Source organism: Hyalella azteca, unplaced genomic scaffold (genome assembly GCF_000764305.2).
Source record: "Hyalella azteca isolate HAZT.00-mixed unplaced genomic scaffold, Hazt_2.0.2 contig4313, whole genome shotgun sequence".
Taxonomy (NCBI): Eukaryota; Metazoa; Arthropoda; class Malacostraca; order Amphipoda; family Hyalellidae; genus Hyalella; species Hyalella azteca.
This window is the reverse complement of record NW_025934533.1, coordinates 1-72,089: the sequence shown is the minus strand read 5'-3', so window position 1 is coordinate 72,089 and position 72,089 is coordinate 1. Positions and strand designations below refer to the sequence as shown.

Sequence of the window (72,089 nt, the reverse complement as noted above, 5' to 3'; positions counted from 1 at the left end):
ATAACAGTTGTTACCCAACCCTATAACCTTGGATGCTAGCAGCTCGCTATAACTAACCTCAGTTTTTATTTCGTAATTGAATTAATTAAATTGAAGCACTCAATTAGTTATCTTTGCTATTTGGAGATTAGGGAAGATTCTTCATATTTACAGTCCGATAATTTTACGTGGAATCAATGTAGCGTTCTTGTACACTTTTTTTAAATTAAAATTTGCCTCCAGGTGCCAATATCTACATAGATGAACATTTTTTTTTTAAATTAATAAACTTTTCTCAACAATAATCGTCTGCCCGTCACAAGTGTCGGGTCTGCGTGCCCATCTTGCATGTCTGCTTTGGGTGTCGATCGTTCGTGCCATTCTTGCTCATTAATTCAACTCACAATCAATTCAACTAATTTTTTAAGCGTTTAAATCTGCTGGGCTGGGGTTTAGCTTGATTGTCTAGACACGAAACGATTCAGAAAAGACCTTCACCATCGTTGAATAGTTAAACTTCTTTTTCGAATTTTTGAACATCGAATTTTAAGCTTTGGTGGACGCCTGTGACACTCTTCGCATTGAAGACGAGCTAGAATTCGTATTCGTTGAATTTTTCGAGAGGACTCAAAAGCCATTGTCATTTCTCCAAAATGTTCAAAAACAACGACGGTATTTTGTCTATGCCGAACAAATACTAAAATTTCAAAAAATTCCAAGGTCAATCATATTGCCAAGAGCTGCGAATGCACCTGCTTTTCGATGCAAAATTTCTGCGCCCGATGCTGGCCAGACTTATCACATAGATGCTGGGCAGACTTATCACATAGATGCTGGGCAGACTGCATCAGATTTATGGTCGTCATTTTGGCGGGATGGCAATCGGAGCGGAGTTCAGTTTGGGAGCGCAATGACAAGCCTATGGCTGATATGCATGACTGGCATATCGGCCGCAGTGCAGAGTGCAGCGATGCGAGCTTTGCGGCCGCGGTGCAGAGTGCAGCAAAATGCGAGCTTTGCGGCCGCGGTGCAGAGTGCAGCAAAATGCGAGCTTTGCGGTCGCAGTGCAGAGTGCAGCGAAATGCGAGCTTTGCGGCCGCGGTGCAGAGTGCAACGAAATGCGAGCTTTGCGGCCGCGGTGCAGAGTGCAGCGAAATGCGAGCTTTGCGGCCGCGGTGCAAATCTATGAAAATGACTGATTATTCAATAGTTTTTGATTAATTTTGCATTGCATTTTCAGGTCTGAGGGTGCATCTATTTTAAAAATTTTTATTTTGTGTTTGTGCTATTTGCATTAATTTTAACATAGTGTGTGAGCATTCAGGTCAACAGGTAAGGTGGAAAACCTTGAAAAAATAGTTGATTCTGCATCAATTGTAGTTGCTTGCGGATGCACTGTTTTTTGAGGTATGATAGTGCATTTTTTGGATTTCGATATTCATTAGCAATGCTTGATTTTAATTTTAATAAAGTCATTATTGCTCAAATTGACGGCAGTAATGCATTCCCTCCTAATTCACTGACTATGAAAAAAATTAGCGGGGATTCATGTGCTCGTTATTGCAGGTTGTAGTTAAATATTAAATGCATTTTTGGGTGGTCGTTCGAATTTTTTACGATGTGTGCGACATATGAGCATGTAGGAAGATCCTTGGTTTTTGGACATTCTTTATCATTTACATGTTTTAGTAGTTATCGGTTATTGTTATTTTTCTTGTATAGTTTAGTTATTGTTATTGTTCTCTTGTGTTCTGTTGTTAATTTCGGTTGTTGCTGTCTTGTGCACTGCTGTATTTATTCATTTTTTATTTAATTTTTATCATGTGATGTAGTTACGTGTTTTCTTCCACACAGTGATATGGCGCTGAGTGGCTGCATATACCTGCGAACAATATTTTGACACTTTTTACATGACTTATTAGCACAGTATTTAAACCAATAACCCTTTGGCGTCTACCTGTACAAATCTGTCGCCTTTCACAAAGTCGAAATATTTTGACAATTTTTACATGACTTATCAGCACAGTATTTAAACCATTAACCCTTTAGCTTCTACCAGTGCCGTCGCCTTCCACAAGGGCAATCTTTTGTTCACATTTTTTCCCATTCGTCCAATTGGACAAATTTATTGGCTATGTCCAGGTGGTGGTCCTGTCACTTGTCAGGTTTTTTTTTAAAAGAATAAATTTCAGCTGCGCGGTATGGATGCAATGTTTTGCTCTCGCAAGGTAGTGGGTCGCTATAAATGGTTAAGCCAGTCATCAAATTCATTTATTACTGCTTTATAATCTTAATGATTTTCATCTCGCAAGCATTACTGAAAGCTTTCACACTCGATTCTGATTGCACTGAATTGTGCATTTATAAGAATAAAGGGGTCAACATTGTCCAAATCTGGTCACACTTTTCTGAACGTTCCGTTGATACGTATTTTTGCCGACTAAACTATGTCAGGTTCACTCACACAAGGATGAAGGTTGTATCGTTATTTGGACTAAGCTCTACACATTTCTTTGAGTGTATGCCCGTTTGCTCCTTTATCTTGTGTTGAGAAATGCAATTTAATATCCAAGGCCCATAAAGAATTACGCTCAACTTTATGCTGGGAACTTTGTCTATATTTTCCTGGTGACATAAGAAAGGCGTTGCGCTTGCCTGGCTTGCACTCAGAACGATTAATGGGTCATGTAGTCCGACTAGTGACGCACTTATACTAACTCGCAGCTTGAGCAGACAGCAAACGTTGTACTGATCTATACCTCCCTTTCACCGTGCCTTGCTGGGTTATTGACCCACACAAGGACGAAGAGTGCGTTGTTGTTTGGACAAACTGACACTCTTTTTTATGAGTGCGGGAATTTGCATTGGGCTTTAGAGGGGAGTTTCTAAACTGAGCTACCCATGGTAACGAGGGTCGCTGATGTATTTACGTCTTGTTTAGCGTTCATTATCTTGTTTTAAATGTGAAGAAAAATTCGATACTTTTTAGCACATTTTCTCATTATGGAAAAAGCGCTATTGTGCTCGTCATGTCCGTTCGTCTGTCTGTCTGTCCGTCTGTCTGTAAGTCTGTCCGTCCGTCCGTCCGTGACCGTACGTTTTCGTCGACGAGAAAATGCGCTCTCTGTCACTCACTGCAGTGAGTACTGAGTTATATTTTTTAAATTAAATTTCGAAACGGTGGGATCGAATGCAGGGAATACGTGAATTTTTTTTATACATATGGTGTAATTTTTTAAGGTTTTAATTTGGTATATTATATGCACGACTTCTTTTGTGGCCCAAACTTTGCTACTCAAAGTTAAAAATTTATTAATTTAATATATAATTGTCCAAATTTAGTTGTCCATAAATAACTAACTTACAAGATAAGTAAAATTTCTCAGCTGAAAGCCTTATCAGTGGCAGACTTTAGAAGATCCGAGAAATGAAAAATCTTTGTATGTAGTCTACATAAATATAAGCATATAAACAGAATGAATTACTCTAGAAAATGAAGCCAAATTACTTAAATGCCTTGCAATAACTTGGTTTAAAATCATCCTAAAATAAATAGTTTTATTAATTATAATTATATTGTATTTATAAATAATTATGTGGTATTTTCAATATATAGCTATAATATTTATATGATATTAAATTCATCATATTATTATACTGTATTCAATTATATTATTTAATATTATAAATTTGTGTGTGGATGTGTTCAGTTTTTCCTTGTGACAATTATCGTGAAATTTATCTTGCCCGAATGATTATTTTGAATATATGTAAGTATTGAGATCACTTCACTGCTTAAACCGCAAGTTTATCAAGAATTTAAAAGCAAAGAAATTGAATATCAGTTGAAATTTATTGTTCTTAGTATGGTATGCTCAAATTTTAAGCATTAATATCTAGCTATTCTGCATTGTGTTTTTAACCATTTTCTGCAAATGTTATCCATTGTGATTAAAATAACTGTACGGACATTAATCCTAGAATATCGGTACTACTTAGAATTCTATATATTTCGGTATGCGAACATCGCCGTTATACATTATTTATATATAATTCCAGGTTTATCTCAATTTCAGCACGTATTTAACTTAGGAATAAATCCTGAGTTTCAGAACTCATAAGAACATAGTTCAGAATGAGGTATAACTCTACGGATATTAATACTAAAATTTCAGTATCGGATGATTTCATGTATGTTTATACCACCACCGTTATGCATCATTTACAGATAAACTTTACCTCTGAGATAAACTTTACCATTATGCATCATTCTAAGTTTATCTCAATTAAGCACGTTTTTAATTTATTGCTACAAGCCTAACTGCTGCGATGGCGGCTGGTGATGCTTCAAACGTTTGCATTTGTCCATATTTCTGTGAAGGAAATGAATGCAGCAATCATCCCGCCTCAGTTTCTGGCGACATTTGGCATCTGTTTGCTGGTGTGCCAACGCTACATAACCTTACGCTCATTCATCGCTTTGTTGTAATGCACATTTATTGCACAGCGTTACTTATTACTTAGCTTTAGAAGGTTCATGTCACAGTTAATACCGAAATTATTATAAAAAATTATGTGTGGATGTTCGCCTATATAGCCAAAGTATAAAAATTGTTCGATTTTCTAATTCGTAGAGGTAGCCATTTTTAGCCCGATCATTGACGTGGCACCGTGCGTTTTTACCTTTTAGTTCAAGAGTCGAGAATCAAATTTCAAGTTTAATTTTTAGTTATTCATGAAACCAAATAAACTTAAGAGTTGAAACCATAAAATTCAGCGTTATTCTATAGATCCCCTTGATTGTGGATCTTATTAAGGCCAAGAATTGCCGTCTGGCGTTGAACGCTCCAGCTTTAATAACTACAGCCACAGAAACGCCGCGAGCGCTCTGGTCTCCACTACGATTTGTTCCATTGAAACTAATAGATTCTTAGGTGTGATTGCTTGCTATTTAGTTCATTTCTGGTGATTGTTCTGTGCAGAATACCTTGTAGATTGTCAGTATGATCGTCTAATGGCTTAGTTTATTTTGAGTGATTGTTTTATGCAGAATACCTTGTAGATTGCCAGTGTGATCGCTTGATTGTTTAGTTCATTTTGAGTGATTGATCTGTGCTGAATACCTTGTAGATTGTCAATATGATCGCTTGATTGTTTAATTCATTTCTGGTGATTGTTCTGTGTCGAATTCCTGGCAGATTGCCAATATGATCGCTTGATTGTTTAGTTCATTTTGAGTGATTGTTCTGTGCTGAATTACTTGCAGATTGACAGGATTACCCTGAATTACCCAGGATTTAGGAGGCTGGTTGACGCGTAAAGGCTCTAGCAGTTGCCGGTTCATACGAGTTACGGAAGTTCCGGTACGGAAATTTCCGGTTTACTCTCGAGTTGCCGGCTTTATGGAGCCGCTCGAAACTTGCTTGTTTTTAGTGATTTGAAAAATAATTGATATTTTTGAAATTGAGCTTTTATTTTACACGTCAATAATGGAGCGTTTTAAAAACATTTGTTTGTCTGCGATCATGTATCTATATAATGCTTTTCGCTACTCGGAATTAGCAGCTTGTCAGATGTTACTTTGAATATAATAATAATTTTTTCCAAATAAAAACTTTATCACTTCACTTCATCGATTAAAAGATTCGGATACACTTGTTTTTCTTCTATAATATATGTATATAATATGATGCGCGAGGCGTTATTACACGAATTATCTTCACGGAATTGCCAGCTTGTTAGAAGCTGCTTAGACATAATAAGTTTCTAAATCATTTGCCGTAATATATATACTTATTTGCTCCTAACGATTCGTCTTGTTGATAAACTTGAAATTTTCCACCACCTTACACAAAATATATTTATGCCTGGATCTATTCACTAAAACCACGAGAGGGCTTAATTTGCATAAAGAGGCATGGATTTCTCTTAGTGAATTTACACAATTTTAAATAAAACTGAGCTGCAATCAAAATATTCTATTGTTTTCAACAATTGTATTTTGGAGCGTTGACAAAAAAAAAAAATCGAAATACCCAGACATCAGCATTTGCAAAAAAAAAACTCAGGTATTTTTTCAATTGACCGTATTTCAATACTTTTATTGTGTCATTTACCAATTTCAACAAAATACAAGGTATGAATCACTTGATTTATTTGCCCTAGTGCATTAAGGCGAGTATGCAATGCTGTATTAGACATTTTAAACTGTAATAGATAGGCAATGCTGTAATGAACCTGTCGATAATGTAGGTGTCTAACCACCCTATCTAAATTTTGGGGGTGGTTAGCTCCTGAATTAAAAACGCCTTTAGCTCACCCAGCGCGCGTAAATTAGCGGCTCTATGTCTGCTTTACGCTCTGATTGCACGAGCGAAATTTAGCGTCTGATTACAATCCGGTCATGGACCGAGCGAGCTTGGGGCGACTGTCCCCAACAAAATTTAGAGTCGCCCCAGCTTCTGGTAATCCAAATCAGAAGCTGCCGCGTCTGTAAATTTCCACTGGGGTGACCCTAACAAAATTTAGAGTCGCCCCAGCTTCTGGTACTTCAAATCAGAAGCTGCCGCGTCTGTAAATTTCCACTGGGGTGAGGTGTGCAATTTGGCACCTGATACTTCGGGACGGATACGGTCGAATCTGAAAAAGTGCGTTAAAAATGTCCCCTCCCTTCCCCCCTTATACTGGGAGGAAGGGAGGGGGCATTTGAATCTCTGTGCCTAGTGCCTAGTATGCAGCCTATATATAGTACCACTCGCTTAGTTTTAAGTTCAGAGCAAATCCTATCAGAGGCTCAGTTTCTATGCAGAGACTCAAGTTACAATTATAGTAGCCATTTTGACATGGCGTTTTTATCAAATGAAGGCCAAAACCGCTTTCAAAAGAAAAAAATCCCATTTGCTACTTAAAAATAAATTATTCCATGTAATGCGAGCCAAGGCAATTTAAACCTATTCCATCCATGTATCATTCTGATTGAACCACGTTGTTTATAAAACAAACAGTTAAATTAATTGCCGTATCATGTACCATAACTTTCGTGACCTTAAATTTCTATCAAGCAATTTGTTCTGCAAATTCTGAATTCTGCCTAAAAATTCTAGGTACTACAATGACAGAAATAAGTGAACCAAAACTTCGTCAAAATTCACGTAGCAATTAGTGTTCATTTTGACTTCACGTTGCTGTTTTTGATTAAAGAAGTAGCACGAGCTACTTCTTTAGCCGCTCAAGCAGACATATGCTCAAAGCTGAACACTTATATCGTTGGAGAATTCATTAGTTCGTGGGCTTGCAGACAGTAATCTGCAGGCAATTTGAAATCAATTAAACATTTCCACAAACACTCCAATTTAAATTTTTCTGTCTAACGTCTACAAGTGCAGTGGTCTTTACAATTGAATTGTTTTCAAGTCGTACAGCTCACGAGACAAACGATTCAAATATTTTTTAGCGCATTTTCTCATTTATGGAAAAAATGCACTATTGTCCTCGCCATGTTCGTCTGTCCGTCCGTCCGTGACCTCAAGTTTTCGTCGACGAGAAAATGCGCTCTCTGTCACTCACTGCAGTGAGTACTGAGTTATATTTTTTGATGTGTACACTTGAATCAAAGAAGCATTTAAATATTTCCAGTAGGATCTTGAGCGTTATTGCATGCGTAATTATCGAGTAGATTACGAATTGCGTATTGAAGCCTGCGACGCATATACGTATGTGTGAGCACACGTAATGTAAATTCACATAAACACAATTCTCCAACGAATATTTTAGGACGGTAACCGCATGTTCCTGCTGAATTTGCTTCGTACTCTTATCGGATTGATGCGATTTACCAGTCAATTTTATCAAAAATTAATTTGCCTTATTCTTGTGCTATTTACCATATTCATGGACTGGAATAGTTGGTAGATTTCTTAATTATTACAAGTACCGTATCTTTAATCTTTCATTCGTGGATGATACTCGTGTGCACAGAAGTGGGTATAATATTGTATTTTGGTGTATGAATTGTCTAATTAAAGAGCCGTTATGTCTTAATTTAAGCATTTGTGGCATAGCAAGCAAGCAAAAGTGTTAGGTTAAAAATAGGCGTCTTGAACAGTAGGTGCATGGGTTTGTTTATCCTAGGCTATATTCACCGTGCTTCATGTCTAGTTGAAGTCGACTCTCATTTCGTTCCGCCGTATTAAATAGCAAACGTACGCGTGTGCATCTAATTAAATAGCAAACGTACGCGTGTGCATGTAATTAAATAGCAAACGTACGCGTGTGCATGTAATTAAATAGCAAACGTACGCGTGTGCATGTAATTAAATAGCAAACGTACGCGTGTGCATTCATCGACGCCATTTATTGACCAGAAGATTGTTTTGGGACATGTACGCATAATTACTCGTCTAATTAAATAGCAAACGTACGCGTTTGCATTCATCGACGCCATTTATTGACGGTGATTGCTATGGCACATATGGTACGCACAATTACCCCGTCTAGCCTCAGATCAGGATCATCATGCGGAAGCCTGACCAGCGTCTGACCAGAAGCATCATGAGGCAGCTTGACCAGCTGCTCTTTTCTGTAATATTAAGTAGATTCTGCCCACCATACCAATAGACTTCCGAAGAGGCTGCTAAATAGCAGCTGAACACAATGGAGGGCCGATCCTCGCTTGAACCACCTCTAAGTTGACTCCGTTGCCTGTGGGGCGACACAAATTTGAACGATAACTTTCACTGGGTAGTCTCTAACGATGTTAAAATATTGAGAAGAAACATACAATCATTCTCGCGGGTATCATCCCACTAAAAATGAATGTTTATAAGTAAATTTCACATCTTCCCATTTATTTTTTCTGATTTTGTCATCAATGCCAAAACTTCAAAACTTCCCATGGCTTAATTACAGCAGTTCTCTTGGCCCCTGTCGTCTTGTAAGCGATGACGAAGGTGCACTCAGAGAAACGACTAAAACTTGGTCTAAATATCGATGTTATTTTTGCTCTTTCCGCTCTCCGTATTCATCGTCATGTTCACGTGTCCTCGTTATTCGGCGTCATGTTCCCGTGTCTCCGTATTAATCGTCATGCTCACGTGTTTCCGTATTCATCGTCATGCTCACGTGTCTCCGCATTAATCGTCATGCTCACGTGTTTCCGTATTCATCGTCATGCTCACGTGTTTCCGCATTAATAGTTATGCTCACGTGTTTCCGTATTCAGCGTCATGCTCACGTGTTTCCGTATTTATCGTAATGCTCACGTGTTTCCGTATTCATCGTCATGCTCACGTGTTTCCGTATTCATCGTCATGCTCACGTGTTACCGTATTCATCGTCATGCTCACGTGTTTCCGCATTAATAGTCATGTTCCCGTGTTTCCGTATTCAGCGTCATGCTCACGTGCCTCCGTATTCATCGTCATGCTCACGTTTTTCCGTATTCATCGTCATGTTCCCACGTGTCTCCGTATTCAGCGTCATGCTCACGTTTTTCCGTATTCATCGTCATGTTCCCGTGTCTCCGTATTCAGCGTCATGCTCACGTGCCTCCGTATTCATCGTCATGCTCACGTTTTTCCGTATTCATCGTCATGTTCCCGTGTCTCCGTATTCAGCGTCATGCTCACGTGTTTTCGTATTCAGCGTCATGTTCACGTTTCATCGTATTCATCGTCATGCTCGCGTGTCTCCGTATTAATCGTCATGTTCGCGTATCTCCGTATTCAGCGTGACTGCCCCGTATTAACTCCGATCCAACAAGTTTTCTTCATTCACGCTCAAGTTTGCCTCGAACTTTGATCAAGTTTCTGCACGCGCGGTTTAAAGGCGTAGGCGATCTTTGAAGTTTCCAACTCAGTTTCAAGTTGCCAAACTTAATCAATTAAAATTAATGATGTTAATGATAGTTGATGGTTATCAATGGTACTAATCGTATGACGAGCGGTGCTGCAACGTGATATTCCTCTTGAAGCTGCCAACTTATCTCGTTAACATCCAGCGTTAAGTTTAATCTTCAAAGTCGAATTAAAGTTTTTCCGTTTAACTCGACAACTTTTATGCATATGAGAATGCCGTTTATGAGGAAGCCGTATATATATGGGATGTCGTTTAAAAGGAAGCCGTGTATAGGGATGCTGTTTATAAGGAAGCCGTATATGGGAATGTCGTTTATGAGGAAGCTGTGTATGAGGAAGCCGTGTATTAATGTTCCTATAATCAACTATCGTTGATTATAGGAACATAAACTATCGTTGAGAATAGGAACATAAACTGTCTTTGATTATTGGAACATAAACTGTCTTTGATTATAGGAACATAAACTGTCTTTGATTATAGGAACATAAACTGTCTTTGATTATAGGAACATAAACTGTCTTTGATTATAGTAGCCTAAATTGTCTCAGTCTTTAACAGGGTCCTAAATAGTGCATTTGTCCCCAGGAAGCGTACAGGCTGTGGTTATAGGAACCTTAACTGTGCTTCTTTGATTATAGGAACATAAACTGTCTTTGATTATATGAACCTAAATTCTGAATTGTGTCTCAGTCTTTAACAGGGTCCTAAACAGTGCATTTGTCCCCAGGAAGCGTACAGGCTGTGGTCGTGCTCACAGCTACTGGACTTCGTGCTGCCTAACCACACGCGCATCCTACCGTGCCGCGAGATGTGCTACGACGTCGCTCAGAAATGTCCTTACCTCCTACCCAGTGACAAGCCAGTTGCTGGCGAACCCACGTTCCTGTGTGAAGGTTAGTTTGTGTTTCTTGTGTGAAATAGTGTGGATGTCCTGTGTGAATTCTGAATATTCTGTGTGGTGGTTAGTTTGAGTTTTATAACCTCTTCCTCCTACCCAGTGACAAGCCTGTTGCTGGGGAGCCAACGTTCCTGTGTGAAGGTTAGTTTGTGTTTCTTGTGTGAAGTAGTGTGAATTCAGGGTATCCTGTGTGGTGGTTTGTTTTAGTTTTATAACCTCTTTTTCCTGCCCAGTGACAAGCCTGTTGCTGGAGAACCCACGTTCCTGTGTGAAGGTTGGTTTGTGTTTCTTGTGTGAAGTAGTGTGGATGTCCTGTGTGAATTCTGAATATTCTGTGTGGTGGTTAGCTTGAGTTTTAAAGCCCCTTCCTCAAGCTCCGTGACACGCGAACCCACGTTCCTGTGTGAAGGATACCCTAAATATCCTGCGTGAAGGTTAGTCTGTGTATCCTGTGTGAAGGATACCCTAAATATCCTGTGTGAAGGTTAGTCTGCATATCCTGTGTGAAGGATCCCTAAATATCATGTGTGAAGGATAGCCTAAAGATCCTATGTGTAGGATTGGCTGAACTTTCTGTGTAAAGGATAGCCTGAATATCCTGTGTGAAGAATAGCCTAATTATTCTCGCTGAGAAGGATATTGCCCGAGTTTTCTGTGTGGAGGATAAACAAAATATCCTGTGCAGTGTAGTTTTATTTTCATCAGTGAAGGATAGCCTGTCCTAAACCAGATATCTGACGTTGAATCGCCGTTAAAAAACGTTATCTACTTGAATCAACGTTGATTAAACGTTGTTTAAACTTCACTTACCTAGTGGGTGGAGTTTCCTGTGTGAAGGATAGCTTGAATATCCTGTGTGAAGGATAGCCTGAGTTTTAATACCCATGTAGGTACACTACTTTAAAGTCTGCTACACTTCGATTCGATAAATTATACCTCGTTACCTTTATAAGTTATTATATTTGTATTCATTTTGACAAATCACAGTTCGTCATGTATAAATATACAGTAATAGTATATATAAACAATGAATATTCTTCTCACAATAACATACTTCAATATAACGGTATGTCTCCTCGATCAGAATTTCGATTTTTTAAAAGATTGCTAATGATAAATTTATATCTGCACAATGAATGAGTTCTGAAATGAACTCATGGACTTCTTTGGTATTCGTAAAATAAAAAAATTCGGACGCATCTATATGAATAAAAATGAATTAGAATAATGCGAGGAAATTCACTCAATATGCATTGTTCCGTGCAATAATCTCATGGCAACTCAATATATGTTATTCATGCATGGAACCACGAAGAAAACCTCATCGAATAAGGCTGTGTGATGGCGAGTGAATGAATGATTAATAAATCAATGAATCAGACAAGTGCGTGCTAACTTATGGGTGCTCACAGTTTAATAAAAACCGAATTTTGATATATAAACAATATATACACTTATTTTGAGATCATTACAAAATTTTTCCTCCTAGACTTGAAATGCTGTCATTGATGCACATTGTCGTCTTGATGTGCCGTCATTGATGCACATTGTTTTCTTGATGTGCTGTCATTGATGCACATTATCGTCTTGATGTGCTGTCATTGATGCACATTGTCGTCTTGATGTGCTGTCATTGATGCACATTGTCGTCCTGATGTGCCGTCATTGATGCACATTGTCGTCTTGATGTGCTGTTATTGATGCACATTGTCGTCTTGATGTGCCGTCATTGATGCACATTGTCGTCTTGATGTGCTGTCATTGATGCACATTGTCGTCTTGATGTGCTGTCATTGATGCACATTGTCGTCTTGATGTGCTGTTATTGATGCACATTGTCGTCTTGATGTGCCGTCATTGATGCACATTGTCGTCTTGATGTGCTGTCATTGATGCACATTGTCGTCTGATGTGCGGTCATTGATACCGTTCCGTAAAATTCGTTCGGTCTAATATTCAGTTTTTGGGTTCTAAATGTGTTACGGACATACAAACTGTTTCAATCAGCCGTATAATATTAATACAGATAATTTATTTACTAAACGAAACGTTCTCATCTAATTTTAATTTCAAACCTTGAACTTGAGTTTTGGTTTGTGCCGTCAAACGTTCAAGTTCTTCGTTTTTCCGCCCAACTTTTTAATATTGCTGTTATTTATGTGCATAACATTTCTTGACTGGAGTTTTCTCATATCGGTCCAGAGCGACGGCAAAAAGTTCCTCCTTCATTACTTTCCGTAGCTATTTTTTCTCGTTAAATTCTATCTTTTTGCGTCTTAACAAACTTTCACATACTTTTTGGGTTCAATATTAACGCGAATGTCGCAAATGTAGGACTGCCTATTCTTCTTAGGAGATCCGCCCTCTAGTACCTATACTAATTCACTTCAAATCCCATATCTATTTTTCAGATTCGAAAATCACTGGCCATATTCTCAATCCGAAGTTTATTTGGAAAATCCGAAAATCATTGGCCACATGCTAAATCTCATTTAAATAATTTAAAGATCCAAGAATAGTTGGTTACATCTTAAATCTCATTGTTATTTTAAAGATGCAACAATCAATTGCCACACCTTAAGGGAGCGTCTGGGCCCAAAATCAACAATTTGGCTTTTCCGGTTTTTAGTCTCATCTTGAAGCTGACATTCTGGCCTATCCAACGGTACCAAAACCATCTCCGTACGTTGATTTATGCGTTCACGACAAATCGCGAAAGGGAAATAAGTGTGGTGGAGTTCTTCAACATTTAACATAGGCAATGATTCCCGGCAGAGCAGTTAAATAGCCGGTCTGAACACGCTCCGCTTTAGTTACCCGGCTGCAGTCGTGCGGGATGGTTTTCATGCAGTCGTTCGCACATTCCTTGACAGAAATTGAGCTCCAGTACTCCAGTAACGTCTAGTCATGCACCCTTGCAACATTGAATGCGTATTTCGAGGCGCTCGAGACTTTGTCGTGCTCTACTGAACATTCACACTTATTGTCACTGCAAATATATCTCCTCTTACAGTTTTTAAGCTACAGCAATGAAAGATATACCGTTCGATTCGCAAATAAAAGATCTAGAGATCGGTCGTAGCTTTTTTCTCAATTTCGTTATAGTTTTGAAAATATTTTGAAAAAAGGGAAGGGAAAATGGGGGAAATCGAAAAATTTTCGAAAATTTTACGAAATATGCTCCCCCTCCCACAAAAATTCGAATTTGGAAAAAAGCTACGACGAATCGATAGATATGGTCTTTACGCATCGAATGATATGCATCTCGATGTTGTAGCTTGAAAATCCTGGGAGGAGATAGTTTTCTGCGTTTTTTTCTAGTACCCTTTCTAGTACCATTTCCCTAGTATAGTTTCTTCTAGTACTCTTTTTTCCCGTTTTCTAAGAATTTCACGTTTTCTTTCATTTTTCGAAAAATTTATACGAACAAAAAAGTCTTAGATTTCTGTTTTACACTTGTGTATCAAGTTTCAAAGTTATCCGTCCGTAAATAAAAAAGTTTTTCAGGGACCAGGACGCTATCCTTAAATCTCATTGTTGTGCTAAAAATCCTAGAATCGTTGGCAAATTGGCCATATCTTAAATCTCATTGTTATTATAAAGATCCCCCTAAAATCATTGACCACATCTTAAATCTCAACGTTATTTTAAATATCCAAGAATAATTGGCCCCATCTTAAATCTCAAATTTATTTCCAGATCCGGAAATCACAGGCCACGACGACTTCTACGAGACGTACGGCCCGCCAGACAACTGCTACATGCCTTGCAAAGCTGTCCACGAGAGCTGGAAGGAGTACGGCAGGAGAAACCGAACCTGCCAAGACGAAAAGGAAAATGATTTTTACTGGTGCCATCGTATTGGACTGGCAAGTTATGTCCGGATCAGCCCCTGTGATTCCCCTTATCTTCCAGGCACTAAACATATAGACGAAAGAACAGAGAATATGGACTCTTCTATGAGTCCTGAGGGCAGGAAAAAGACTGCAGACTCTAGGAGTCCTGAGGGCAGGAAAAAGACCGCAGACTCTAGGAGTTCTGAGGGCAGGAAAAAGACCGCAGACTCTAGGAGTCCTGAGGGCAGGAAAAAGACCGCAGACTCGAGGAACCCTGAGGACAGGAAAAAGACCACAGACTCTAGGAGTCCTGAGGGCAAGAAAAAGACCGCAGATTCTAGGAGTCCTGAGGGCAAGAAAAAGACCGCAGACTCTAGGAGTCCTGAGGGCAAGAAAAAGACCGTTAAAGAGAAGACCGAGAAGAAAGAGTCTAGAACGGACAGGGAGATTTCTAGTGGTGAGGTAAGAGCTCTGCCCTTGGCTGGACACTCTAGTTTCTATCATGGAGTTGATCCTAACTCGGGAGAGCGAGCACTCGATATTTCATCTAGCATTTATGGTGATAGCAGTTATGGTGGTCAAGAAGACGATGGTGTTGACGATGGTGATCAAGAAGACGATGATATTGATGATGGTGGTGAAGGAAACGATGGTGTTGATGATGGTAGTGATAAAAACGATGGTGTTGAAGTTAAGTCCAAGCGTGCCTCTCTCACCCTCAGCTCGCCTCCTATCGCATTTATCAATGAACACAAGCAGCAGCAGTCGCTTAACCTGTACAGAACACCAAAACAACACAAAAGCCTGTATTCTAAAAGCAAAAATCTAGACAATGAGTATTATGTTGATAAGAACTTGGGCTCAGCAGGACCTAGCGTTACCTCAGCAGCAGCTTCCTCCATGTTGTCGTACGCTCGTCGCCATCGCTCATGTTTATGTGGTTGTCCTAGGCGGCCGGGGGTGCCAGACGTAGGACAACTGGCCACAGGCGCCATATTACTTTATTATCTGTCAAATGTACTCAGTATTTTATACAATTATTGTCACAGTTATTCTACGTATTTATTGTGTTGCTGTAGCTTCCATTACTATAGGCACTACGCTAGTTGTGATCGAAGGGTCTGTACAGTAGGGAATAGTACGTTTGGTATCATCTCCAGGCTACCATGCCTGTTGTCGTACCATCATCGGGAGACGTCGGCTCTCACTGCCGCATTCTTCCTCTTCATTACCATTAATATGATTATATTAACAATTATTATAACTATTATTACATTATTCATCAAATGCATAGCAGCCTCATTGTTGTCGTGGTCATTGTTGTTGTTGTTGTTGCCGTTGCTGTTGTTGCTTATTCCTCTCAATGATTTAGATATTTACGAGCGTCGCTCGCATTGTAGTTTTTCCGCTTGCCTCTTACTGCTTTTTTCTGGCCTACATTGCTACTCGTAATTCCTTTACTGCCGCGACTGAGTGATGAATGGTAGGTAGTGATTTGGTAATTGGAAGGAAGTCTATTTCCTTACCTTACTGCCGCGACAGAGTGATGAATGATTACAAAGTTAAATAGAAAAGTCATTTTCGTTTAGTTTATATTACAGTCAGATAGTTGGCATTAAGTTTACATCAGGTAAAGGTATTCGTGGACCGAATATATACATAAACGTAACAAAAGTTTTTGTTAACGCGGTTAACGAAAGTTTTCGTTAAAACACTTTTTATGAGGGAATATTTTAACGTCCACGCACAAACGGGGTCTCGAAGTCCAAGTTATTTATCTTGTAACAGCAATGATTAAAACCAAAGAAAAAAATTTTAATTATATTCTATCACCGATTAATTAAATTATATTCTATCACCGAACTAATAGGTAAAGTCAACTGAAAAAAAAAAGGTTTTGTAAGCGCACAAAATGATTATGTAACATTTCGTATGATGGCTGTTCTTTGTGCTTTGCACTGGTGATTTGCAATTCATTTTAATTCAATTTTGGCATTGCTCTATTTTTCTATCAAGGGATCTCATAGCTCACTCAGAGAAATAAAATAGAGTGCGTCCCAAAATTGTTGCACTTTTTTCCCCGTGTCTGGGTCATCCTGACTCAGTTTGACCCAGGAAAAGGGCATATCACTGCTACTTCTGCTCTCTGCTCACGTTGCGGGTAAGATAGTGTGTCCCTATTCGAAAAAATCAGCCATTTATTTTCCTGAGTGTAGTGTTACCAATATTATCAATTGGCTTAGAGGTCGCCTGCAAGAATTGGATGCAAATTTCTTCGATAATTTTAGTGCAGTATTTCTAAATTCAAAATATAGCGTATAATGGATTGATGAGATCCCACAGTGTGATAAGTGGATTGCTGATAATTTCTTATTCCTGGTTTAAAGTACAATTTATTAAGTTTACAAATGTAGCTAATGTGAAATTAATCGCTATACTAATGATTTGACCGTTAACCTTATTATTTATTTAGAAAATTTCACACCAAACACTATTAATATGAGAGAAAATCGTTCCTGTGTTATTTGATTAAAATGCACAATTATTTTGATAATATGCTTGGGTCAATCTTCAGCAAAACGGCCTTTAATTGCCCATTAAATAATAATGGATTTTAATGATGGTAATGAAGTCTAATTATCTTTGAATTTAAACCCCTTAACTAATGTAGTTTGTGTGGCAATACTATAACAAATATCGCTAGGATTAATAACCAATCATTTCAGTTATTATGTATACGTCGAGACGGATTAACATAACAAACTTTTATTTCAAATTTCGCGGTTTTCGAAATTTTATTTCAAATTCGTGGTTTTCAAATTTTCATTTCAAATTTGGCGGTTTTCGAAATTTTATTTCAAATTTCGTGGTTTTCAAATTTTCATTTCAAATTTGGTGGTTTTCGAAATTTTATCTCAAATGTCGTGGTTTTTTAATTTTTTTTCTAATCTCGTAGTTTTCAGTGCCAGACTTAAACGCTTACACTTTCCAGCCCGTTGTCTATTCTTAAGTTTATTTAATACAGTAAAATACACTGTAATTCCCTAATTTATATAGAATTTAATGAAGTTGAATTAGGTATCATGATTTTCGTTTTAATGATGCATTTTGATGCTCTTTGGTGGAGCTGAAGATACTATTGGCTAATCGAATTCGCTAATACATGTATTGGTAATGGTAATAGCTAATCGAATTCGCTAATACATGTAATGGTAATGGTAATAGCTAATCGAATTCGCTAATACATGTATTGGTAATGGTAATAGCTAATCGAATTCGCTAATACATGTAATGGTAATGGTAATAGCTAATCGAATTCGCTAATACATGTATTGGTAATGGTAATAGCTAATCGAATTTGCTAATACATGTAATGGTAATGGTAATAGCTAATCGAATTCGCTAATATATGTATTTTGAAAGGTATTGGCTAGTCGTATTGGCTATTATAACGTAGGTTTTAGTTGCACCACTGAATGGTTGTTCTGTAAGTGATCAACTAATTATGTTTCTTCAAATCGTTCTCCTGGAAGATGTCCCCAACTAGTAATAAAAATATTAAATTAATAACGTTAAAAAATCGTTTTACGTAATATGCTGGAACTCAAATTTAATACACACACTTATCATATGTCATATTTTAACATTTCTTTGGACACTAATTAAAGTGCCCGTTACTTCAAAGATTACTTACTGGATTCAAGTGTAGTATTCATAGAATTGCCGTGCCAATGTTACTTATTTTAAATTAAATGAAACCGAAACTTTATTGGAAAAAAGCCTGACTTATGAAGTATTCCCCTCACACAAACTGTGCAAAAGCTAAATTCAACTGCCAAGAATAAATACAAAAGACGGTCACTTATGGATGCCATAGACAGTGTGTTATGAATGCCATAAACATTGTGTTATGAATTCGCTAATACGTGTTCGTATTCGCTAATTCATGACACTCATGAATGACACTTGAACTGAACTATTACGGTACAGGGCCTATACTTTCAAAATTCGCTAATTGAACGTAAGTACTTACGCTCTATTTTCTTGTCTATGATTGGTGGATTTTGCTTGAAAGGCCGTCAATGATTGGCTGATGAACTTACGCTCTCTTAACTTTTTTTGAAAGTATAGGCCCGTTAACTCTTGAACGGCAAGTTTAGCTAGAAAGTCTAATAATCTTACTCTTAATCAAGCAACCAATTAGATAATAAGGAGACGGCACACAAATATTGAATGGAGAAAACTGTTGACTTTTTTCCAATTCTATCACAAAATTACGTCGGGCGCTGAGTCCCGTAGTCGGTATTAAATTTATAATAATTTTCGTCTATTAAAACAACTTATGTAGTTATTATTAATTATTGTTACTCTTCCATTAAGTGATTGGTTTCGTGTATTTCCATTTTTTCTAGGGTGCTCTTGAGTTGATTTGAATTGTCCAGCGCTCTGCGGCGGATTTGTCTTAGTAAGCATGCCTTTTACTTGTAAAGTTAGCATATAAGATTATTTATAGCATTATTTGTGTTGTCTTTGCATGATTTACTAGAGAAATTCGTGTGAACATCGTTAGATTTTTGTAAAACTTCATACTTTTAATCGAAGAAACGAGGAAAAAAGCTGGGTTTTCGAGCCATTTTTTTCGGAAAATGTATTTTAGTTATTGCTAAAGCCCCGTTTTAATTTCTGATTCATTTTAAGCTCACCTATAATTACACTAGCGGTGGAATTTCCCAGAGTTTCTGCTACTCGGCCTGAAATTTAGGTCTGGGTTGTTGGAATCTGAAGAGAAAAAATGTCCGTTTACACTACGATCATATTCAGCCAAATATTTGAACAGATGGCCTTCTTATATTACTATTTATTATTTTATTTACTTCAAATTATTATTTATTTACTTCAAACTATCGCCAGTCATGAAAAGATCCGTTCAAATGATACGAGTTTAGATCTATGAACAAGGCACGAAATGGAAAAGAATCGGCGACAGGCCACATCATACACTTCAGCGCCGACATCACTATGTTATGTTATATTATGTTATGTTATGTTATGTTATGTTTTGTTATGTTATGTTATGTTATGTTATGTTATGTTATAATTAATACTCGGAACAACCCCTGTTTGTTATAATGTCGTACAGCCTATAGCTTTTATTCAAGTACTGTAATGAGATTTGAGAAGCACCGACTCATTATAATTTTTTTCAATAATGTTATGGAAAATTCTATAAATTTTATTAATATTCTTTTTTGAAACTTTAGTTAAAAATCAAAGAATATATGAATTAGCTCGCAGCGTTGTATGTTAGAGAATCATTGTTAGACACGAAGACTAATTTTCAGAAAAAATTATTAATTCAGTGGAATATTGAACCTAAAGAATAAAATAATTTTATAAATGCAATTACTGAACTTTTTACTGACAAGCTAAATAAGTGATGAAATTGTTCTATTTGTTGATCTATGTTCATATTTTGATTCGCTACTGCCACTTGTTTGCAACTATACTCATTAAAAGTTGGTATCATAACGTTTATTAAATGGGAAACGTGATTATCCTGATCGAATAAGATGTTAACAATTGGGTAATGAATGTGAGCTTCGACTTCGTTAGTTAACTCATAGGACATTGACTCTCCTTGTGAGATCCTATATAGGACAGGGGCCATACTTTCAAAACTCGCTAAGTGAACGTAAGTACTTACGCTCTATTTTCTTGTCTATGATTGGAGGATTTTGCTTGAAAGGCCGTCAATGATTGGCTGATGAACTTACGATCTCTTAACTTTTTTGAAAGTTTAGGCCCTGATGAGTGAGATCACTTAGATCTTGAAGATCACTTTGATCTTGACGATCATATTGATCTTAAAGATCATTTAGATCTTAAAGATCATTTAGATCTTGAAGATAACATTGATGTTGGAGATCACATTGATCTTCAAGATCAATTTGATATTAAAGATCACATTGATCTTGACGATCATAATCTTGCGTAGAAGATCGTGAGATTCAACGCATGAATGATCTTGCAGATCTCTGGATCGTGTTTCTCATTAAAAAATGTAGCTACTTAATTAATATAAGAGATAGTATGGATGAACTAACAGTTCTCAGTATCGACGCACAAGGACGTTATATCCAATCAAAAAAACTGTTACTTATAGTTTATCTCTGAAACATTACTTCTATGAAATAATATTTCCTTTAGCTTGTATAGAAAATATTGTACAGTACATGACCTAATCTGCAAATCATTCTTATTATCTACATAGAAGCACAGTTTAATCAAAGTCGAGCCTCGGTAGCAAATCTTATCGAATTATTATGTAGCGATTTATAGGAATGAATTTTATCCCCTGTAAAGTCCAATTACAATGGCTGGAATGTTTGAACATTTTGCGAGTGGAAATTCAATGTCGTCTAGTTGTACTCAGGATGAATTTCCAACAGAATTTCTTCTATGAATGATCGAAGAGTAATTTAAATATTTATTAACTATTCAGCCTTTATCTGTAGAAGTTACGATTTACAGTTTACGATCATTTACAGTTACGATTTACAGTTAACGATCATTTACAGTTACGAGTTACAGTTTACGATCATTTACAGTTACGATTTACAGTTTACGATCCTTTGCAGTTACGATTTACAGTTAACGATCAATTACAGTTACGAGTTACAGTTACGATTTACAGTTTACGATCATTTACAGTTACGATTTACAGTTGACGATCATTTACAGTTACAATTTACAGTTTACGATCATTTACCTTTTGTAAAGGCATTAGCTAGATATCCTACTTTGGATGTGTGTTATAGAATTTATACTATGTGCCTGTTACAGGATCAATGTTGATCAAGATTACGGGAATTTAAAATGCAATTTCAGTCGATTCCCTATAGTTTATTTATTGATTAGGATGACGTCTCTATTATATACGAAACTTAATAATATTCTTTATGAATAGTTAGATGCACATTAAATTAACCCAATTCTTGAACTTTTCAGATCCAATTTGAAAGTCCACTTGTTCCTCCTTTCATAGATGCGTTAAGGGAATCGGACGTGTTTCTATAGAAGTTGAAAGTCTATATTGAGAGGTTCTTAAAAACTACATGTTATTGACTGTAGAATAGTTATTATTCGAAAAGAAAACAATCTGTTATCTAGTGAGCATTTCTCTTCTACTCTCTGTATGGTGTGCACGAATAATGTTATTTTTAATGGACATTGTTATACTTAAATACCAAAACGTCGTGACTGAGAGAGGTTCAAATCCTGCTAAATGCGAGCGTTTAATAACTCAGTGTATTTTCCACAGTAATAAATTAACACTTAAACGTCTGCGAATTCAATTCTTGATCGCTAGATTGTTTACCACTCTAGTCAATTAACATCCATTCATCGCTAGAGCAACTTCCAGCTAAAGTGCCTATGTCAATTTTGCAGTTTAAATGCCTCAATTTTGCAAATTACCTTCTTTTGATAATTTAGAAAATATGTCGATTTTTTCGAGGACCGATGATATGTGTCCATTACCTCTATGTTTTCTTCATATTGACGCTTCTTAACTAAATATTTTACATATATTTTCTAACTTACCCATGAAAACTGAGTCTGAATAATCAGTTTGCCATCCGTTTTTCGAAATTTTATTTTATAATAGTCTTATCCTACATGAGAGCCAGTTGTGAACTGATAGTTGCTTATTTATGTTATTAAGTGTGGATGCAATAACTTATCAAACGTTGAGCATTTCAATTGACTAACGAAACAAAGGGAAATATAATACCAGATCCTTGCATTTTTTTGTGGCTGACCAATTTTTTAGAACTAAAGTTGAAATCATTCACCCCGATCACAATTGATGTGTTGAATTTACTCGATAGAATATTTAGAGTTAGGGTTGAATACTTTTTCAATTTGCTGATGAAAACAAAGTTTCGTGAATTTTAATCTTTATACCGTACAATTTTCAGTTTATTACAGTTTCAAGCTTTCTTAACACTTGTAATTTCTTCAATTCCCTTATCATTTGGAATTTTTACATTTATAATAAATTCAATTGCGCATTGAATCCAAGTTTTTAATAATTAATTAAAATAAAATCGTTCAAGATGAAGATTACATGTGGCGCCTATAGAACGTGCATATCAAGCACATTGTGTAGCTGCATCGAAACAAACTCAACCATATATGAATGACAGAAATTTAACTGCCCAAAATATTCAGGGTAAAAGCAGTGTATTAATTCAGAAGAATAAACTATTTTATTTTATCTGCAAGTGTGTGCACAACTGACGGTTTCAATGAACGGCGATTATGTCAATTATCTTAGTTTCTCACTAACGATTTTTTCTATTTCTCGGCAGAGAAAAACTGTATCTATTTTTTTTGGCGAATATAGTGCTAATGATTTTGTGATTAATTATACTAGGGATTCAATAAAAACATGAACGACTTCCTACTCGTCGCTAGAAACTTTAAATCCATTTTAAATCAACCTCGTACATATTTTTCCTCGAAATTTCATTAATTGTTCGAATATTTGTATCAGCAAAGAAAGCCGAACTATACATACAATGCTGATATTTTCGCTTTAAAAACCCGAAACTTTTATTATGTTGATATTTTCGCATTGAGTTTGCTATATATGTTCAGATTTGAAATGCCTAGCACCATATCGAACCCGGTGGAAGTCTAGTAGCTACTTCAAACTTTCATCAGTCATGAAAAGATTTGGTCAAATGACACGAGTTTAGATCTTCTGTGAACAAGGCACGAAAAGGAAAAGAATCGGCGACAGGCCACATCAGGCCTACACTTCAGCGCCGACATCATTATGTTATGTTTGTTATGTTATAAAAACGAACGCTTGTAAATGTTCAAACATTAATAAAGTCAAATCATTGTCTTGCATTTCGGAACGAATAGCCTTGACGAGGGTTAATTTATTGCAGGTAAATGATTAAATTAATGAACGATGGGATGCACGGTAGCCCGGTATAATAATCTAGTATGGCGTAGTTCATAGCTACCGCTCTTGTTTTATTAATTATTAATAATTTACAACTCGATAAATGGATATTCATTATTTCAATCCACGTTAAGGAAGAAGAATTTTGATCAAGTCTCCTTAAATTATTAATGTTAAAAAATAAATTATTGTGGTTTTGCCTATTTTGGGGGGCATTTCCGAAAAACTTGATTCCCTTGGATATTGCTTTTTTGGTCTGCATTTTTTAATGGATTTTCAAGATTTTTTTAGACCTTGTGGGATCCAAATCAGAATCGCTCATTCGTCGCTTTTAAAAATAAATGTTATTGATTAACTATCACTAAAAATTTAATGTTACGATTTGAATTCAAAATTAAAAAACCTATTTGTCGTGAGAATCATGCGCATTAGAAATCATTCGCAAAATTTTGGCTTGTATCATCGAGCAGTTCTGCGTATAATCATCGTTACTTGTGTGCTATTGAAGAAAGGCAAAGCATTTTTTCTGAAAAAGGATTTTTTCGTTAGAATATCTTAGGTATTATAATCGTGCATTGTTGTATCTATTGAAAATATTGATGTTGCTCCATCATACCATTCATACGGATCTGTCTCTAAGATACTATCTCTCTCTCTGCCTGATACTGCCAAAAATGTTGTTGTGATATGAAAGTCCGACATCTGGAAACTTCCGACCGGATAGGATTGTCAATGTTGAATGTATTTAGGAGAAGCGAATTCGATTATGTCGGATTTACAGAGCTTCTTAAGAGGCAAATCCCCCAAAAAACTCGCATCACAGACTCGCTGGCTGCCTCCGCTTGACTGATTCATTAAATGAACATAAACATAGACATGATCGTAAGATCCTTATAAGTGTGAAGCTTCGAGAGAAATCAATTCTCGGCCAGCATTTTTTGTACTCGGTCCGAGACCGACAAAAAGTGGAAGATATTGTACAGAAACTTATGTGCTTGTTGTTGATAGCCACAGAATAAAGACATTTTAAAATAACAATCTCGACTTTGATTATCCATTTTACTCAATAACTCTATATTTGTACAATTATTTTAACTTCATTTTATAGACAGTACAGTGCCTTGAACACTCATATAAGCGAGTGAGATATTGTCGAAATAGCGATTCATTTCTTGCACTAGTTTTAGTCATTCTGGGCTAGTGTCCTTACTTTTCAGAACTCGCTAAGTGAACGTAAGTACTTACGCTCTATTTTCTTGTCTGTGATTGGTGGATTTTGCTTGACAGGCCGTCAATGATTGGCTGATGAACTTACGATATCTTAACTTTTTTTGAAAGTATATGCCCAGTTCTGTCATGCTGGGCGTATCAGTGCTACTTGCAGAGAGTGGCATAAACAAATTGGACAAATGACCAATTGATTTATTAGTTATTCTTTATATGCTTGAAATGTTAGAGAGGATAACTCAAAAATATGCGCATAAAAATTACCTTTTTAAAGACAACACTTCTAATGAGGCATGTGTCTCCGATGTTGCACATGTACAATGAATTTCATATTTTATTTTTAAATATTTAAAGAGGTACTAAAAATTTATTAGGATACAATTTTTTTTAATAATTATTTATTCTGTCAATTGATTTAAAAATTGTCTCCAACTTAACGCAAGTAAGCAAAATTTTGATTGGACAGGTAGAAGTGTGTTGAATATCGATTATAAGATTTGTAGCAGACAAACAACAAGAAGTACAGTTAAAGAGAAGGCTTGTAAAAATAAGATAACTGTGCACTTGTTTTTATTTTTATAAGAAACAGACTGGCCCAAAAATGCGATCAGAAATAATCGCAAATAATTACTACGTTGATTTACTCACAAATTTTCATGAATAAATGATTCATGATAAATAATTATCAATTATGTTGGTTCAAGTGTTAATATTTCATTGATATATCGTACCTTTTCCTTATATTGATCTTATGTATTTATTCTCGTTAATTTCAAGGAACCGTATGTCATTGAAGAGTTTCTTCACATCCTGCCATGACGACGCCTCAAGTAATTAAATATCACTCTATATATCGTTAACTCTTACGCCATCGCTGACTTGAATTATCATGAACTAAAGAAATTATTATGAAATGAGCAGTTTACTCAGTATCAAGCTTTTCATTCAAGTTGAGTTTTCTTAAATTTTATCATTTCTCGCAATGATATAGAATAAAAACCCGCTTCAGAATAATTTGCTATTCAGTTAAGAATATATCAATAATTTGAAAAAAAAACAGATTTAGTGAAAGATCACCTCTTACTGCAGATTTAAAAAAATTAATATAATCAGAATGCTTAAATTTTGTTCCATAATACCTTGTCAACCATCTACCGATATTCTTTAGCTTATTTATCATAATTCACCATAAGTCACGTTGTAGTGCAGTGTAAAAAACATCCTTCCTCAGTGTAATATACGAAAGTATGCTATGCTGCCCATGGTTGAACTAGTATAAGGTTGATCCATCAGAAGCACATTTTTGCGGGTGTAGTTTGTTGTTGGCCTGTGACGTCACTGATCTCAGTGACGTCACGGGCATTAACCAATCACCTAAATGCGATCAAACCAGTCAACCAATCCGTCATGGGAATGACGGGTTTGTTTACGTTTCTCGATATACGTGACGTAACAAAAAAGCTGAACTGAAACACGGAACGGGTCGCCTGCCGAAGACCACCACTGCCCTGGATGTAATGGACCATCATGATTCCTGCCTTCCGGAACGTAGCCTTCAACACTTCAAGCCGTTCGTATCTAGGCCGTGGGTCGAACCAGCCCTCGGTCGAACGGTCACTTGTCGAAGGACGATAAATTTTGTAACAGAACTATGCTATCTGAAACCTAACCTCAGATGCGGTGAACGCAAAATTACGTAATTTAACGATGCACGGAAGTCAGATTCGATCCGCGGCCTGGTGGTGCACGGCAGGTGGTGGTCAAGGCCGGAGGAGGACAAAGTCGAGTGATGCACGGCTGATTGGTATAGGTCCGGAGAGATCTAAGGCGTTCGATTCAGGGCTTGTTGGCGCACAAAATTGGTGGTGCACGGCTGCGCTCCCGACGGAACTTCTCGTGGCTCAACCTTATATAGTTCAACCATGATGCTGCCCACTACAGTTGGAAAACATGCATGACGAGTTTCTTTCAAGCGTAGACTACGCTGGAATAAGGATCGTGATAAGCCTCTCGAACATTCCCATGATAATCTCCGTCCACTTGTTCAAACTAATACTCACAGGCTTGCATGTACTCAAAGATCCCGCCCATTCGTCTTTTTTAGGTTTGTCAAACGTCTCGTAAAAGACGTTCACAAACGCTCAGACTTGTATGTCAAACTAGGCATGACATGAAAGACTGACGATAAGTTTGAACGAGTGGACGGGGCCTCAGAAAGTTACATAAGCCATGGTTGAACAATATTCTACTATTTCAACCATGACATAAACGCTTAAGTAGTGATTAGTTCAAATTCAAGCAGAGTTACATCACAGACTGAATTCCACTTCGCTTGACGTGTAAATTTAACACTGATTAATGCAGTATGTGCCCTGAGAAAAATTGTTGTAATATGAAGCATGGACGCTTATTACCATTTACAGTATATTTATATCATTCATTGTCATTGGCCTCAGGTTAGACATGTTATGTGCGCAACGAAAATCAGTAAACACGAATTTGGATCAAATATATCTTTATATCTCATCCAATGAATGATTGCGCAATAACTTTTATTACGTTCAACAATGATCAACGGTGATCTATGCAGCAGTAATCATGACTATTTAGAACTTACGTAGTCGTGGCTCTGATGGTCATCATACAACTTGCGATCTTCCGAGTACTCACAATCATTATATCTCATTGCGTTCAGTGCGTTGAATATAAGGCCTTTTACGAATATTAAGCCTAATACTTTGACTGTTGAACATATAGTTTTTATCTTGATAGTTACAAAAATATACGATATTTCTATAATGGAACTTGCGACGTTCACAACAATATCGAGTTGTCGTCTGACTCCTAACCGTATAAATATAGCAGTGGTGTGTTGAAGTTGAACGTTGCCGTCAGTGAGGTTTCCGTGGCCGTCGTGTTAGCTGTGTCTGTGCGTGTCGTCGTTGTACTGCTTGAGCAGATCAGGTAAAAAATTTTTCCCTTAAAGGTTGTCTGTGACAGCGGGTGGTTAGGTTACCAATTACCTCCTTCTAAACCGACTGTTAGTTTGTGCCAATAAATTTCCAGTTTAATTTAAGGTATACAAGAAATTAGTGTCAGAATTACAATAATAAAGGAGAACAAATTTTAATTACGTTATGGAGAAGGTCTGTTTGAAACCAATATGCATCATTGTTTTGATGCGTAAATAACGGAATCACACATTCACACGTCGTTATGCATCACCTATGTCACCGTTGAACTTCGTCCGTAAAAGTTTAATGTTTGCTTAATGATTTATCTTAAGCTTGATATGAATCCGATAGTCAACGACAGTGGCCGACTAAAACAAAAAAAAAAAAACTTTTATACGTTTATTGGACATCGTTCATGGTACTTTTATAATTTTATCTGATCGCAAACAGAATGAAATTGAATTAATTAGGGGGTTTCCTTATACCTGAATGTCATTCATGCCGTAGTAAATGCAATTTTCAGGTTTATCTACCCAAATCATCACTTAAACGACTGTAGTGATCTTGTATGGCTTCCTCTGTCTTTGCATAAGACGAGTTTAGCCTATACGCTTCTGGTAGAACTCAATTTGAATTGGAAAATTAAGCACCTGAATGTGAATGAACAGCACAAGAACGGAAAGCTAAGTTCTCGCCTTGTTAGTTAGGCCTTCCAATAGCCTTACTCCAAACTCACAACTATTACTACGGTACGTATTAGTCAGAACCTAAAATAATCGATGCGTAGCTACGCTCACTGCAGACTATGAGGCTCACGATACGTTCAAAATTCTTGAATCACCTAATAGACCAGCACCTAGACAAAGGCAACAATTGTTGAACATATCTCATGTGATTTGATAAATTTAGTCCTTGAAGTTGAATTACAAGTGTTTTTCCTGCCGTTGACAACAGTAGGCTGCGAGCGGCGGCATCAGACGCAGCAAGAACCGGTCTCGCGTACGCGGGGCCCCCAACTCCAAGCGCCGAAGCTGCAATGCTGAGGCCGCTTTTTTCTGCCCAAGCATGATTTTCAATGCTCAAATGCCACTGATAGGTTTTATTTACATAAAACTGATAACGATGTACTTATTCACACAAATTCTACTCATTTTCTTCCCAGCTTGTCTGAATCTACCAAAAGAAGAAACAAAATCATATACTTGCTGACTTCAAATTATGTCATGGTCTCATGGATCTTAGATAATAGATCATAATTTCTGCTGCATTTTCAGTATTGATATGAAAATGAGGCATATAGTGATGGCCATGATATCAGTGTCACTACATCCCATTCTCTAGCTAATTGGACCTTAGTTAATTTATTTAATCAAGTTACCTGACTGTCTGACTGGACCCTAGACTAATGCAAGCAATAGGCAAGAAGTTAGAAACCGCATTCACGTGATAAAATTATCGATAATTTTATTCGTATTGTGGGACGGTCGAATAAGCTTTTTATGACACTTTGATTTAAATGCGGGGTTGACAGGTCACTGCAAATAGAAGTTATCATGTTATAGCAGGAAACAAAACTACGATTAGCCTTTACCAAATTTTTTCGGCAAACCTTACTCTTCTTGTATATCAAAGGGGTACACACTAGCGATGGGTTTCAGTTTCTTGAATAGTTTTTATTCTTCCAAAAAGTTCACCTTTATTACCTAAATGAAATTCCGAAACAAAGTAACATTTTGTTCAAACAGAAGTAAACTGATGCAGTGATCTCCTCAGGAAGCACTGACTAACTTGTGAAGGAATTAAAATGGAAATAACTGGATCTCATAAAATTCTCGTAAAGAATTGAGCAAACATGCGAACAAACTTTGAACTAAATATCAACAGCAGCCAACAAAGCGAACTAGTTTCTAGTGCGCAAATGTTGCACAACAGTGTCATTGTTTGCAAACAATTGCGCAGCACAACCGCTGAGTGACCGTGCTGCATTGCATGAGGTCTGCATTCGCGCTCTCTTTGACATGCGATGTTTTATATTAACGAATACTAAATGTTTTTTTTCTTATTTCGATAGCTCAGACTGTGACCAGTTCCAGACTTAGTCCGTCTATTCCGGTTATTAAGTCTTCTTTGTTTTCTGCAGCTGAATCTCCCTCGAAAGTCTTACTCTTCTTGTCTTTAGAAATTCATCTACTCTCTTGACACACTTACTGTCTTAATTAACCTACTCGCTATCGATACTCACCTGCTGTTTTACCGTACTCGCTGTCTCTACTCACGCACTTACTTTCTGTCTTCATTTACGACTGACTTAATAACCTGTCTGCCATTCCTTGCCTACTGTCTTCACTCACCATTAACTTCACTTACTTTCTAATTTCACTCACTTGCTTTCTTCACGTTTTCGCTGTCATTCCTTACCTTACTGTCTTAACTTGCACAAAACGCGAAATTTTCTAATTTCGTCTGTACTAATGTTAACGATAAATTTTCAACGCTCTTCAACAGGCTCATAGTGCACATACAAATCGTAAGTGTAACAAATAACAAGAAATTACGCGATGGCATCCGTGAGCAAGGCGATGACGTCATCACGACGCCTGGTGCAGGCAGCGAGACTCGGCGTGCGTGGCGCGCAGACTGCGCCTCAGACAGCAGCGCCAGGGTGAGTTGAAAATGATGATGAAAATTGTCAATCTTATAATTAATAATGACACTCTAATATCATCAATAAATTTAAATCAAGTTTATAAAAAAGTGAACTTCACTTTCGAATTTGTAAAAAGTTTTTCATAAAATTGCTAATCTACGTGCACTCTTGCGAAATCGATGTAAATTTTTCTCATATTTCTTGTTGATTAGATTACTTTCAATCTATCTACAAAAAAAACTTTGATAGATTTTTCAATTTATTATGAAAAGGTCACGCATTCCGAAAAAAGTTAATCCACAAATTAATTTCCGTTAGTTATTTTATTCCTTAAAAAATTACAAATTTTCCATCTAATATTTTTTCTCAATTAGAGTAATTGACGTTTCCTATATGAACAAATGAATTGCCTAACTAATTATCATCGCACATAAAACAGGATAAAAAATCGTTACCTACCAAATAAAATTTACGTGGTTCTAAACTGTTCGATGTTTAGCTATAAATGCTTCTAAATATTATTTCATTGCCTGTTCGGCGAATTTTCACAATTTTTCCTCAATCGAGCGCTTGTTTTTTAAAAGGCTCATTTTGTTTTGTTGTGTTGAAATAAATTACCTGGAGATTGTGGGAATAATTGAAGCATGATTTGTATTCTTGATCGATTTCATGGTTGGCGTCTAAGTAGCCGAGATTTAGTAATAATAATAATATGTTCTGCCAGTTGTTTTCCTTAATGATAACCAGTTTTATAGCTGAAGAAGTGTTATTTTTACGGTCCAATCACACATTTTCTTAGTGTTCTGAATCAATTTTTTTCTCGGCTATTTTATTTTCCTGTGGTTTGCCTCGAAATTAAAAATTTGTTTAAAATATTATTGAAATATTTGTTATCATCACACTATCACTGTTCTAAATAAACGGTCAAACCAGCGTTTTAGTGGGCGGCCGTCCCGTGATGGTTCGTTTTTCAAATGTAAACCTTAGAAAAAACCTGCGACATGCGGTTTTATTTCACGTTGCGGCCGACCACTAAAACGGTGTTCCGACCGTTTTTTGCCGTTTTCGCGCATTTTCTCATTAATGGATAAATGTATTATTGTGCTCGCCGTGTCCGTCTATCCGTCCGTCTGTTCGTCCGTGACTTCACGTTTTCGTCGACGTGAAAATGCGCTTCTGTCACTCACTGCAGTAAGTACTGAGTTGTATTTTTTCACCGTTATAGCGCATTTTCTCATCTATGAAAAAATGCGCTATTGTGCTCGTCATGTCCGTCCGTGATCTCACGTCACGGACGGACGAGAAAATACGCTCTCTGTCACTCAAACAACATCTAATTTTTTTAACAGTATTTCGGCCCCGCTTGCACCCTCGCCCGCGACAGCCGCACTCATCAAACAAGAGGAGAAGTTCGGGGCGCACAACTATAAGCCGCTGCCTGTCGCAATCAAGCGAGCGCAAGGTCTTTGATTGGTTATATTTGGTTTTATGTACGACTATACATTAGTCATTACCATAAAGTTCATTAAAAAATGTTTATACTGTGAGTTAGGGATAAACGCTTCCATCATGGTTAATGCAGAACTTTAATCATGATTAAGAAAACAAATCTTGCCGAATTGTATTCAATAGTATACTTGAACTAGATTCTTATGGAGCTTAATTAACCCATGATTTGAAGTTGAAATATTTTCCTATGTTGAAATTTTTTCTTATGTTGGAATATTTTCTATCATTGAAATATTTTCTATCGTTGAAATATTTTCTAACGTTGAAATATTTTCTTACATTGAAATATTCCCTTATGTTGAAATATTTTCTTACTTTGAAATATTTAACTATGTTAAAGTATTATATTGTGACGCACCATTTCCTCATGAGATGTTATGAACCAGGCGTATTCATGTGGGACGTAGACAACAAGCGATACTACGACTTCCTAAGCGCGTACTCAGCTGTGAACCAAGGCCACTGCCACCCCAGGATCGTGAAGGCCCTCACGGAACAGGCCGCAACTCTGTGCCTCACATCGCGGGCCTTCCACAACGATGTTCTCGCGCACTACGAGAAATTTGTCACCGAGTTACTGGGCTACGATAAACTTCTGCCCATGAATACAGGTGAATTTATCATGCAGTGTATGGATCTTGAGAGTTGAGAATATTGTTCCCATGAATACAGGTGAATTTTCATGCAGTGTAAGGATCTTGAGAGTTGAGAATATTGTTCCCATGAATACAGGTGAATTTATCATGCAGTGTATGGATCTTGAGAGTCGAGAATATTGTTCCCATGAATACAGGTGAATTTATCATGCAGCGTATGGATCTTGAGAGAGTTGAGAATATTGGTCCCATGAATACAGGTGAATTTATCATGCAGCGTATGGATCTTGAGAGAGTTGAGAATATTGTTCCCATGAATACAGGTGAATTATTATGCAGTGTATGGATCTTGAGAGTCGAGAATATTGTTCCCATGAATACAGGTGAATTTTCATGCAGTGAGTGTTCCTTATGAATATTGTTCCAATAAATGCAGGTTAACTCAAAAGATTTGTCAAATCAAGGTTCGTAAAAAGTATATCGTGTCACACTGATTTCTAATCAAAATGGCGATTAATAGCCATATGTTACGAAGTCGTTGGAATACGCATTACTTTCAACAGGTGAAATTTAACCTAAAATAGGTATCAAAAGTGTGAAAGATTCCATGATTGCAGGTGTGGAGGCATGCGAGACTTCAATAAAGCTCGCCAGGAAATGGGCTTACAAAGTCAAAGGTGTTCCTGAGAACCAAGCGAAGATCATCTTCGCTGAGAATAATTTCTGGGGGCGTTCTCTGGCCGCCGTGTCAGCCTCAACTGACCCCACGGCTTACCGTGACTACGGTCCCTTCTTGCCGGGCTTCAAGACCATCCCTTATGATGACTTGCCGGCTCTCGAGGTAAATTATTCTTCGAAACCATTCATTATTGGAATCAATTTATTTTCGAAACGAATGATTTATATAAACACATTACTAACAATTAACGAAACTATGGGCTGTTTGCCGGACTTCAAGACCATCGCTTACGATGACTTGCAGGCTCTCGAGGTAAATTATTCTTCGAAACCATTTATTCTTGGAATCAATTTATTTCGAAACCAATCATTTAAATATATACATTACTAACAATTTACAAGACTGTGAGTGTGGGCTGTTCTTTCCGGGCTTCAACACCATAACATACCTTCTTCTAAACCATTCATTCTTCTAAAGAAATTTATAAATCTTTGAAATGAACAAGAATAAAAAAAAAGAATTAAATGTCAGGTATACTTTCATTGAAGCATTAATTGCAACAAAATTTTGCTGAATTTGCTAACTATGTACTTGGCTTTCAAGTTTTTGGTTAATATGCAATTTAACCTAGCTAATTATATAATTGCTTAAAAATGTCCCACGAAAAGCCTCATTAGAAATTGTTCATTGTAAGTTTCTCATTATAATTTAAGTTCTATGACCGATGGCCTTTGTTGTAGCATTGCTTGTAGTGCGCATTAGTTGGATAGCAACTCGACGGCCGCCATTGGCCTGTTGCCCTCCAAACCTGATTGCCTGACCAGTTTTTTATGTTGCTCTCATTGTTACGCACCAATAAATACGCTATAAGTTATATTGTTGGAATAAGTTTTTTTTCTTTTTTTTTTTACTGTTTTCTTGCCGTATTGTTCCGTTTTTTTAACAATTTTTTTCACTTTGTTGCCATATTGTTTTTTGGCCACTAATTTTTTTTTCATCACTCTACGTTTTATTGAAAACAATTTTTTCCGTCTTATTACCGTATTGTAACGGAGTATTTTTTCGCTAATATTTTCAAGTGTGCGTAAAATCGTCTGGATTTGCAAGGCTGCTACAATTTTTTATTTTTCTTACAGTATTGTTATAGTAAAGCGATACGATAAGCAAACGCTATAAAAAATACCTAACCCGACCAAACCTAATCGAACGTATGGTCTTTGGTAATTATTAACGTATAATCCTTGATAATTATTAACGTATGAAATTTTGGTATGATCCTTAATATTTAATAACATAAGGTCAATAATAATTATTTACGTATGGTCCTTGATCCTTGACAGAGCAGGTATTTTAATTCTGTGATTAATTATTATTTCTGTGTTGTTTTTTCAATCCTTGATTATTGAACCCCTTATGTTGAAAAATTCTTGGGTGCCGATCAATCAGTAAATCGTAATCATTCAACGAAAAATTTAATCAAAATACGTTTATCGAATCTCTTCGAATTCTATTTCATATTGAATTATCAAATGTTCACCAGAATTACTTTCATGTTATTGAGCTGAAGCAGAACAGAGCAACTTTCGAATATATGATTCCTACAATTTCATTGTAAAATGAATTTCTTACTTTTTTTAAAGGCTGAGTTGAAAGATCCGAACGTGGCGGCCTTCATGGTCGAGCCGATACAAGGGGAGGCGGGTGTGGTGGTGCCTTCAGACGGCTACTTGGCGGGTGAGTGAAGGCCATGGTCGAGCCGGTACAGGGAGAGGCGGGTGTGGTGGTGCCTTCAGACGGCTACTTGGCGGGTGAATGAAAAGGAAGAAGTCCAATAACGCAAACTCTTCTTCATTTAAATACGTTGGTGCGACAGAATTTCCTCGATCAGGCCAAGATTTTTTGTTGTACGCTAGTTAGTATTCACTTATATTAAGGTTTTTTTTAAGGAGCGGTGATCTTATGCCTTGGCAATTCTTTTTCGAGGAACGATCCTCTATACAACTGATGAATTGAACTCTGAATTATAAATGGGATCCTTACCAGAACTACTTCAATATTCTTCCAACCGCTTTCAAAGAATGCGAATTAGTTTAGCTGCGTTTTAGTAGTTGTAGTTTTATTTTGTTTTATATTTTTTAGTAGTTTTATTTTGATTTATAATAATTTTAGCTATGAGTCGAACTATAGTTTAAATGTTTAATACCGTCGATATTACGGTTTCATATTTAAGCTTAAATGTCCGGTATTAAACAAAATGATTTTTTGGCAAGAGGTCTACCCAATTATTTCAAAGATACCTAATGAGATTCGCTAATTTTATTACCGTACACCGCGGTTTACTCAATCCTTGAATGAATAAATATTTAAATTATTATAAGCGTCCCTTATTTTCCAGGCTGTTACCACAAGCTATTCAATTAGTTCAATGACGCATCAGTTTAAGAGTCCCAAATTTTACAGGCGTTCGCTGCAAGCTACTCAAGCATTTCAATGATGATACATTATTTTAATTATCAGTGATTATTTAGATTGATGTTGCAGGCGTGCGCAGTCTGTGCACTAAGTACAACGCACTCTTTATCGCTGATGAAGTTGAACGATACATTATTTTAATTATCAGTAATTATTTAGATTGATGTTGCAGGCGTGCGCAGTCTGTGCACTAAGTACAGCGCACTCTTTATTGCTGATGAAGTTGAACGATACATTATTTTAATTATCAATAATTATTTACATTGATGTTGCAGGCGTGCGCAGTCTGTGCACTAAGTACAACGCACTCTTTATTGCTGATGAAGTGCAGTCTGGCCTGGGACGCGCCGGCGCCCGACTCTGCGTGGACAATTCTAAGGTCAGTGACACTTCTTAGCTGGGTGATATATACTATAATAGGGAACATATGGGGTAAATAAAGTAATATGGGGTAAAAAGCGTCACTGTTGTGCTGGGTGATATATACCACGGGGAAAATATGGGGTGAAAATAAAGTAATATGGGGTAAAAAGCGTCACTATTGAGCTGGGTGATATGTGGCACGGGTTACATAGGGGGTAAATAAAGTAATATGGGGTAAAAAGCGACATGGGGTAAAAAATGATATGGGTAAAAAGCGACACTGCTGAGATGGCTGCTATATACAACGGGTAACATAGGGGGTAAATATAGTAATATGGGGTAAAAAGCGACATGGGGTGAAAAAATGATGAGGGGGTAAAAAGCGACACTCCTCAGCTGGGTGATATGTAGCACGGGTAACATATGGGGTAAATAAAGTATTGTGGGGTAAAAAGCGACATGGGGTAAAAAATTATATGGGTAAAAAGCGACACTGCTGAGATGGCTGCTATATGCAACGGGTAACATAGGGGGTAAATATAGTAATATGGGGGTAAAAAGCGACACTGCTGAGCTAGGTTCTATATACCATGGGTAACATATGAACGAGTGCACATATTGGATCTATAATTCTGAAACTGTATCTTCCTTTTAATAATTAACTGATATGTTAAGAACTATGAAATACTTAGCTGGATCGACCTTGAATAAATGAACGACCATTCCTATAGTTCTACTCTGTTGCTTAGCATTTGAGAATTTCAAGCATCGCGCATGAAGAATTGCGCAATTTCGTAATATTTATCTATCATCTGAATCAGATAACTTTTCGTGACGAGTGAGAAATAGGAATTAATTGTATTTTTGGATAGATTGATAATTAAATGCTATAAAAATACATAACCCATTTTGGCTCGTTTCGTTATATGAATCAAATATCGAGTTGAATTGTGTCCATCGTTTTCTATTGAAAATCAGACATCGTGACATCGATGCACGTTGAGCGGACTGGATATCTTTCGTTGTGCGTCATGACGGCTCAAAATATTGCCTCATGCCAAGAAAAAGTATTGTATAAATTATCAATATGAAACATGTGATGGAGAAATGAATAAAATTGAAATTCATTACAGCGGAATTAGCGAGCTATTATATCTATCATCTGGACCAGCCAATTCTTATTTGTGATGAGTGAGTTATGAATTTAAAGATATTTTGTGATGATTGAGTTACGAATTAGTAATATTTTTTCACGATTGGGTTACGAAGTAGTGATATATTTATTACCTGATTGCCACAATCTAAGGGAAGGATGTCTCAGGTGCGACCAGACTTGGTGACGCTGGGGAAGGCGCTGTCAGGGGGTGTGTACCCAGTCTCTGCCGTCGTGGGGGATGATGAGGTTATGACGACCATCAGACCTGGGGAACACGGCTCTACTTATGGCGGCAACCCCATTGCCTGCAAGGTGGGAAATTGTTTTTATTATTACCGTTTTTGGACGCCATTAGGGGAGTTATATACAAACAGCCCCGTTGCCTGCAAGGTGGGGAATAGCTTTTATTATTACTGTGTTTTTAGATGCGGAGGATGTTATATGTACAACAGTACAAGCACTTAGCCTGCATGGCTATGACTTATTTGAACTATTTCGGTCCCTTGGATCTATTTGAGTTGTTATTTCATCACTGCCTCGAGGTCAGATATTATTTTGAACATGGTTATTTTTATACCCCAATGGAGGAGTTATATTCAGAAAACATCACCGTCTGAAAGATGGAAATTTAATCTAATTATAATTTTATATCCGTGAGAGATGACAACATCGCATACAAGATGAAAAATTTCTTAAATTCTTACACCCACCACGACTGTTCCACTGTGGAACATTGTTTCATATGTGTACAATTGCTGCCTAAAAGTGGCACATTAATGTTTGAAATTACCTATATTTCATTTAATCACGATACTATATAGAATTATATAAAATTCAACTTATGTAGCTGGAAAATTTGAACGCATACCCCAGAACCTGGCCACCATAAGGCTTCTCAAAGACGCAGATGTGCTGTTATAAAACGAGTGATTTTTTCCGTCTCACATGTTTTTGACGTTGTTTACATGAAACGAGTGATTTTTTCCCCGTCCCACATGTTTTGTGACGTTGTTTACATTAAACGAGTGATTTTTTCCGTCCCACGTGTTTTGTGACGTTGTTTACATAAAACGTGTGAATTTTTTTTTCGTCTTACATGTTTTGTGACGTTGTTTACATAAAACGAGTGATTTCTTCCCCGTCCCACATGTTTTGTGACGTTGTTTACATTAAACGAGTGATTTTTTCCGTCCCACGTGTTTTGTGACGTTGTTTACATTAAACGAGTGATTTTTTCCGTCCCACATGTTTTGTGACGTTCACATAAAACGAGTAATTTATTTTTTTTTGTGACGTTTAATGTGTCCAGGTGGGCATCGAAGCACTGAGAGTACTGGAGGAAGAAAAGCTTGCTGAAAATGCTGTCAGGACCGGAGCGCTGTTGAGGGACGAACTCAAGAAACTGTCGCCTGAAGTGATCAAAATTGTTAGAGGAGTTGGGCAGTTTAACGCCATAGTTATCGACGCAAGTAAGTTTGCTATACGCTAACATTGCTAATTATTAATATGTGACGTCATAAATATATATGACGTAGTAACATGACCACATTGTATGGTAATTTAGGAGTGTAATTTATTTATCTATGAAGAGGGCTTGATTTTTCAAGACTACTAACCAGATTCATTTTTCTTTCATGAACCAATGTGCGTTGTAGAAAATATTCCATTTTTGTTAAAGCGAATTACGCAGTAGAATCATTTTGCTTGCCTCTATAAATATCATGTTTTTGTGAAAAGTATTAGAAAAGCTCGGGTTTACATAGCCTTTCTCAACAGAATATGAAGTCGGGCCTGTTTACTCTTGCCATTATACTAGGATATGGAATATGTTTCAGTAGATCGAAGTTCTCATCTTCAGAATATGACGCAATGCTTCTTTGCTTGGTGCTCGGAATACTAGGAAAAAAATGTTTCATTTAAATATTTCTCTGTATAATATTAATCAATTTATGTTTGTTGTGTGCTCGAACTGGGATATGTCCATTTTAATGAAAGACAATCTGTAGTATAACGTCGCTTTGTTTTCGTTTTCAAACTGGGAACGTCTTGGTATTCAAAATCCAGTTTAACAAAGGACAATTTGTATTATGACTTCGCTTCTGTTTGTTTTCGTTCCTAAACTGAAAACGTCTTGGTATTCAAAATCCAGTTTAACAAAGGACAATCTGTATTATGACTTCGCTTCTGTTTGTTTTCGTTCCTAAACTGGAAACGTCTTGGTATTCAAAATCCAGTTTAACAAAGGACAATCTGTATTATGACTTCGCTTCTGTTTGTTTTCGTTCCTAAACTGGAAACGTCTTGGTATTCAAAATCCAGTTTAAAAAAGGACAATCTGTATTATGACATCGCTTCTGTTTGTTTTCGTTCTTAAACTGAAAACGTCTTGGTATTTAAATTTTTTTATTTGCAGAATACGATGCGATGGATGTTTGCCTGCGCCTGCGAGACCGCGGGCTGCTCGCTAAGCCGACGCACGGCGACAAGATAAGGTTCACGCCCCCGCTGGTCATCTCGGAGGAACAGATCATGGACTGCGTGGGCATCATCAAGTCCGTGGTGGAGGACCTCCTTAGGGTCAAATAATCATGCAGGATTAGGTTGATGATTGGTAAATTCATTGCAAGATTAATCAGGAAATGCTAGAGATAGTTCGTGAAATTATCGTAAAGATTGATATTCGGTTCATTCTGCTTATCACTGTATGAGTTATCAGGAAAAGCTAGGGATAGTTCGTGAAATTATCGTAAAGATTGATATTCGGTTCGTTCTGCTCAACACTACATAAAATGCGTGGGATAGTTCGTGAAATAATTACGAAGATTTAATTTCGAGAAATTAGTGAGACTTGACCTGAGAAGCGACGATCTTTTTACCCTTATGTGGGTCATCCTGACCCAGTTTTAGCCGGCATAACGGCGTATCATTGCTCCGTCTGTTCCGTGCTTGTGTTAGGCAGTAAGTTACTATTTGGAAAATATTACCCATGCATTTCTTCTGAGCTTGATATTATATTCTTTCTCATCTCACATTCGTTATTACAGTGATTCTAATGAAAGTCTCGATGGGCATCGAATATGCCATGATAATTTTAAAATATAATTAATATTCTAAGGCAAACTTTTATGCACGAACCTAAAACCATTCAAGCAACAAATGTTTTAAGAATCATTCCTGAACTTTGTAAATTTAACTCTTGTTCGCTTCCCTGCAATCCGCTTATTACTATTTAATTTATGAATCGGTTTACTTATAAAGTATCTTTTATGTGCTTATTTTACAGATGGTTCAGAAATGTCAGACAATATTATTAACCTCTTTTTAATAGGTCTCAGTCGTATTACTCATAAATATTTTGTCGTTGCGGTTCATCTCTTCAGGTATCATATGAAATCAAGGTAACGTACCATAAAGGCAGTCAGTAACTCTATTTACTATACCTTGGCGTACAAATATCCTACAAGTCCTGTAAGGCTGTGAAGAGAATTCTATGCAAACCTGGTTCACAAACGAGTTTTCGGTTGGTGTAAACATCATCCCGCGCCAAACAGGGCTCGCAAACACTTTAAGAATATTGACGATAAATCAAGGACTACTACACACAGGACATGCATAGCCTATGTCCAGCCTCTGCTAGCAGAGGCGATCGCCTACACTATGAAAATGCTGGTGTTTTAAAGTCTATGGTTCTGACCAAGGACTACTACACACATTGTAATACTATTGTATGAAACAATTATGGGCATATCATTTGTTGATGCCACTAAAACAACAGCATTTCCATAGTGTAGGCGATCGCCTCTGCTAGCAGAGGCTGGACATAGGCTATGCATGTCCTGTGTGTAGTAGTCCTTGCGATAAATTCATTTCAATGAATACCGGATCGTCACGAATGATCTGCGTGCTCTGTGTTTGTTGCAGTTCCAGTGTAAGCGGTATATTCAGGCGATAATTTTTGTCGAAGTATTTGAGGGGATAAATTTTTAGTGTTATTCAACCTATATACCATAAAATATTTAATACACTTCCAATGAACATGCATGTGCATTCCAAAGTCACTGGGCAAATTTGTCTCGATTTCCTTGGGAACTTTCAGATCTTTCCCGATGAATACCCGGGTAATAGTTGTTTCTACGCTTTAATTTAGCAACATATGTTGATGATTAGTTTATAGTTCATATGTTAAATGATTTGTGCGGCATGTAAAATATGACAAAAAGGTTGAAAAGTTTTGAATACCTTGTACCGACCGAACATATATTAACCGAGTATAAATGACGCCATAGCTTTTGCCACACATTAACTGAACAAAGATACATATAACTCTAAAACAAAGATTCATGCAACTTTCACTTGTTTTTTGACCTAACTATAGAATCATCACGTTTAAAAAGTATTGAGAACGTAATTGCCATACTTGCGAACGATGGCGATTGCTTGAGAACAACTGGTCGTACGCAAGCGGGAGTGTATAAACGGGAATCAACTGTGTATGTTTGCGAATTATTTTCAACGCTATCTTTAATTAAGGGGGGTTCGCGAATGTGATTTGACATGCTTTTCCGCATTTAAAAGTTTCCTCGTAAAAGTAATGTACGAGCTAAAGTGTGATGTTGGACAAAGCTGGCCTCACTAATGCACTCCTTTTGTTGTGGTTTATGCGGCTATAGTAAACACTATACTTTCACAATTTTTTTGATCATTTGATCGGACTTTATTTGGACAATGTATTGTGCTCTGACAATGGTCAATGTTGCAGTTATGGTTCATAAATCCATTAAAATGACTCAATCTTTTTATTGTCGGGTACTCAATTCTACAATTGATGCTCCCAGCATAGTTTTTTACTCAAGGCATGCCCTACACTTTGCCTCATACAAGAGTCACGGCACTAGCTCCTGGGCCGCGCAGCCCGGAGCTTCTTGAACCCGAGTTGGCCAATAACTAAGGTTACAATTAGAAACTGCTATAAAAGGAGTCTTGTTTGGGCAGGTCTCTGATGGAGAAAAGGGAAAAGCATTATTTATTTAGAGTCAAGCAAAAGCACTCCTTGTAAAGGGCAGTCATTGCAGAGGTTGAGCTGCATACCATAGAGTGCCCCTTGGTTGCACCCAGATAGCACTCAGAAAGGTCAATGGGGAGGAATTTATTTTACCATAATTTTAGTCCCACAGAGTTTGAGTAGGAATATGAGTTAACTATGAAGTTTGTAATAATAATTAGCTCATTACAACAATAATAATAAGGTGGTTAGTATTCCAAATATGATCACAGAGATATTAGTTTATTTCTTGAGTTAAGGTAGTTAAATCATATATGGTTGACCGATGGTTGAACTAGTATATATAGTTCAACCATGTGGTTCACCATACGTCACTGCAGGTCCATAATTTTAGTGACGTCACGGGCATTAACCAATCACCGAAATGCGATCAAACCAGTCAACCAATCCGTCGTGGGAATGACGGGTTTGTTTACGTTTCTCGATCTACGTGACGTAACAAGAAAGAGTGAACTGAAAGACGGAACTTCTCGTGGGTCAACCTTTTGACCCATGCTTCTACTAGTTCAACTATGAGGTTATCCCACGAGAATTTCCGCCTTTCAGTGTATCTTTCTTGTGAGTTGTGACGTCACAGTGATCAGAAAACGTAAACAATCCCGTAAGGCGTAAATTATCATGGAGTTTCGTTTGGTCACTCGTTGAAGTAAGACTTGTGGTGTGTAGTTCTTAAGTAGTCGGCTGTGACGCAGACCCTAGAAGAAAACAGGTAGCTGTGTTGTGTATTGAAGTAAAGTGTAATAACCGAAGCCCCTAAGCAAACGGTGCAAACCACCTGCTTCCGAGTCATGTCTCTAGTCTCTACCTCAAAAAGATGGCTTTCAAGCTCCTGGCTCACCTGTGAACTCCCAAAACTTAGAAAGCAAACTAAGTGCTTCTCAACTTGCAGGGTTAGCAACTTAGCAGGGACAGGGATCTTAGCAGATAGTGACTGGGATGCCCGGGGATGGTGAAAAAATGCAGACAAAAAATAATGATGGCATTGATTGAGTCTTCAAACCAAGAACTTAGGAAGACCAAAAGAGAAAGGCATCTTTTGACCATACTTCCTAAGTTCCTAGTTCCTAAGACAGTAAGACCTTAGTTCCTCTGCGTCTGCAATACTGCAGTAGTCTAGTATGGAAGAAAGTATTTGATGCTGTCTGGCCTGATCATCAACATCCAGTGCTATCCTGAGGCTCAGGGCTCAATGTCAACAGTCAATTCATATGCAACAGTGTTGACTGTTGAGGCAACAGAGAATATGGAGCTACAGGACTCTGTTTTCTTGTAGCTCTGTTGTGTTGACTGTTGAGCTAGTATCAGTAGTATGGAATATATCTACTTGGCGAGCCGCGACTGAATTTTTCGAGCCGTGGTTTTATGGATTTGCCAGCCGTGATTTGACATTCGAGCCGCGAGATTTCATACCTACTGAAATTATATGATATTAGAGCTGCGATATTTCAGACAAAAATAGGACTTTTCCAGACTAGGTGTTGAGGAAACAGAGCAGTCAGAGCTACAGTCTGGACTCTACTCTGGAGCCTGCAGAGTATGCTCATTCATTACTAACAGACTAACAGTAGGCTCCAAAATCCTCTTTCTCCTTTGTAGATGATGTAGATGTAGAATAAATCACATTTTTGTGATTTTTACTTGTTTTTCCTTTATTGATATGATATTACCATATCCATGCATTACCTACCTTATTATTGATGTGATATTACTGATAATTACCATATCCATGACCATGAACATGCCATTGAGCATTGACAACAACCTTGTCCACTGCAAGCTTCATATCAGAAGCCATATGGCTTTTCTTCTGTATCTGTAAGCTTATAGGATGCTAAGGATGGTTTGTAATTTCACACCATTTTAATTGGGTCAAGTGAATTCACTATAACAAAAAAGATAGTAATGACCACTAAATCATAGTGGCAAAGCAGAGAGTTTTTTAGACTCCTCCTCAAGTTCATTTTTTAGTCCTATAAGTAGACCAGTAAAGTATCTTGGATACCAGAATTATCATACATAAGAAATCTGTTAAAATCTTGAGTAAATGAGGAAATTAAAAATGAACTGATTCTAAAAAATCAGTGGTTTGCCACTATGACCACTATGCAGAGGGTGGATGCAGCGTCGGCAATATATGGATTTTTAAGCCCAAAGCGTCGCCGGCCATTTTAAAGATGCGTCGCCGGGTAATTTTTAATGAAAAGCCATTTACGCTGAGTAATGACGAACTATTTACAAGCCACGAACTTATTACAAGGTTGCATGCACGTGTTACCCCAAATAACTAATTTTACCCTAAAAACAGTCCGGTTGTACAGCAAGTGTCAACTGAACAAGTAATAAAGCTGTGTGACCGCTCTAATGCAACCAAAACTACGCAATCGAAAAAATGTTGTTTACATTTTTTGCGGGAACTCATCGCAACTGATTTCCGGACAAGCTTCGCTGCATCGTAATCCATCCAACGTACCGGAAACCTTACTTTTTTCTAAATAGTTGGCTGAAGACTGAGAAATATATTAAACGCAAGAATTTCAATCTAAATGTGTCAGCAAGATCTTCTGAAGGCGAAAATTTTGCCGATAATGCGTTGCCGTAGGTCTTTAAATCTTCGTTCACTCTCTGCACAGTGGAGTAATGAAATACGTAAAAAAAAACTTTTCAAAAAACCACATTTTTCTTGTGGACTAAAAAGTAGAAAATAAAGTAAGGCTCGCCCCAAAAAACGTGTGTTGGGCAGACGCAGATTTATGATTAAAGCAAAAAGCACACAACACACAAATTTTGGAAATTTGATGGTGAACGTAAAGCCCGACCCACGTTTTTTGGGGCAAGCCATAATTTATTTTCTACTTTTTAGTCCACAAGAAAAATGTGTTTTTTTTAAGTTTTTTTACATATTTTATTTTCTCCTTTTTAGTCCGTTGCTACACATGAAAAACATTGTTGCAAGCCAATTTACTTGACTTGACGTACGTATAGATGATATACGCAGCGTCAGCGCCTGCTCGTCTATAACGTGAGCGCCCGCACGTCATACTATATATATATATGCTTTACTCAATTAAGCTAATTTAGGTCTCTTAATTGCTAGTTTTTAGGATTGCATCTGAAATTGTTAGGCAAAAATAGCCTGCATGCCAAATTTCAGAGCTCTAGAGCAATCAGAAGTGGGCTAATTTTTGTTGTCAATGTTAACAACAAACAAACAAACAAACGCAAAGCTGAGTAAAGAAAAACATGTTAAAAACATACCTGTAACAGAAAGGAATGTTCTAGTGACAACCATCATATTTTTTAGAGAAATAAATCATAGTTTAGGTCAATTACTTTTCATTTTATGTTGCCTGGTGCAAAATTCTATGTATGGCATTCTCTGCACAATTTTTTGATGATCAATGATGTATTGATTTTTCATTGAGTGCAATTTTTTTTGCTGAGCAAGCCAGCAAGGTAAATAATCAAATATTTTTTTGTTGTTAATTGATTTTTTCATTAACTGGAGCCTTTGCTGATCAAGGTTCTATTGTGAATGCATTTTCAGGGGTGTCTCTTATTACCCTGGCGGGGATGGGGGGGTTGTGGGGTTGTCCCTCATTACTCCGTCCTGTGTGTGCAACTTTTATGTACCATAAGTAAAATTTTTTGTTACGCCAAATATTTTTTTTTGCTACAGACCTTAGCAGAGGTACATTTCCAAAATCTCACTTTTCACACTTTTTCACGGATTTTTTAGAGGTACCATATGTAGTGATTGTATGATTTCTTACATAGATTTCTTTATGCTACATAGATGTTAAAAATGTTGAACTTTAAGCCACTATTTATAGTTTTGTTATATTTTGATTAGTTTAGCTGCTACAACATTTCTACGATGTGTGGGATGACTGTCTCAATTTACCCCGCCCATCCCTTATTACCCTGTTTGACGGTAGTGAAGCTATTTGAGAATGATGCGACGGAGATCCTCAGACTAGCGGCAGCCTTGCATGAGATCACTGTACCGTACAGCTTAGCATAGCAGTGCCCGGTAGGAGGTGTATCATGGTAGGCCTTCTGATCCAATTTGGTTATATAAATGTGAGAAAATATTACCTATCCAGAATTCCATGCTGGATCAGTAAGATGCTAGTTTTATTGAAGACTAGAACAGGATGGAATTCTAGAAATTATGTTTAAAATATTATTTTTGATGTCCCTTGGCTACTTTTTTGGTCTAAAATCTTTAGTTAGGATAGAAAAGATAAAAATTGGAGGAATTAAAGTTGCACTTTCAATTACACTAAATAATGGTAGTTTATTAGCAATTTGTCTCTAAGTCAAACACAACAAATTAACCTTCACAATTTAATAACAAATCATACTATCAATAAGAGTTTAACACAATGTACATTGTTGAGGTTATTTTAAGGTGCAAAATCACATACCGGTACATGTGTATGCAATGAAAGCATGCACTCAAACTTGTAAGTTATATCTGGATTCTGGATGTCAGTGTGGCAGTGCATTTTAATACCTAGTTGCCAATTTGATTCTTACAATTACTAATGGCTATCTAAGTGAAAAGAACCTATTAAGCAGTCTCATCTGCCACTCATGTTCAGGCATCACTGGCAATCTTTTTGTTTGATGTACATAGTAATGAAGTGGAATGGTCATTGTTGTGTTTAAGCCTCAAAGCCTCGAAAATATATTCAGTTCATGTAAATTAAATTTGCATAATTTTTGATGGTGTAAAATATATTAGGACCATTTTGTATATACTTTAATGACTATAGAACTTTAGTTTTCACTTGTATATTCAAGAACAGTTTCTGAAGTAGGAGTGACATTTCTATCCCAATACCGTAAACTGGGGTAACTTTGACTCCCAGGGTAACTTTGACCACTTTTGTTTTTTTAACAAAAACCCCCAAAACTCAAAAACCATTTGACATAAAAAAATTTTGTCAATGGGCATTAAAGACCTAATACTGAGGCTACGTAACACAATAGAAAGATTTAAAAAGTTTGCATATCTAATAGGTTAAAAAATTAAAATGTGACCCACAAAAAAAAACTATTTTTTAAAGCCTGTCAGAGTACCCCCTCCAATTTTTTTATTTTTTGGCAAAATAACTCCAGGTTTTGATGCATTGTATTAGAACTCTTCTAGTTACATATGCAAAAGACAAATTTGAGAAAAGTGTCATAATTTGCAAATGGGGGCGCCACCCCCCAATGGGGTAACTTTGACCACCTAATGGCAGCCGTGATGGGGTAACATTGACCGGCTTGGAAATTAAGTTAAAATTATTATGTAACTAGAAGAGTTCTACTACAATGCATGGAGTTATTTGGAGTTATTTTACCAAAAAATAAAATTGATTTTACCACCCGGTCAAAGATACCCCCAGAGCTGGGGTAAAAAAGACCAGCATTTTTTTTTTAATTACATCAAAACTGTGAGAGGCAGGAACCAGCAATTTATGGTGAGTAAAGCTAGAGTATAGACCTGTATTTTGCATGTTTTAATTTAAGTTTAACTTATCTAGTAGAAAAAATGGTATCATTTTGAAAAAAAAGTGGTCAAAGTTACCCCAGTTTACGGTATATAAATTGGATTTATAAAATACTTAACAAATCCATTCATTGTCATTTGATTTGGGTTGTATGAACAACAATTCTACCTTTGTTCCCACAATGCTTATTTGTACTGGCTGCAGCCGTAGATCAACATGCCAAAGCCATCACACCAACGCATGCATTGGGTAGCTGCATAAGCATTGCATAGTTCTGCCACTGATTGGTCAATATAACCTCAGAAATCATTGAGCATTAAAATCACAAACAACTCTTGCTTACTTGTTTAAATGCTGGTCCTATAAGCTGTGATTTAGGTGCTTTTCCCTACAAATTTTTAAACTGAAACCATTTCAAATAAGATTTCTGATATTAATAACTGATCATTATTTTTGCATCATATACCTATCTATTTTGTTTATTTACCAAATTATTAATTTTGAATATGTGAATTTTTGAGATTGAAATTCTGAAGGCATCACTGCTAAGGCCACTGCTATTATATCTGGACACTTATAAGGAAGTGCATAAATTTTGAAACCACTTTCCAACATTTAAAACTCAATGTGGATTAAATCTATTTTTTGTAAACTTAAATTTGACATTACCCAAACAGGGAGTTGTTCACTGCAGTTACAATGTGCCACATGCCATAAAAGAATTGAAAAGAATATCTACCTTTGATAATTATTTTTGCTTCTATTATTTGCAGGAAATAGGTCAAAAATGTTGTAGTAATGACACTGAAGGTGTAGCATTTGAACCTGTTAACACCACAGATGTGATGTTGGCTGCAAGGATTGTACGGATGATACGCAACAACATTGTGGCGCTAGTGTTATCTGGCGCATTCATCCTTTATTGTTGTGTAGTTTTCTTTGACAATGTAAGTATAACTGACTAGTATATACATTCCTCAGAATTGCTTGAATGAGTAAGTACATTTATATATGCAAATAAATAATTGGGCCCTTACAAATCTATTTGAACTGTAATAAAGTTGTTATGAAATTCTCCATACAAGTTCTACATAGTACTGCTCAGATCAGACAAGTTAGCAGTTTCTTTCTTTTCTTCAGCTTGTTTTTTGCATTTGCTATTCTATGTGATTGTGCAATATACTTGCAGGGTGTTCTGGATGATTGATTTTTATTGGTAATTTCTTTCTTATTTGTCATTGTTTGAAGCTTACTCAGCCATGGAACTAGCCTCAATCTATACAAGGGATCTCAGTTCTTTTTATATTCATCGAGTGCTGGCAAGGAGATATTTTTGCAAGCAGTCAGCAGAGGAATGGAGGCATCTGGCATTGAATATGTTTGAAAATATAGGTATAGTTGTTTGAAAATAAACTGATGCTAAGGCAATGTATTGGAAATGAATAAAAATATTCTTTTATTGGTAGTACATATATGAAATGAAGGAGCAGTAATATTTCATTAACTAAAATGACTGATGTAAATTTTAACATGATTAATAATACTTGTCTCTGGTTTCTAAAGTTTCAATAAAGACTTTGCCATCATTTCAGAAGTTAGCATGTTTTTCTTAAGAGGAAGAATAACGTACATATTAATTTGAAAATAAAGTTTTAGCTGCAAGATTTTTTAGAAAGTGGAAAATTATGAAAGTTATCCCATCATGATGTAGATTTTTCAATTTGTAGTTTTTATAATTAGGGCATAAGTATTAGGTAGTTTGATTTTTTATGACTCCTCCAATTTTAACTAATGGCATTCAAATGGGAATTTATATAGATATAGGATTCTTGGCATTGTACATAAATTAAAAAAAATATATATCAAATTTTTCCCTAGTAGGTAATAATAGTAAAACAATTTTTTTTTTGCTGTTAGTGCATAGTTGGGGTATGGTCATGTTCTGCTAGAGTTATATTCTTGTATATAGATACAGTACTTTTTCTTGTGACTGTGAATGGATATGAGGTATTGACACAGCTTCTACGTGGGTTATGAACTTATGATAGACTAATTTTTTATATCAAAAGTAACACTATCCCATGCTTTTATCATAATTTATGATAGCCATCTTGAATAGATTATTATCCTTTGATGAATGCACTTATTCAGTATACTGGTATATGGTAAATCTTAGCATCTCAACTGTTTTTTCAAAATTCTGACTGATATATTCTGTATTTCCTGTTCCACAAAGACATAATTCAGTATGATTATCAATACAGAATTGGTGTTATAAGCCAATTAAAAATGTATTGTGTTGCTTGATTTATTTTTTCTGACTGTGCAACAGATTGACTAGCATATATTTTACAGACTTTTTCGTCGCTGGACAACAAAGTAACAGGAGACCCAGACATCAGCGTCCGACAGAAGGAGTTCCAATGGGACCTGCCGACTGAAGGGCAGCCTTGGGGTAACTCCACTCAGCCAAGTGTCATTACATGCAGGAATTCTGTGCAAGGAAAAGCACTGCTTGCTGATGACAGAGGTAAATAAGATGCAATTTTTGCTTTTCTTTCACTTATCCTATATCCGGCTATTTGATCTAATTGCTTCCTCAAGGAAACTTTTTAGTATTTGAATTTTTTTGGCCATTCATGTTTGAATTAAGGCCCCTAATTTTTCAGCATTGCATTTTAATGCCATTCAGTTCTTCAGAGATCTTCATGGTCATTGAATCAATCTCATTAAAAGTGAGGTGTTCAAGCATAGGAATTTGTGAAGTACATTTTTTTTCACATGGTATGCCATGCACCCTTAAAATTTGTTAGGCTCATGTTACTCTCCTATTCATTACAGATTTTTTTCCATGGAAAAATAAATTCATATGCAGTATTTGAATATCATGTATTTTATCATATGATGATTGAAAAGTACCTACTACTTGAAATGCATTTTAAATGTAACTTGTGCTCCAGGTTATGTGTGCCAGCGCTCAGACCGCCTTGGCAGCGGATGTTGTGACCCAACAGCAAGCAACACATTCCGGCACCATTGCCTGACGTGCAATTCTCAGCACTGCTGTGCCATCTACGAGTACTGCGTCTCCTGCTGCATGCATCCTGACAAGGTGAAATTACATGCTGATAATATTAATATGCCTGGATAAAGGCATCTGGTGATATTGCTTCTAGAAAAGGTAATATTGCAGTCAGACGAGGTGACGTTGCATCCAGACGAGGTGACATTGCATCCAGACGAGGTGACGTTGCATCCAGACAAGGTGATGTTGCATCCAGCCGAGGTGTTGATGTTGCATCCAGACGAGATGACGTTGCATCCAGACGAGGTGACGTTGCATCCAGACGAGGTGACGTTGCATCCAGTCTTCTCTGGAATGGTCCATGAGGCAAAGATAATGAGCCTGTAACTGGTGATCACTAAGAAGAATATCCTGCGTTTATTTGATCAATTAATAATTACCGACCGTGCATTGATAATTAAAATGTAAGTACCGGTAGTTATAGATCAATACTGGCATTAATTCAAGTACCATTGTATATGTTCCTGGAATACCATTTTATGGCTCTGATCACACGTCAGAAGAAAAAGTAGGAAGCATGAAAGATATTTTAAAATTCAGTGAAATAAAATATTTCTTACATACGGTATTGTATAATTTTTTGACAGAACACTTTGCTTAGCAAAGGTACAACCCCGAAAAAAAGAATTTACAGACATTATTACCATTATTATCATTCCTGTAATACGATTTTATTACTCACCAGAAGAGTCTGCTGAAGCGGGTGCTGAAACAGGTGAGCGAGGGTTCCCCGCTGTACGCGTCAGTCTCGGACCAGTTCGAGCTGTGCCTCGTCAAGTGCCGCACTTCCAGCCAGTCCGTGCAGCACGAGACGCTCTACCGCGACCCTCGAGCTAAACACTGCTACGGGGAGCGCCTTCCCGCCCTTCACGCCGACGCCGACGCCTAGTGCCCACACTCAATGCTGACGCCTAGTGCCCACACTCAGGGCTGTCGCCTAGTGCCCACACTCAATGCTGACGCCTATTGCCCATAATCAATGCCCACGCTGACGTGTAGTGCCCACACTCAAAGCTCTTGCTGACGCTTGAGTTCATGCCCGACATACTGACGCTGACACCTTAGTCCCCGCCCTACAAGCCGACTATGACACCTAAATGTCCGCCTTACATGCCGAGTCTGATGCCTTGGTCCCAGGCCTACATGCCGACTCTGACGCCCAGCATGCCGACTCTGACACTTAATTTCTGCTTTATATGTCGACTCTGGCGCACTAGTCTCCGGCCTGTATGCCGACTCTGACACCTTAGTCCTCGCCCAATATGCCGACGCCGTTGCTTGAGTGATGGCACTTGGAAACACGTCAGGCACGCCTGTTGTGTCGCCGTTGCTGTACCTTCGCGCCGGCTGCGCTCCAGTTGTGTGCCTCTCCGAAATGTTATTCCGTGTGTACACAGCTGCCCTGTTGTGTACATATGAAAACGATTGAATCTCCCTACCTTGCGCATTCTTGCATCATCAATATCAATGATTAAATCCTCATCATCATTTTCTTATAGATCATAAATCATGCGTCACAAGTTTTTATTCTCAGTTTAATTCATTCGTTTAGTCTTGAAATTTTTGAACACATTTAGTATGTTTCACTGTTTATTTTTTGTGTGCGTTATTTATTCAGACTTACATTTAACCTTCTGTGTTCGTTAAACTCGAGCTGAAGCAGAACTTCTATATGCTTTTCATCGCATGATTTTTCCACTGTTGCAGCCAAAAGTATGGCTTCGTAAGTGCCTCAACTTCACCAAAACATTCCTGAGACACTAACTGCAAATTAGAGCCTTTGTTACTGACCGTTTTTCGAACTTGTACGTATTGCACTCCGTTGAGACCATTATTTACCGTCTGGCTTGAAAATTTTTATTCCTATCATATGTGAAATTAACTGCAGTTTTGAAACAACTCGCCAAAAAAGTTAGCAAGTCGTAAGAAACATGGCTGGCCCCGCAAATTATGATTGATAATCTCATTACTTAAATCATAAATATCTTGAGATGGCTACATGAAAAGCGCTGATTGCCAGGACCTTTGGTGACGTATAATGCTCATCGCGGTTTTATCGACAGACTCGAATATATTTTACTTCGTCCTGCGGCAGTAGACTAAACATACTAATGGTTTAGCGACTCCTTTCTTGATTAGCAGGCTGTTTGCTTCTGCTCGTGAATTGTGAGTCCGAGTATTGTGGAGATGTTGAAGATGTGGTGAAATAAGGATCAAAATTCAACGCACCAAGCAGAAAAACTAACGCTGGCATACTGAAAGTGATCAAATTTGTGTGTATTGATGTCTATCAGGCCTACTAGTACAACTCACGCTAGTTGCTGCTTTGCCAGTTCTGACTAACTATGAAGAAGAAATGACTACTTATTGTTTAGAAGGCGACGAAGGGAATGCATTCAAAACTGTTCATAAATACTGTTTTGTGCTACAATCCTTGATGTGAAGCTTGGGAGGGCAAAAATGAATACTTACCAAAGCTGCACCACTAGGTTGCATCCATCTTTTAAGTTTAACTTTGTTTCGAATGTTAAATTGCACGCTTTTTAAAAACGCTTCTGAAATTTTAGTCTTCCGGAAATATTTGTGCTTGTGAGACTTAGTGTTGAATTCCCGTTTCACGTTGTCATTCATATTAGTTGTTCGTTAAATTATTTTCTTACCATGACGTGATTCTCGAGTCGAATCGATGTTTTAAAGTAGTTCAATATCATAGGTAGACGAAGTAACTCGTGACTCTCATCGTTTATCAGTTTATCTATGTTGAAGGATAGCAAGTGAAGTATCGGATTACTTGGCCATTAAATATTAATTGTTTTTTCGCATTTTAGTTTGTGTAATTCAGAGCTCCTGTTCATCATTAGTTTAGAGATGAGTATTTTTTAAGAGAATCGTCTTTTATTGATTTGGTCAATAGAAAAAGGTCCGCGTAGTTGTGTTATAAGCGAAGTTTCTTCACACGTGTTTGAAATGCGAAGCTAGCGTTGGATTTTGAATGACAAAACGATAGTTCTGAAATTATTATTTTTTTTTATTGTTACTCTCAGTTCAAATCTATTCATTTTTACTTTCTTTCTATTGTAGATGCGAAATAAATACAATACAGAAATTAAATCTTTACACGGTAAGTTAACGTTTCTATAGGATCAATCAATTAATTTCAGGTGATGCTGGTCATATTATTGCTAACAAATTGAATCCCTGTGCAATTTAACGTTATTTACTTACTAATGGAAGCGTTAACTTGCCTGCCAAATGCGACTCGTACTTTCGTTTGTGAAGCTGAAATGCGTTCAGTTCAGACTGCTGTACTGCTTTGAAATAGGGATGATATGTAAGCTTTGCCGATTTTAAATCGCCTTTGGCATCGATTGCCTGATAAAGTTTTGTTATTGGAGGTCGGGAATTGGTGCTGTGTTTAAAAGTTGTAAACACGAGTTTTTTTTACATAATTGACTCTCATACTCATGTACGTAGACGTTGTAAGGGTGGAAATGAATAACGTATTCTCTAAATCTTGTCTGTACACTGAGAAAAATGATCGACTTGGTCCGAATAGCGGTGCTCTTTTTCGCCCCCTTGTATTTTGAATCGGCATTAGGACGTATCAGTGCTACGTCCAATATATGCGCTTGCTGTGCAATTAAATATGCCACTGCGTGGACGAAATGACGTATTCATTTTACTGAGTGTACAAGAAAATTTAAGTGCGACTGATTGGCCCCGAACGAAATTAATTTGATTGTCAACTATGTTGGATTGTGGTTCAGTAAAAAATATTTTTATATGCTTAAAAATTATATTCTACTTTTATCGAGCAGCTACGCGTTTGTGGCCTCCACTTATGACCAAAGAAATGACTAGAGTTAAAAAAAATCAGACATTGTAAGGCAGTTACGAGTTCTCATGCCAGACTATACAGCGTTAATATTTGTCGACTATCTCTTATTTTGTGCGACGGACCCAGAAACTTGAAGATAGTCAAATTTTTTTGATAAATTTTGCGTTGTTACTCTTATCTTGTTTAAGAGGATTTATTACATTACAAATATCTGTTTGAATCTATATATAACTTTTTTCCGATTAAGGACTGTTATATTTAGCTCCATTTGTAAATTATTTTGTTAAGTGCTGAAAGTTGGTACGTATAAAGGATTTTTCTGATCACATATTTTCGAACAGCCATTTTCGAAGGTAGAGAAATGAAGAATTGTTTACAAAACGAGCTCACAATAACAACATGTAGAATCCAAATTTGGAGTATTTCCATTTAACCCTGTATCGCCTGACACGAGTAAACGGAGCACTATTGTCACGCGCCTACTCCCCAAAAAGGATACGTTCTAGTGAGCGCAAAATGACTTGCACTGATGGTTGCCGCCACGTACGACAACTTTAAAATGTTCTCTGTTGCGTACAAACGTCCTCAGGTTGCTACACTAAATAGTTTACGCATGATATAATTTGGAAGTTATGTTCCCGGAGAGTGACATATACGGCGGTAGAGGGTTAAGCCAATCTCCTTACGATGAATTGATTTACTTTAAGAAAACGGTGCGTGATAAAGACTCGTTTTTCATTACCAGGAAATTCAACGCAAACTATTTGTGCATTAACATAAAACTGTTTAGATGAACTCTGAATATAGCTGTTTAAAATTAACGGGCTTCTTTTTTTAATTATCCGAAATGTTTTTTCTTGCAATTGTGCTTATTATCAGACATTTTTACCAACATGAATTCTTCTTTGAATAAAATTCGAGGAATTTAACTAACTGCCTCATACCCTTATGTAAAAAGAACATTTTAGAAGTATGATCTTTATAGTGATGTTTTGCGCACATCGGCCATTCTCACGTTAAATTACGAAATTTTATCCCAATATTTGTCCAAGTTAAAATAACTCCAACTCGGCTTGCCGGCATGCGTTGAAACTCGATCGATCGAAGAGGTCTAGCTAGATCTGCGTATGTGACAGATCACAACTGGGGAAAAAACGCAGTAAGTGTTGCGATAAAAAGCTCTTCAAACGTCAAGGCTTTTTCCAGCGTTGAACAAGAAGTATCACCATTGATCGTCGTCTTTGTAATAATGTTATAGCGGTGCCAGCGTTGGTTGGGCCATCAGGTCTGTCGCCGATAACGAACTTCGGAGAACTTTTCACAGCTTGTTGAAGGTCTGAAACACACAACTCACTGCTCCAGTTGTGCTGTACTTGACCCCCTGGGCCTATACTTTCAAAAAAAGTTAAGAGATCCAAGTTAACCAGCCAATCAGTGACGGCCTTTCCAGCAAAATCCACCAATCATAGACAAGAAATAGAGCGTAAGTACTTACGTTCACTTAGCAAGTTTTGAAAGTATGGCCCCTGCGCCATGTCTATTTAACCAGAACTGTAGCAGGTAGCTGGGATCGAACCCACAACTCACTGCTCCAGTCTTGGTACTCTGAACTATAACCAGTGGGTGACGTGGACCTCAGGCAAAACAGATTCAGTGGGCCGTTCAAGAAGGAAGTAAGCAGCGACCTGACCGCTCCAATTAAGTGACAGTTCACACCCAACGTAAATTATTTACTCTTTGGCGCGAGGATAAAGTAAATTAAATACATGAGTGAAAAATATAGACGAACACGGCAGAAATATATTGATTTCTACGCTGAACAGCCTACTGAAACCTAAAATTATTCGAGATCTTTATATTGCAAAAAAAGTCAGTTCTTGATAGCTTATCTGCGTGTCTGCTTATTAGCTCTGGAAACTCGACGATGACGAGGCATTTACGTTTTTGATTTTACCTCCCAAATATTTAAAGGCAAATAAAAAATAATTGTATTACTTACCCCGAGTAAAGCAGAAAATCAAGAAACAACAACAGGACACCAATTGCGTTTCTTTCTTCTTTTTTCAAGTAAAGACTTCAAGTTCAGAAGCATTACTCAAGTTACAGGCTGACATTTAGAGCTGATGGAGTACGGTATAAATGTGCAAATTTTTTATTTGTAATAAAAATACGGCCTTAAGTCATTCTTGTGTGTATCTAACCTTTCTCTCATCACAAAAAAAAATCGAATTTCTAGAAATACTTAGCAACAATATCGAAGCTTGCCAGCTGTCGACAAGTGCAACGTGCACAATTAAGCTATTTAATCACAAACCTGGCCACCTAATTTCTGATGTACTGCGTGAACTTATGGAAGTTCTCAGCCACTGCCCCCATGACGGCATTAGCGGATTCATGCAACACACTTAGTATTTTAGACGAAGCTTGTTCGTCTGTCAAGTCAAGATGAAATCTTTCCTCGACTTTCTTGACAGCTTTCTCAGGCTCTAGTGCGATATCAGGTACACTCGCATCTATCATTAGAGAGAACAAATTCAAAACCAGGTTCGCATGACGTCTCAAGCTGAGGAAAGTAGTGCGACACAACTGACGGAACTGATGATATTGTTCACTTGTTTGTCCGCCCAAACCATCAGTAATTTCCCGGCTTAGTTTGATGAGGGGCGGTAAAGGTTTAGGGTCGCGGCCCAAGATGTAGCCAAAATCGATGTGGAAGAAGCAGCCATCGGCCGTGAGCATCAAGTTGTCGTGATGGCGGTCGCCCACGCCCAGGATGTAGGTGATGATGCAGTAGCCTGCGCAGCTGCGGATGTAGTTGTCGAGCACCTGTGATAATGGGAGTAATGAAAATGATATTGCAGTCATGTTTAATGCAATAAGAGGTGTAAGCAAAATGATAATGAAGCCATGTTTAATGTAATAAGAGTTGTAAGAATTAGGATATTTTTAACATACTTTATCGGAAAATAAAAAAAATTATTATTAAAATTAATACTTGCATTAGTAAAAGATAATCAAGGTGATGTTGCATCCATATTAAAATCGGGAAAAGAACCAGGAACGTTGCAATAATAAGACATATACATATGCCTATGTATAAGACATAAAATAATACGTTTTTTACACTTAGATAACTCGTTTGATTTAATCGTTAACCAAAAGATTAATATAATAGCGTCTACATTGCCGAGAGGCAAAAATTTTCAGATATTAACTCGGTTATAAGTAAATGTATATTACTAATGCATTACATACATAGTTTCTCCATTGGTTTTGAGTTATTACTTTTATATAAGTCTTGTATTACTTGTATATTACTTGTGTAATAAAAAATATGCTCCTGACCTGCGGAGTGATGCCCAAGGGAGCGTCCGGATCCGCGTGTCTGCGCTTCAGGTAATTCAGCACCGACGCGTCGTCCCGCAAAATCTGATCAATTCCGGGAAATGAAATCCAATAAATAATTTGTACCAATAATTGAATAGCTGTAGCAGAAGATAAGATAATGCATGGAGTGAAGAAGACCCAAATAACGCATACAAACAGCTTCTTCGTTCCAAAACACTATGTGTTAATACTCAAAACTAGATGTATTGCAATATATTATGTTATCATAATAATAAAATAATAAACCGATAAGTTATTATATTGAAAACTGACATAAAACTTAAAGATAACTTTAAATACTAACGTAAGCAATAACGGCAGCATCAATGAACTGCACGAATTTCGAAGTTCAGACTTCAAAACTGATAAAGTTCGTATAATAAACTGACGTTAATGAACTGAATTAGTTCTTATCATAAACCAACGATAATGAACTGATAAAGTTCTTATAATAAACTGACGATAGTAAACTGATAAGTTATAATGAAGATAACACTTAGTACTAACGTCAGCAATAACGGCAGCATCAATGAACTGCACGAAGCCGTGGTTGGGGGCCGTGGCCAGCACGCGGTACGGTGTCAGCTTCAGGTCCAGGTTCTCCCTCAGCAGCAGGCGCTCCATCAGCGTGATCAGCTGCACTCATTAGCAAAATTTTATTACTTACTTTCATTTTAAAATATAGATCAAGGAGGGGAAGAAATCAGAACAATCAAATTACCGTAACAGCAACGCTCCCTTAGCGTAATCAGAGGAAAGGAAATTCTTGATTAACATTTAATTATTTCTTCTATTAAATTACAGTACGAACCAGAAGCTGGAACAATTAAATTACAGCTGTTCTAGGCGCTTCCTTAGCGCGATCATCAACACGGAAATTACTGGCTAAAGATATTTTTTCGATTAACATGAAAACTAACGCACACCAACATTTGTTAGCATAACTTGACAGCAAAGACGTAATCTCTGTCTGTGATAAAAATTACAAAGCTCAATAGTGCACTACAACGAATCAGTAACATTGATGGTATAAAGATGACGGGTATGACACTGGGCATAATGGTTATAGTTATAATGTGATATGTAACGTGTTCTATGTGATTTTTACGTGTCAGTAACTGGAATAAATATTGTAAGACATGTCCCGTATCGTCATTCGTACGTACCAGTAAGCGGGATATGAGGTTTACTAGCATCTACCTGGGACACTGGGATACAGTCTGCTGTCCTGCCGCAGGTCGCCACCTCACGCACCTGCAGGATGAGCTGGTCCTGCCGCAGGTCGTCGCCTCACGCACCTGCAGGATGAGCTGGTCCTGCCGCAGGTCATCACCTCACGCACCTGCAGGATGAGCTGGTCCTGCCGCAGGTCGTCACCTCACGCACCTGCAGGATGAGCTGGTCCTGCCGCAGGTCGTCGCCCACTTTGAAGATGGTCTTGTAGGGCGGGCCGGGGTCCAGCGTCCTGAAGCTCACGGTGCAGGGCTCCAGCGCAGACTTGAACACCACGACGCTGTCGTAGTCGATGCCGGTCACCAGCACCTGACGGGGATGTGATTGTTAATTAATATTATTATTAATTGGATTTATTTTTATTGAATAATATTATTATTTATTTATAGTTAATAATGACCTTGACATATGCTTGGTTTTATGATATTTATACAACACAGTGAGCACCTGACGAGGGGGGGAGGTATCTCTTTGTAGAATAATAACCAAAATAATATTGTATAATTCATATCTTATTTATAAACTATTATAAGTTGCTGTATAATATAAGTAATAATAATAATAATAGCCTGACTTTCCCTTGACAGGCAAAATTCAAAATAAACTAGTTCTACGGCTGAATAATTATAGCTTATAAGGTCCTATAGGTGACAGAATAATTAAATAGAATTATTAAAATATGCTTCAGTAACACAGCTTTGCTTGATTCGACAGAACGCATATATTTACATTTTATTATATTCTCATCATATTTCATTATATTGTCACAATTAGACTTGGATGCTATTAATTTTTCAGGTCAAAATAAAAAATTTTGAAAAAAAAATATCAACACCATAAAATATTTAAATATAATTAAAAATACTCAATTTAAAGTCAAGCGTAAAACCTACCTTAGGATCAAGTGGGAGAGGCAGCGGCTGTGGGAAGGTGGCGAGGTTCAGCACAGGATCGGCCAAAGTGTTCTTTAGGAAACGAACTTTCTGCTCCCTGTTGAAGGATTTACTCCTCATCTCCTGCACGTGAAAATACAATTAGGAGGGTAATCCTGCACGTAAAAAATACAATCAGGAGGGTATATCATGCAGGTGAAAATACAATTAGGAGGGTAATCCTGCACGTAAAAATACAATTAAGAGAGTAATCCTGCACGTAAAAATACAATTAGGAGGAGAATACTGCCTTTAAAAAAATCCATCAATGAGGTGAACGCTGCAAGAAAAAAATAATCTCACATGAATTGGGAAAATAATCTTGGGTGAAATTTTCTTCTATCTATATGTCCGACGTTATGTTAAACAGACAATTTCAGGGACATGCTTGAAAATTAAATTATTTCGAGCAGTTATTGACCTTATGGGATGATACAAAGACAGCTACCGGTACAATGCAGTCGTTAATTTATTAAGAATCAAACTAAATCTACCATTACGCGGGCATTTAGCCATCATGATTAGACATCACGTTTGGGCGGTGTGTCTGATTATCAACTCAGGTCTCAGGGCATCGTTGGGGTCTGCGGTCAGATTCAAGTCCTGGAGTTTGGGTTCTGATAAGCGGAGATTGTGGGTTCGGGTCATGGAGTTTGGGTTCTGATAAGCGGAGTTTTTGGGTTGGGGTTCGGGTCCTGGAGTTTGGATTCTGGTAAGTGGAGTTTGGGTTCTGATAAGCGGAGTTTGTGGGTTCGGGTTCCGGGGTTTGGGCTCGTATCCTGGGGTTTGGATTCAGAGATGAGGTTGTATGGAGTTCCTGTCTGGTTCGGGTTGGGTCTTGTATTCGAGTCTAGAATTGGGTATACGGTAGGCTTTGGGGTTGGGGTCTCACGTCCGGTTCTTAGGTCTCGGGTCTCGTGTTCGGTTCTAGGGTCTAGTGTCTATATCTCGACTGACCTGGACCATGGCGACGAGACGGCTGACGAGCTGGTCTTGTCTCGCGAGACAGTGCGCCGTCTTACGAGCTGCAGGCTCTCCAGACCTCAGCGTGGCCATGAGGCTGTCCAGCGCGTGCTGGCAGATCACGTTCTGTTCCCCTCGGTGCTGAACATTAACATTTCTATCAATAAAAATAATCAATAAAATGTTATACTTGAAAGTATCGAAATATTTTTCATTATATCTGAACGTTGCTTGAAAGTTCAAGTGAAGTTAACAGAAAGAATCTTTCTAAATTTTTCATGTTTGTACATCACATTTTGCTCGTTGCGGTGCTGCACCAAAGAGTCATAATGAAAACGGAGGAAATAACATGAAAGTTATTAGTATTAAATGTTACAGAGCTCAAAACATTAAATGAATAAATATAAAATTACCTAGACCTTGAAAGTAAACATGTCTGGACTAATTTACATGGTACAACAATTCGACAATACCCTGAAAATAGGTGAAATTATTACAGGAAATTACTGCAAGAATCGTCAATGCTGTGTGGCTGGTGTTCTTCCACTTAGCATTTCGATTCACTTCATTGCTAGATTAGTTCAGTAAATCTACTATCACAAATTCTAAAAAAATTATATGTAAGTGTGGTAATTTATCTTACACACATAAACCTTATTGGCTTGCATTATTAGGAAATAAATACTACAACAGATGCAGCAGCAGAACTTGAAGATAATGCACAAGTTCGGTTTCATTCAAACTAAATTGGTTTTGATTATTATTTATCCAATAAGAGTACGTATAATACCTCTTGCTGCTGCTGCCTGCCGCTCTCACACTCCACTTTAAGGAACCAGTAAAGGGAGGACGCCAGCAGCAAGTTACTGGACGCCCTCAGCACCAGGAGCTCGAGCAGCCCTCCGCCGTGTTCTGTATGCATCAGGTTCAAAGTAAATGTAGGAAACGTACGAATGGAGCTTAATTAAGTGAAAAACGGCCATGTTCTGTATGCATCAGGTTCAATGTAAATGTAGGCAAACGTACGAATGGAGCTTAATTGAGTGAAAAACGGCCGTGTTCTCTACGGAGGAGGTTCAATGTAAATGTAGGCAAACGTACGAATGGAGCTTAATTGAGTGAAAAACACACATACCTAGAGGACAATTTAGCGGGAAATTAAAAGGGGAGCGCTATTTAGCGGCAAAATTGTAAGTGAAGCACGATTAACCTGAAAATTAGCAGCAAAATGGAGAGAAAAAAAAAACGTTTATGATGAGTGAATTAGAACGACTTCAATTAGTATGGACAAGTAAGATATAATAAACGATCGTGAATTTGCTTACGAGGAGGTGATAGCGAAACAATATTTGTATTTAAGAAAAGAGTGAACAGCAATCAAGTTCTTAAAAAAGGCATCAAATGTATCGTCAAAACTTGAACACCATGCTTTATGTAGGTCTTAACCTGATAGTATGGAACCAATGAAAATAAAATAATAAATCGACAAAATGTAAGTGAACGACCATAAACTCTGGAATTTTCAATACTGACTAGACTAAAGTCAACACGCAGCGCGGTTTTAGAGGCAAACAATTTTATTCGCTAGGCAATTCTCGGGACGCACAAGGGCATATATTTTAATATTATCTCTTTAGCTTTGATAATCTAACTAAAAACAAATGCACCCTCTCTATGAATAATTAAATTCTACGTAATAAATACATTTTATCTAGTGTTTAAGGCCCCAGTTAAACAACAAGGAACATGCAGACATCATCGCAATGGATTAGAAAATCGTATCAAGTCTGAATTTGCAAAGCATTAATTCAAGAACATTATTCAGATTGTTGTAATGGTATAGACTCCAGTTAATTTAATGAAGTTCTAGAAAATAACAACATCACTCACATTTATAGCACTCCATATAAAGCTTCATCTAATGGCTGTGTCGAAAGATGCAATAGATCCATCATTCAACTTCTGAAAGGATTAGTCCAAGAAAAACCCCGTACATGGGATTTGCATTTACCTAAAGCCCTAATGATCCACAACCATTACTGAGGCCTTACAATAACCTTTGGTTTCAGCGTATTTTGTTCATGATTATGACTTCATAACTTGCACCACGATCACCTTCAGCCAGGCTGGTGTCAGATTATCTCGCCAACGCAATGTATAGTAGACTAACGATCATGGTCAGTACATGCTAGTGGTTCCCCGCTACATTGTTAGCACTTTATCAAAGCGTACTATGCAAGAAATAACTCTTATTTTCAAAACTTTCATAAGAGATGAATTTAACAGAATCTAAACTGAAGATGAATTCAGTAGAAACATACCAAGAGAAGACTCTGATACAAATGAACCAAGATATAAATCTAATACAAACGAACCAGAATATGAATCTAATACAAACGAACCAGAATATGAATCTAATACAAATGATCCAGGATAAGAATCTAATACAAATGAACCAGGATATGAATCTAATACAAACGAACCAGAATATGAATCTAATACAAATGAACCAGGATATGAATCTAATACAAACAAATCAGGATAACAATCTAATACAAATGAACCAGAATATGAATCTAATACAAATGAACCAGAATATGAATCTTATACAAATGAACCAGAATATGAATCTAATACAAATGAACCAGAATATGAATCTAACAAAAACAAACCGATAGATGAATATAACCTAATAATCAATGGGTTCATACAGCACTCTGCCACGTACTGGAGTTGGGGAGTCCTGTGATGGCATCAGGCAGGGGGGAGTTCTCTGGTTTGCTGGGAGTGTTTTGTGTGCCGATGATATCGAAGTCATCGGAGTAATAGGCCTCGTTGAAAGTAAAAGTTTCAGGAGAGAAGGGTTCGTATTTGAGCGCCTGGACGAGCTGAAGGAGGTATAGCATCAGGTCTTCATCGGAGCTCTCACCAAGCCTGCGTACGGCGTATTGACGCACCTCTGGCACTGTGAAGCTAGAAGCAAAACATTGTCTCTAACACGTTGACTCCGAAGTGGTACATATGCGTACCACGAAATTAATGTATTTCTCCAGGACGTAGTGGCACATAATTCAGGTTGCCTAAAAGTGGCCAAATCCGAGAACAAAAAAGGCCGATAACTCAATATATACTAGTTTATTTGTAGGTTCCACTATAAAAATTCCATTCATTTTATTTTTGCAGTAATTAGTAATTAAAAATTGAATTAGGAAGTACCCCTATCATAAATTTTAGCCGGCCAACGCAAATGAGAAAACTAAATCACGGAATTTATGCAGAAAAAAATGATCGTCTGGCAACCCTGTTTAAAAACAGTACAAAAAATGAAATAATAGTACAAGATGAAGCAATCGTAGTCAACGTGTTAAGCGTGTTAATACACCGTATACATGTTCCCTTGTAACCGTTTGTAAATACACCGCATAGATGTTTCCTTAGTAATCGTTTGTAATTGTAAACATATATAATTTTTAGATGTTCCCTATAGTAACCTTTTGATCGTTAAATCACATAGTTATTATTTCCCATTTTAAATTGAAATCAGAGAGGGACAGCTTTGACGCGCGTATCATAGTACCATACGCCAGTTTTCAAATATTATCCGGTATTTTGACAAGTTACATAACAGTTACGGGCGACAAACTGGTTAGAAATTCTATTTAAGGGCGCACATTCCTCATACGAAATAGCACTTATTACAAATAAGTCCCCGAAAATTACAAAATAAGTCCTGGTACAAAGTTGCAGTCGACCACAAATCTTACTTGCATGCATGCAGTTGTTATGAGCTACATTACTGTAAGCATATCGAAAAGTTAACATTAACTTGAAAAAATTTCAAATAGATAATGCTGTTAACGTAAAAAAAATAAATACTCTAAATGCGCAACAGACTATGCTGCATTCCTACAAGTGCGTATAGGCGATCGCATCTTACGCATACGATGGTCGTAAATTCTTGTTGGAATCAATGTCGTTGTAGTTGATGTTAAAGTAGCAAGTGTACATAGTAAAATTTGTGTATTTCTCAATTCAAAGCAGTTTCATTTTAATTTGATGAATGATAATTTTGAAATCAATACTAACGACGTAAAAGTACTTAATCAAATTCCTTACCTTCCACCCATTACTAATGCTGAAGTTATTACACTGTTAGAAAAAACGGTGAAAAAAACGGTCCCACTGGCGTTCTAGTGGCCGGTGGCCCCGTGAAAATAAACTGTTTCGCCGTTTTTATCAGATGTTTTACGGATTTCTAGTGTTAAATTAGAATAAAAACGGCGACACGGTGTTTCTTTCACGTGCTGACCGGCCACTGAAACGCCGGTATAATACCGTTAACGTTAATTTTTCTAACAGTGTACTAACGACTTAAAGGTAATTAATCAAATAGCTCACCTAGGACCCAGCAACTCCAAAGCATTCTCGGCATCAAGTACGGCCCAGGAGTTGAGCAGCTGAATGGCTTCCTTTTTCTGCTCAGGAATGGACCAGTTGATGCACTTAACAAACTTGGTGAGTCCAGACTGATGCTCGCTGAGGTAGTAGCGATGCTTCCACACCAAGTCCAATTCTGAGCCTGAGAGTACAGTAGTCGGAGGATACTCCATGATCTCGTTTAGCTTCTTCTTTATCTCGGCATTAGGACGGATGTCTCTGTCATTCAGTCCTGATCTTAACGATCTAGCGAGAGCCAAATGCTTCTTTTCAATTATGTTCTCCATGCCCGCACTTGGATCATACAGCTTGCAGTATTGACAGTTACGTTGGATTGAATAATGGGAGTTCATTCCTTGTTCGTAAAACAGAACAGTCAGTTTTTCACGACCATTTAGGAAAGTTGGGAATTCAATGTTAAGAAATAATGAGCCAGATTCCTTCTTTAGTTTATCAGTCAACTGACCAATTTCCCTGAAAGCCAGTCTGTCCATCCAGTCGATTTGTACCGTCTGTCCTCTCTCGTATTTATTGAGTTTAGCTTCAAGCTCAGCTAATCTGCTGATTATCTTCTTCATTTCAGGGGTGTCTTCTTTGTCAGGGTCCTCAACGAGCCTGATGTCCTTTTTCCCTGTCAACATTTCACCATTTTCATCAAAAACGTCTAGACTTCCCGTGCCAATGCAGTGCATCTGGCCAGGCTTTTTGCTGTCCCAGACTGTGAACACAAGTCGACTGTCTTTTGGCAAGTCACACACCAACACTGGCAACTCCAGCCATTCGTACCAGTCCCAGCGATTTGTCATCTCCACGAATGACGTTTGTGTTGACAATGAGTATGGAGAGTTTCCTGAATAGACCTGAAATGAGAAGGCATAGATATCGATTGCCAGGCCTTAACTGACAATGCCTATAACAAGAGATAGAAGGAAACTAGGTTGAAAACAAAACATTTAAGGACAAGGAAACATTTTTATGCCAAAAAATGTACAAGATAAAATTACAAGAAAGTCTTTACTACACCCATCTATTAGGATGGTGTGTGTTCTGAATGCAGAGATTATTAGCATGCATATGAAATTGTTTTATTGACTACATTGAAATAAGGCTATGACTCTAACCTTCTTTTGTATTAGAAAAAATTACAATCAATTACACTATAACACATCCCTAGACTGCACTCCACTTGAATAATATTTCCAACATTGCTTGAAATACCAAACAAATCAAAAGATAATGAACATATGGATTAGGTACTTTACTGCAGGAGGCATAAAAGAGTTTATTACATTCCTATTATTCTTTGGTGTGTTTTACCACACAATTTATAATTTTTTGTTGACATATACCAGACAAGGCCATCATGTGTATAAAAAAAATGATAATAGCAAAAATGAATAATTTAATAATTTTAGTGAAAATATGTAATGAATTCATAAACCTTTTATCAGGCTGGTATTTTATGCCAAGATATTTAATGGAAAATAAAACTTAACAATGATTGTAAAACTACCTGGCATTGGATGAGGAGATCTGAAGCTTTCTCTGGGTCAGCCCATGGTGAATACTCCAGGATAGGATCTCTGAGGATCTCCAGAGATGATGGAGAAGGTCTCTGCTTGTCTACAGAGTTTATTTTTATTCTCATGTTCATTGGAAGCTGACATGACTTCACAAAAGCAAAGCTTCCTGAATCAGAACCTTCCATGCTTGTAGGTACCTATAATACCCAATATCTTAGATAGGTAGTACTATATATTTCCTGTATATCTTTACTAAAATGAAAATGACTAAAAAGTGCCAGTCAAACAGCAAATTTTCATGGTATTTAGTACTGTAAAATGGGGTAATTTTGACCACTTTTTTCAAAATGATGCCATTTTTTATTAGATAAATTAAACTTAAATTGAAACGTGCCAAATACAGGTCTATACTCTAGCTTCACTCACCATAAATTGCTGGCTCCTGCCTCTCATAGTTTTGATGTAATTTCAAAAAAAAAAGTGATGGTCTTTGTTACCCGCCCCCCACTTTGTGGTTTCTTTGACTGGGTGGTAAAATCAATTTTATTTTTTGGTAAAATAACTCCAAATAACTCCAGGTTTTGGTGCATTATAGTAGAACTCTTCTAGTTACATATGCAAATGACAAATTTTAGGAAAGTGTCATAGTTTGCAAATGGGGGGCCCTGCCCCCCAATGGGCAAAATGTGACCACCTAATGGCAGCTGTGATGGGGTAACATTGACCGGCTTTGAAATTAAGTTAAAATTACAATATATAAGACTCTGTAGAGTCTGAAACATAAAGAAAAAACATTAATAGGTGTATCAAACATAAAATATGTTATATACATAGTAGGTACCTATGGTAATTTGAACTTAAATTCCAAGCCAGTCAATGTTACCTCGTCACGGCTGCCATTAGGTGGTCAGAGTTCCCCCATTGGGGGGCGGGGCCCCCCATTTGCAAACTATGACACTTTCCTAAAATTTGTCATTTGCATATGTAACTAGAAGAGTTCTACTACAATGCATCAAAACCTGGAGTTATTTCACCAAAAATTAAAAAAATTGGAGGGGGGTACTCCAACAGGCTTTAAATAATAGCTCTTATTTTGTGGGTCACATTTTTAATTTTTCAACCTATTAGATATGCAAACTTTTTAAATATTTCTATTGCGTTACGTAGCCTCAGTATTAGGCCTTTAATGGCCACTGACAAAATTTTTCTATGTCAAATAGTTTTTGAGTTTTGGGGGTTTTTGTTAAAAAAACAAAAAGTGGTCAAAGTTACCACGGGAGTCAAAGTAACCCCATTATACAGTATGTAGTATAAAATTCTACTCTGCAACGATAGCTCAAACCAAATAGCAAGATGAAAGCAAGTGCAAAATTTATGAAAATAGTGAGTATAAAAATGCAAGGCATGTTGTTTTGATTGGTCAAATTTGTAGAGACTAGTAATCCTAAATGAAAGTTTTTGTTTTTATTAGTCAAATAAATGTCAACCAACTCATTCATGATATTCTATATGAGAGTTTTATTAGCCAATTAAGTGATTTATCAATAAAATTTATAGATATACAAGACTGATAGAATGCAAACTTTTTTTTTGACAAACTGTAACTAAAAATCTCAGACAGCCATCTTCTTGTCAAATGAACACCCTAGAGAATATTTCAGTTAATTGTAATGACTGCCATCTGACATTAAAAAATATTTATTTTCACCACTAATATTTTGCTCATGTATGATAAATTTTATTTTGAAGCCAAGCTTGAATATGATTATAATTTAATACCATCAAACGGGGTAATAAGGGATGGGCAGGGTAAATCGGGACAGTTGTCCCACATTTCGTAGCAATGTTGTAGCAGCTAAACTACTCAAAATATTGCAAAACTAAAAATAGTAGCATAGAGATAAACATTTTTACTATCTATGGTATGTAGCATAAAGTAAGTTGTGAAATCTTACATTTACGACATCTAAAAAATCCCTAATAAAAACTGTGAAAAGTGAGATTTTGGAAACGTACCTCTGCTAAGGTCTGTAAAAAAAAATTGGCATATCAAAAAATTTTACTTACATAAAAGTTACACACAGGTGTTGGCTTAAAAACGTGATTGACAGAATTTGCATGTCTCATTCCATAAAAAAATGGCAGCCATTTCCGCAGGATGGGGTAATAAGACACACCCTCCCCAGGGTAATAAAGGACACCTCTAAGAATGCATTTACAATAGAACCTCAATTAGCAAAAGCTCCCTCAAATGGGGGGTGCCACCCCAAAATGGGGAAACTTAGACCACCTAATGTCAGCCGTGAAGGGGTAATATAGACCTGCTTGGAAATTAAGTTAAAATTACCATATATAAGACTCTGTAGAGTCTGAAACATAAATAAAAAGCATTAACACGTTCCCCGCGTATCCAGATTTCCCCAGTATTCCCTTATTGCGGAAGGCTTTCAGTGGTTGCTGCTTCAGTTAGGCGCCATTGGCCGTGACAAAAGAAGGTGTGTGCAGCTCTATGGCATCATAGCTTTGCATAGCTGCAATAAAAATGTTGGGACACATGTGGTACATTACTGGGAATAGATGGGAATAGATGGGAATAGATGGGAATAGAAGGGAATAGAAGGGAATAAAAGGGAATAGAAGGGAATAGATGGGAACAGAAGGGAATAGAAGAGAACAGAAGGAAATAGAAGGGAATTATTAGTTAGAATTTTTAGTTACTTATCGTTTGTTTAAGGAGATTTACCAATAAAATTTTGGTACATTGATTTGTTTCACTTAATAACCCACTTTTTGAGTGAACATTAATATAATAAAAGAGAAAATTTAAGTGCGAAATTTCGAGTTATATGTGTTTTTTCAAAACGGCGTAAAATACTGCGTTTGGTACACTGGTGTCCCAATACGCAGCAGTGGAATATCACTGTTGGTACACATATGGCCCAATACGCGGGGAACGTGTTAATAGGTGTATCAAACATAAAATATGTTATATATGGTAGTTTTAAATTAATTTCCAAGCAGGTCTACCATGTTACCCTGTCAGGGCTGACATTAGGTCTATCTATGGCTACTGTGCGCCGGCGGATGCTGCAGCGTTGCAAGACCGGATGTCTGCCTGCATGGACGCCGTTTCAGATTGGATGCGTTCCAACCGGCTCCAGCTTAATGCATCGAAAACTGAATTTATTTGGTTCGCGACCGCTCGGCGCCAACATCAGCTTCTGTTATTTGTTCTAGTATAGACGTCATCAGTCTTGGCATATGTCCTCTGTTTTAGCATAGATGTCATCTGTTTTTATCATCTTGTGTGTTTTAGCCGCTTGTAACGTGCCCTCGAAGTTCGATCTGAACGAGACGCCACGACAATCTCTTCGTGGAATAATAATAATAATAATAAGTTCCCCCATTCAGGGGTGGCGCCCCCCATTTGCAAACTATGACACTTTCCTCAAATTTGTCATTTACATATGTAACTAGAAGAGTTATACTACACAACACCAAAACCTGGAGTTATTTTAACAAAAAATAAAAAAATTGGAGGAAGTTCTATGACAGGCTTTAAATACTAGCTCTTTTTCGTGGGTCACATGTTTCATTTTTTAACCTATTAGATATGAATAATTTTTTTATCTTTCTATTGTGTTACGTAGCCTCAGTATTAGGCCTTTAATGCCATTGATAAAATTTTTTTATGTCGAATAATTTTTGAGTTTTGGGGGTTCAAGTTAAAAAAACTAAAAGTGGTCTAAGTTACTGTAAAATGGGGTAACTTAGACTCCCAGGATAACTTAGACAACTTTTAATTTTTTTAACAAAACTCTCTAAACTCAAAAACTATTTGACACAGAAAAATTTTGTCAATGGTCATTAAAGGCCTAATACTGAGGCTACGTAACACAATAGAAAGATTTAAAAAGTTTGAAATCAACCATGTCAAACTGTCAAAGTAACAAAATAATTTGTTATAGTTTTAGGCTTCCAAAAATATTTCAAACCTCTATCAGGAATATCATAATTAATCATTCTCTTGCATTTAGTATATTACTGTTATGAACCGTGCTGCCGCTGCCGTGATCGTCATTTGTTTTCGTAATTGCATGCCGGGCGGCGGGCGCCTGCTTTTGTTGTTCTATTTAGTCTCGCTCCCATGAATTGCGTGTTTAGTGTGTGCATCATGGAAAAGTCTGCTTTAAACTTTACAGCGTAGTCACTTACGGTAGTTGTAATTACTTTATTAAGTTTAGTTCTTTGCAGTCATATTAAGAGACAAATCTTTAACGAACTAATACTTTGTATAATTTTAATTGTTGAGTGAAAGCTGTGCCTGCAGGCTGCAGCCTTGCTGGGATGCTGGCACGCAACATTTCCAAGTGAATTACCTTATAGAAACTTAGCATACCCATACGTGTTTTAACGCCTATAAGAAGTTCATTTATTTGCCTCAAATAATGTTGTATCGAAAAACTGGTGTAGGTGTATCGGGAATAATATATGAACCGTCGATATTAGAATTCCATCCTGCGTTGCTTGTTGCAGACTTGCAGTCAGGTGGCACCCTTGTCTTCTGGGTGGCGGTTTTTATTCACTAATCAAGGTAGAAAGAGACAAAAGTTTGCAGTTAGTTAAAGTTAACGAACTAACACCGATTGAAAGCCGGCAGATTTGGTCTCAGAAAATTAGCACTACCTTTAAGTTTCACTGTGAACTCTCGATTGAAACTTACTTGGTTACTTGGTTAAGATGAGGCGCGTCATCGACTGAAGTATTGGCGCCCCCATTCAGCATCTTCGTGGATTACTAAATGTTGTCAAGCGTGTTGGTGTCTTGGAGGTACTTGATAATTATATCAGCAGGAAATTCAGGGGCTATGAGCGAGGACAGGCTGAAGGAGACTCCAAGGCGGATGCAAGCAGCTTTCAGTTGGTTGCGATGAGGAGACAGTGCAGGGCAGTTAATGAAGAGATGGTCAAGAGTGAGCCG

General features: G+C 37.2%; 4 protein-coding genes across 4 annotated transcripts; 3 read left to right on the top strand and 1 right to left on the bottom strand.

The window, feature by feature from the left end:
• The first annotated feature begins 8,493 nt into the window (after nucleotides 1–8,493).
• On the top strand, nucleotides 8,494–16,047 carry LOC125177708. Its single transcript, XM_047879954.1, has 4 exons — nucleotides 8,494–8,559; nucleotides 10,562–10,696; nucleotides 10,801–10,873; nucleotides 14,432–16,047. Exons 1-4 carry the CDS (start codon nucleotides 8,494–8,496, stop codon nucleotides 16,018–16,020), a joined length of 1,863 nt encoding a protein of 620 aa, XP_047735910.1. The 3' UTR covers nucleotides 16,021–16,047.
• An 11,608-nt stretch (nucleotides 16,048–27,655) lies between these two features.
• Nucleotides 27,656–40,448, top strand: LOC108665873 (ornithine aminotransferase, mitochondrial). Its single transcript, XM_018152681.2, has 10 exons — nucleotides 27,656–27,736; nucleotides 30,232–30,388; nucleotides 31,723–31,835; nucleotides 32,269–32,493; nucleotides 33,096–33,319; nucleotides 34,798–34,891; nucleotides 35,905–36,008; nucleotides 37,314–37,460; nucleotides 38,458–38,617; nucleotides 39,562–40,448. The coding sequence occupies exons 2-10, from the start codon at nucleotides 30,285–30,287 to the stop codon at nucleotides 39,732–39,734; spliced, it is 1,344 nt and encodes a 447-aa protein (XP_018008170.1). The 5' UTR covers nucleotides 27,656–27,736; nucleotides 30,232–30,284; the 3' UTR covers nucleotides 39,735–40,448.
• A 7,218-nt stretch (nucleotides 40,449–47,666) lies between these two features.
• LOC108665874 (SREBP regulating gene protein) lies at nucleotides 47,667–55,047 on the top strand. Its single transcript, XM_018152682.2, has 5 exons — nucleotides 47,667–47,681; nucleotides 48,485–48,658; nucleotides 50,067–50,241; nucleotides 50,672–50,823; nucleotides 51,482–55,047. Exons 1-5 carry the CDS (start codon nucleotides 47,679–47,681, stop codon nucleotides 51,683–51,685), a joined length of 708 nt encoding a protein of 235 aa, XP_018008171.2. The 5' UTR covers nucleotides 47,667–47,678; the 3' UTR covers nucleotides 51,686–55,047.
• Nucleotides 55,048–56,343: 1,296 nt separating this feature from the next.
• LOC108665875 (phosphatidylinositol 3-kinase catalytic subunit type 3) lies at nucleotides 56,344–67,430 on the bottom strand. Its single transcript, XM_018152683.2, has 10 exons — nucleotides 67,100–67,430; nucleotides 65,548–66,446; nucleotides 63,878–64,122; nucleotides 61,940–62,061; nucleotides 61,144–61,290; nucleotides 60,148–60,270; nucleotides 59,408–59,563; nucleotides 58,529–58,657; nucleotides 57,980–58,063; nucleotides 56,344–57,460 (listed from the first exon to the last, which is right to left on the bottom strand). Exons 1-10 carry the CDS (start codon nucleotides 67,292–67,294, stop codon nucleotides 56,957–56,959), a joined length of 2,604 nt encoding a protein of 867 aa, XP_018008172.1. The 5' UTR covers nucleotides 67,295–67,430; the 3' UTR covers nucleotides 56,344–56,956.
• Between the last annotated feature and the right edge of the window lie 4,659 nt (nucleotides 67,431–72,089).

Coding starts and splice junctions, on each gene's coding strand:
- LOC108665875 (XM_018152683.2), bottom strand. CDS start 67,294: ATGGAAGGTTCTGATTCAGGAAGCTTTGCTTTTGTGAAGTCATGTCAG. Junction 58,658..59,407: donor AGGACCAGCTCATCCTGCAG/GTGCGTGAGGTG, acceptor TAATGAGTGCAG/CTGATCACGCTGATGGAGCG. Junction 58,064..58,528: donor ATGCTGCCGTTATTGCTGAC/GTTAGTACTAAG, acceptor GGAATTGATCAG/ATTTTGCGGGACGACGCGTC.
- LOC108665873 (XM_018152681.2), top strand. CDS start 30,285: ATGGCATCCGTGAGCAAGGCGATGACGTCATCACGACGCCTGGTGCAG. Junction 31,836..32,268: donor CGCAATCAAGCGAGCGCAAG/GTCTTTGATTGG, acceptor GTTATGAACCAG/GCGTATTCATGTGGGACGTA. Junction 38,618..39,561: donor CGCCATAGTTATCGACGCAA/GTAAGTTTGCTA, acceptor TTTTATTTGCAG/AATACGATGCGATGGATGTT.
- LOC125177708 (XM_047879954.1), top strand. CDS start 8,494: ATGCGGAAGCCTGACCAGCGTCTGACCAGAAGCATCATGAGGCAGCTT. Junction 8,560..10,561: donor TTGACCAGCTGCTCTTTTCT/GTAATATTAAGT, acceptor ATTTGTCCCCAG/GAAGCGTACAGGCTGTGGTC. Junction 10,874..14,431: donor GCCAACGTTCCTGTGTGAAG/GTTAGTTTGTGT, acceptor ATTTATTTCCAG/ATCCGGAAATCACAGGCCAC.
- LOC108665874 (XM_018152682.2), top strand. Junction 48,659..50,066: donor GTGTAGTTTTCTTTGACAAT/GTAAGTATAACT, acceptor TATATTTTACAG/ACTTTTTCGTCGCTGGACAA. Junction 50,242..50,671: donor ACTGCTTGCTGATGACAGAG/GTAAATAAGATG, acceptor CTTGTGCTCCAG/GTTATGTGTGCCAGCGCTCA.